Here is a 72,089-nt window from a genome sequence, read left to right on the forward strand (position 1 = left end):
CTTCTCTCTCATCACTCTCCCATACAGCTTCTCCTTGTGCAAAGTGCGCTGTATAGTTGACCGATGCACAGTGACACCATCTGCAGCAAGATGATGCTGCAGCTCTTTGGAGGTGGTCTGTGGATTGTCCTTGACTGTTCTCACCATTCTTCTTCTCTGCCTTTCTGATATTTTTCTTGGCCTGCCACTTCTGGGCTTAACAAGAACTGTCCCTGTAGTCTTCCATTTCCTTACTATGTTCCTCACAGTGGAAACTGACAGGTTAAATCTCTGAGACAACGTTTTGTATCCTTCCCCTGAACAACTATGTTGAACAATCTTTGTTTTCAGATCATTTGAGAGCGGGCTGTCCATGCTCGGCGACCATCAAGCTTAACTGAACTTGAATTGTTTTGTAGAAAGAAATGGTCCAAAATCCCTTCATCCAGGATCCAGGAACTGATTAAAAGCTACAGGAAGCGACTAGAGGCTGTTATCTTTGCAAAAGGAGGATCTACTAAATATTAATGGCACTTTTCTGTTGAGGTGCCCAGACTTTTGCACCGGTCAAATTTTGGTTTAATGCATATTGCACATTTTCTGTTAGTAAAATAAACCTAATTTCAATCCTGAAATATTACTGTGTCCATCAGTTATTAGATATATCAAACTGAAATGGCTGTTGCAAATACCAAAATATTTAGAACTAAAAATGATTAAGATTAATAGGGGTGCCCAAACTTTTTCATAGGACTGTATATTGGATGTGCCCATTTCTGCACCAAATGAAAGAGTCCTCAAGAATCTCAACGTGCCAAGACTGTTTTTACTTTGAGATTTTCCATTCTTACTCTGAGATCACATGGTAGAAGTCACATATGTTGACTTCTTGAATATATGATGTTAATATATGATCTGAACATATCTGGATCTCTCCTTCTAGGTTTTGAATTAAGATAATATCCAACAAGCCAAGTGACTGAAAATAGATATATGATTATCCATCATATGGAAGATTACATAACTAAGAAATATGGTCGTGCATTAAACATGAGCTCATCTGTAATCAATGTGTAGGCAGATCCTACTAGCTGTATATGAAGACATAAGCATTAAGGAAGTGTCACCACACCAATATCTTTCTACATGAATGTGGCTTGTGGCAAGTAAATGGGGCTAAATTGCAATTCCTTCACAGTACCTGGTTGGCTGTTTTAAGAAAAAGTTGAAGGAGCCCCTATCATCACAAATGAACACAAGAACACAAATGAACACATGAGCACAAGAGAAGTTTTGTAATATATCTAATGGAAAAAAAAAAAGATAATTCTTTCTCTGCTTCTACCATAGTAGTCTATGGAGAGGGGAGAGCGGAGGAGGCTGCTGAGGAGACACACATGCTGCTGCTAAAGGGAACCTGTCAGAGCAATTTGGGACACTAAATCACCCACAGGTACTTATGGAACGAGGGTTTAATGTCCCAAATAGCCTTGTTATAGAGATGAGCGAGTAGTACTTGATCGAATACCTCGATCCCTCGGAAGACTAGTTGAAGCCTTGTGTGTATTTACAGGTATGTGTAAAATTCTTCTATCACTGAGATCTTCTTCATGGCCACTCTTCAGGGTTCCCCAAAAATTATCATCAAAGAAAAATAGCTTGAAACTCCTGGCATTGCTTGAAATTCCTGGGCCCCATTGCAAATATGTATTGGGGCTCTTATCTAGCTTTTACAATTTAGAATAGTGATATATTGTATGTGGCATGTGCGGTCCCCTCATGGTCGAGGGCCTGGTAGTGACTGCTGTCTCTGCACCTTCTAGATTTACACCCATGCTTCAAATAATAAGAAATTGTCTACGGTTGACGAACCTTTCAGAAGAAGGTCCCATGTTGCAGAAACACAGCGTTTTTCATTACAGATTTTGCTGCGTTTTTTTTGTGTTTATTTTTTAGCCAAAACTAGGAGGGGCTTGAAAAGGAATAGAAAATGTAAAGGAAGCTTTTAGACCTTTCCTTTCAGTAAACTTTTTCCTTGCCAAGGACGTAGCTCTACATCCTCCCAGGCAGCGCTGCACCTCCCATGAGGCGACCGCTTCAGGCGGCGCTATGCCAGGGCCCCAGGGAAGGCGGCATTTTTGCTTACCTAAGCCAGTCCAGGACAAGCTGTCCTGGACTGGCTTAGCACCGAGCGGTGGTTTGGGGAGGCCACTGGAGCAGCGCTGCACCAGCAGCCTCCTCTCACGCTCAGGCAGAGAGCAGGTCCTCTCCGTGCCTGCTCTCTGCCTGCGAACGGCGCTAAGCCCCGCTCCTTCGCTTCACCCTGCCCCTTTCGCTCTGCCACGCCCCCTCCGCTGGGGTGGGTGGGGGCGGCTTTCTGTAGTTTGCCTCGGGCGGCGAAAGGGGTAGATTTACCCCTGCTCCCAGGGTGGCACTTCTCTAGCCGAGGACATAGCTACTACGTACTTGCTTCTAATGCCCATATCTCTGAACTCGTTTGGGCTATGAAGATCATTTTAGATTCAATTTAAAGATGAGAATCTCATCATTAAAATTATACCAAGGTCTTTATGTTAACCCTTACAGTGCAGAAACGATTCAATGTTGAAAATGCTATTTGGCATTGAGATCCCATTGAAGATCTCAATTCCTGACAGTGTTTTTAACAGCAATTCGCTCCATATCTGTAAGGGCTATTATGAAGTATTTGGTATCACTTGAAAGATGAGATTCTCATCTTTAAAATGAATCTAAAGTTATCTTCATAGCCCAAAAGTCCTGAGATGCAGGACTCTAAAATGTCCCCCTCCTGGCTCGGGAAGCATCTTGTGAACTGTAATAGGAAGGGGAGGAGGAGCCCTCTAGACTGCACAGAGATACGGAATCCTTGTCATCTCTGTGCACAACCTGTATGTGACCCCAGGAGGGGGATAGCAGGGGCTTCTGTCCCTGTTGCCCCATCTCCTATCAATCAGAGTGCATACTATGCTTTTGCTCTGTGATTGTCACATACAGGTATAATGTAATTCACAGGGGGGTAGAAAATAATATTTTTATGTAAAGTCCTATTTAATTTGCATGCAAAAAATGGGTTGGCGCATTTCAGCGATTTTGGCTTTTCCTTAACACCCGCCCCTGTAAATATATACATGTGTGGTATGTATGAACTAATCACATATTGCAGTTTTTTGGACAGTACATTTTGTTTGTAGAAAGGGATTATTTGTACCGGCACTTTAGTTACAAATTTGAATTTTTGTGTAGTTTTTGCTTGTAATCTCTGTTTGCCGCAAAGTTGCATGAAGGTGGGTGTATATATAAATTATTAAATTGTGTTTTTATATACGGTATACTGTGCAATCTCAAAAAAGTTAGATTTTGGGAGCACAGTCACAGTTTGTTAGGTGCAGTATACATTTTCAACATATTAGTGAATTACAGCAAAATCTTGCCTGTCTTCTGTATCAGTGTTTTCGGGAGTCCGAGCTTGTGTTGTAATTGATATTTGTGGTACATATACACATTGTATACACCATAAGCTATTATTTTAAATGTATTTCGTATATGAATGTGAGATTGAACATGAGTTTTAGGTGTACAGATGTGTTTTGGTGCATTAAAAAAAAAAAAAAATTATTTGTGTTTGTCACAAAGTTGCATGAAAGTGGATGTGGATATTGATAATCCATTGAGACATATGTAATCTTCAGGTTGTTTACTTTCAAAAAACAGGGTTTAGGAGGTCACTTGTTTTCTACAATGTATAATCCCATATATACATTTAATAGGATGATACTTTTTTAGCATTTCCAGCTTCAAAGTAGATTTTTGTTCCATCTAGTTCTGGTGATTTTCTGAAGCCATGTGCATGCAGGTGTAGGCCTTAGTGATATGGATGAACTCTTCACATGTTGAACTCTTATATTCAGGAGGTTTGGTGCATATAATTTTTTGTTTGGTTTCCGCTTTCAGCAACTAATATACATTGATTTGCATTTTTAAAAATAAAACATTCACTTTAAATCAAAATTGCATGAAGGTGCCTTTTCGTATAAAAGTACCAAGCGGCATTCTGACAATGCTGCAGGTTTCTACTTTAAAAAATAAAAATAAAATAGGACTGGGGGGGTTGGATGATTTTTTTAATGTTGCAATTTAGGTTTGATTTGTCCATCTCAAAACTGTGAAAAAAGCTCCGGCTACCGGAGGTGCAAAATTTTCAGAGACCCTTGGCAGTGAAAGGGTTAAATCCACTCCTGGCTTTGGTTAAAAAAAATCAAAACAGTAAAATCTGCAACAAAAAATGCTGCGTGTCCGCAACGTGGGGCCTTAGCCTTAAGGATATTAGGATGTCAAAGAAACTTTACGATTCTTAAAGCCGATTCTTTAATTTAGCAACATTCCTCGCTTGTTGTCTCGCCGCAGCTCTGGCAGACATACTGGTGGTTACAGGCAAACACTTGTTACCATGGTGCACGGAGTATGTACACACGGCACAGCTCATGCTCAGCGAGATTGACTTGCTAAGGTAACAATAAGAAAAGAAACTATTTTAGCCAAACAGGAATGCTGCGCTAATTAAAATATTCTGCGACAAAGCCATCACCGCCGGCTGCTGACAAGAGCCACAAGAGAAGTTATGATGACTCAAGGCCTTGTCAATGTCTGTCAAAAGATCAATTCATAGTCACGTGTTTAATGGTCTGCCCTTGTGTATAATGCAGGAAAGTCAGGCTGTCAATGTCCATTAGTCAGTTCCATTCAGATCCTTCACTTGAATAGAATATCAGACACAACCCATGGACAAGGGTGACTATTTTTGTGAAAAAAAAAAAAAAAAATACATTTTATTTTTTAAGTAATACTGGACAACCCTATAAATGGCCATTGAACTAACGCCAGTACCTAGAAGTGGATAGTGTGCTCAACACCCTCACAGCTTTCATTTCCATTTTGTAGAAAATCATATTTTTCTTTATAGAGCTTAAAAACCCTGTGCTGTACTGCTCCCTATATAATTGATGGACACCACCTTCCATTTCCAAATTCTGAGCAGTGGCGTAACTAGGAATGGCAGTGCCCTATGGCCCCCCCCTCAAGACTCCTTTTCAGACCCCAGAGTATAATCGGAGACCCAGGGTCAGGATACAAACATAAAAACCACTGTTACTTACCGCTCCTAAACTCCGGCACATTTCTGAATGGTGTTGGCCATCTTCAAAAATGGAAGAGACGTCACTTGAACTGGGGCTGGCGTCGCAATGTATAAGGACACAAGCCCGGCTGGAGCCAGGAGAGACAATCAACAGTGTTTTTTATGTTTCCTCACCTCCCCTGGGCCTCCAATCATTATACTCAGGGGGTCTGAAAAGAACTCCCAAGTATAATGATAGTGGTGTTTGTGGGAGATTGTGGGCCTGCAGCCATGCTTACCAATCCTGGCTACTACTCACAGCCACCTACGCAGAACTGGAAGTGCCGGCAGACATGAGCAGGAGACAGCCATAATGCAATGCAATGGAGCCAGTCATAATGTAACTCTGTTATATTATAGCTACAAATCCTGGCTCAGCAATCAGCTTTATATATACACTCACCGGCCACTTTATTAGGTACACCTGTCCAACTGCTCGTTAACACTTAATTTCTAATCAGCCAATCACATGGCGGCAACTCAGTGCATTTAGGCATGTAGACATGGTCAAGACAATCTCCTGCAGTTAAAACCGAGCATCAGTATGGGGAAGAAAGGTGATTTGAGTGCCTTTGAACGTGGCATGGTTGTTGGTGCCAGAAGGGCTGGTCTGAGTATTTCAGAAACTGCTGATCTACTGGGATTTTCACGCACAACCATCTCTAGGGTTTACAGAGAATGGTCCGAAAAAGAAAAAACATCCAGTGAGCGGCAGTTCTGTGGGCGGAAATGCATTGTTGATGCCAGAGGTCAGAGGAGAATGGCCAGACTGGTTCGAGCTGATAGAAAGGCAACAGTGACTCAAATAGCCACCCGTTACAACCAAGGTAGCCAGAAGAGTATCTCTGAACGCACAGTACGTCGAACTTTGAGGCAGATGGGCTACAGCAGCAGAAGACCACACCGGGTGCCACTCCTTTCAGCTAAGAACAGGAAACTGAGGCTACAATTTGCACAAGCTCATCGAAATTGGACAATTGAAGATTGGAAAAACGTTGCCTGGTCTGATGAGTCTCGATTTCTGCTGCAACATTCGGATGGTAGGGTCAGAATTTGGCGTCAACAACATGAAAGCATGGATCCATCCTGCCTTGTATCAACGGTTCAGGCTGGTGGTGGTGGTGTCATGGTGTGGGGAATATTTTCTTGGCACTCTTTGGGCCCCTTGGTACCAATTGAGCATCGTTGCAACGCCAAAGCCTACCTGAGTATTGTTGCTGACCATGTCCATCCCTTTATGACCACAATGTACCCAACATCTGATGGCTACTTTCAGCAGGATAATGCGCCATGTCATAAAGCTGGAATCATCTCAGACTGGTTTCTTGAACATGACAATGAGTTCACTGTACTCCAATGGCCTCCACAGTCACCAGATCTCAATCCAATAGAGCATCTTTGGGATGTGGTGGAACGGGAGATTCGCATCATGGATGTGCAGCCGACAAATCTGCGGCAACTGTGTGATGCCATCATGTCAATATGGACCAAAATCTCTGATGAATGCTTCCAGCACCTTGTTGAATCTATGCCACAAAGAATTGAGGCAGTTCTGAAGGCAAAAGGGGGTCCAACCCGTTACTAGCATGGTGTACCTAATAAAGTGGCCGGCGAGTGTATATATATATATATATATATATATATATATATATATATATATATATATATATATATCTGTGACTATAAGTCATGGACCAGTCATAGTATGCCATATTTCCAAAAAAAAAAAAAAAGCAGTTTGTGAAATTCCTGCATGGTTAGTGTTGCCCCAGTTAGCTCTACAGTCACTGCAAAGAAGAAATACCCACTGGAAAGAACAGTTTATCTGTCAATTGGCAAGTTGCCAAGTATCTAATCTCAGACTGGAGCTGAAAGAAGATTCATGCTGTGCTAAAAAACAACAACAAAAAAAATTCTTTCCTTTTTTGCAATACTCAGTACGAGATAGCTTTATAGATTCCGCCCCCAACTATGAAACAGGAGTAGTGGTAAAGGAAGAATCTGGGTTCACTAGTCATTGGAGAACAATTCCTCTCACAATACGGTCACATTTTGTAGCCAACGATCAATAAATTAGTGTTGTCTTTCAGGGAAAGGGTTGGGCTCCTTAGTAGGAGATCTTATATCAATAGCCCATGGATTTTAATACTTACCATGTAATACTTCTTTTCTCCTGTGGTGGTGCTGTAGGGTAATTGGTAAGTGAACAGAGAAGAAAACAAACTTATTAATATGGAAAGCACTTAGTTATTGGAAAGGAGACCCTCAGGACTTGTATCAATTATAGTGACAACAGGTACAAAGACCTTCCCTGGAGCACCTGCCATTACAAAGTCAGTCCATTGATTTCAAGGGCCAGCAAGTAATACATAAGTTGTCCTATAGTGGTGCTGCAGAGGAGCCCATCACTTGCTGCCAGCTTTCCTATCAGATTATTGCTGATCCTTGATGGTCTCCACAGTAGGGCACACCACTATCAGCTCCTCTAAAGTGAAAAACTCCTTAACACTTTCTGTTACAATTATATCTATGGGAAAGTCGCCGGCGTTTCCGTAGATATAATGGACATGCTGCGATTTTCCAAACCGCAATGGTTTTGGAAATCAAAGCGTGTCTGCGCTGCAATTTTTTCCGCAACGTGGGCATGGGATTCACTTGAATCCCATACCACTTTGCAAGTACTGTAAAATGCCGCGATTTTTACCGTGGTGTTTCCGGCCTAAGGCCCCACTTTGCAGAAATGCAGCTTTTATTGTTGCAGATTCTGTTGCGTTTTTTTGAGCTAGGAGTGAATTGAACAGAAGACATAAGTTTAAGAGCTTCTTATATATTGCCCTTTCCTTTAGAAGCCATTCTTGGCTTTGGCTCAAAAAAACGCTACAAAATCTGCAATAAAAAAGCTGCGTCTCCGCAACGTGGGGCTCAGGGGTGAACCTACCCGGGAGGAAGGGGCGGAGCGGAGGGGGCGTGACGGATCGAAGGGGGCGGGGCGAAGCAAAGGGGGCGAGGCTTAGCAGCATTCGCAGGCAGGGAGAGGACCTGCTCTCTGCCTGAGCGTGAGGGGAGGCTGCTGGAGCAGCACTGCTTCAGCGGCCTCCCCAATCCACCGCTCGGTGCTAAGCCAGTCCAGGACAGCTTGTCCTGGACTGGCTTAGGTAAGCAAAAATGCTGCCCTCCCTGGGGCCCTGACATAGCGCCGCCTGAAGCGGTCGCTTCAGGTCACCTCATGGGAGGTGCGGCACTGGTGGGGCTTCAGCCTCAATGTCACACAGTACAAAAGACTTTCTATAGACATGAACGCTTTATGGCCACAGTGGGAGGTTGGGACACTTTCTGATTTCAGGATTAAAATGTGTAAAATAAAAATTGAATTGGTTTGCGGAGTATATAGTATGGAAGAATTTGACAGAGCTCTGACTACCAACCACTTGTGGGGTGAACTAAGATGAAGGCACACTATGATTTACTCCCCAACCAAAATAACTGTACAGATACAATTCACTGCACCCAAGTTACAAAATGTAATGGACTGGCCACAGTCTTGGCATGCAATGGTCATCATACAGATGGGACGTAAAGGTGTACACATACTATTGGCCATGTACCTTAGCTACTCGGAAAGTAAAAGAGACTGAGTACCCAACATACCCCCCATTTGTGCATATACAAAACAAAAGAGAAGATCTGATATATTTCATCTCTAATCACTGCAGAAAAAGCAGAGAACTAAAGAGAATGTTCCAAATGAGGCAAAAATTCTCCTGAAACAGCAAAAATTCCATCTACTTCCCCCAGCACACAAGAGCTGAGCTGGCATCTCATATGTTTGATGCAGGGAAGGGTGCAGGCAGCTCATTCCAAACTGCTGTTATCCAGAGCAGATGGTGCGAACACGCGTATAGCAGCAGTGTGCGAAGAGTGGGGTGTACTGTTATGACAGACTGCAGCAGTCCTGGCCTCTGTTTCCTAACTACTTCCTGCAAGAGCCTCGCAGTGCCAGGATACAAGCCAATAAGAGCTACCTAGTATAGAAGTTTCTGAATCCTACCCAGGAGCCTTTGCAATTTAACGCAAGACGCTAAGTAAACAAGAGGATATTTGTGGAGACTGGAAGCTAATATTTCTATATCTAATACAGTTAAAGAGGCCGTCTGGCTTAGAAAATCCCTTCTCATACCCAGTTACTGCATTCTGTTTTACAAGGATTCACCAGGGCTCAAATATTGATGACCTATCCTTAAAGGGGTTGTCCAGGATAAACTGATAATTAACCCTTACACTAAACCCCCTCCCCCCACGCAACTTCTAATTTACTTCAATTAAAAAAAATAATCTATAATTACCCATATGCCTGGAGCAGTCATGTGACCACTCCAGGGACACTTTCTGATAATCCGGTGATGTTCCGTTTCACCGCTTCCAAAATGGAATGTCACCATCACTCTTCCCCCCTCCCCTATCCTCATCAATACTTATCAAGTGTCCAGGGACGGCTCCTCTTCTACCAGTGGGTGGAATAGGTTGGTCAGGAAAACGGGGGAGGGGCTAGTAATGGGCGGGATCGCTACTCAGTGAGAGTGGGAGGGACTATGCTTAGCGAGACAGGGTGGGAGGGGCTAAGCTAAGTGAGATGGAGGGTTTTGTAACATTGTGAGGGGGGTTGAGTGAGTTAGTGCAGCAGCTACGCAGGAAGGTGCACAGTAGGAAGCTAACACCATGTAAAGAAACACCATACCTCCCAACTTTTGAAGAACCGAAAGAGGGACAAAATGTGCGGCAAATTTAGCCCCACCCACTTTTGTGTTGACTCCGCCCGCTCATTAATTTTTCATGTGCCCGCACACAGTATAATCCTCCTACAGTCACCCGTAAATTATATGTCCCCCCTCTATCTCTCCCAGTTTCATATACACCCTTCATCTGCCCCCAGATTCTGGCCCCAGATTCATGTCCCCTCCATCTCTGGCCCCAGATTCATGTCCCCTCCATCTTTGGCCCCAGATTCATGTCCCCTCCATCTCTGGCCCCAGATTCATGTCCCCTCCATCTCTGGCCCCAGATTCATGTCCCCTCCATCTCTGGCCCCAGTGTCATGCCGTCCTCTCCTTCATCTGCCCCCAGTTTCACGTTCCACCTTAGTGTACACATTACACTTACCTTCTCCTTCGCCGCTCTCTGCGCGCCGCTCTCTCTCTCGCTGACACAGTTGTCCACGAGATGTGACGTCATCACATCGCGTCTACACAGCCAGTAGGCGTGTGCAGCGGCAAAGCAAGGAGCTGTCCTGTGTCAGCTCCTTGCTTTAGCCGCGTATGTGTTCAACTCAGATCTGCATCCTCTGGTCGCAGATCTGAGTTGAAATCGGGACATACCTCCCTCCAACCGGGACATGTCACTGAAATCGTGAATGTCCCGCGGAAATCGGGACGGTTGGGAGCTATGACAAACACAGAGGATGTAGCAGCAAACGGAGACACCCAGAAATCACTCGAAACACTGCTAAAGGTATATGGGTGTACTTATCACTAGCACTAACAAACCATTAAAAAAAAAAAAAAAAAAAAAAATTCTACCCAGAAAACCCCTTTTAAGACAGATGATTAATATCAAAATAGGTCAGGGCCCAGCACCAAGCACCCTCTCCAATCAGCTGTATCAAGCACCAGTGGTGCTCAGGTTATCACTTTCATTTTGCAAGTTAGTATTGTCACATTCATTGATCACATGACCTGTTCACAGCTCAGTCCCATTCATGTGATGGGGGCTGTACCGAAATACCAAGCACAGCTACTAGATAAGGTACAGCACTGATAATGGTAAGCGGAGAAGCCACAGTACTCATCCGTACACCGCAGCCTCTTCAAACAGCTGGGGGAGGGGGGCATTGTGTGTGAAACTCCTACAGATCTGATATTGATGACATATACTAAGGATAGTTCATCAATATTTAACGACAAACCCTTGTACTAAGTGGTGTCCTTGTCTCGAGTGGAGAGAGGTTACAAAGAATGTCTCTTGCTCTAGTGGACCAATCCTATTCAGAATTACACAAATAACTCAAAGTCTGAATAGCGATGCACAGTGCTTCATTTCTCCAGTGGAAATTGAAAATTTACTACCAGATTTGCCACATAGAAGGAAGCCACAGTGGTCATCTAACAAATAGATGAGAAAGCACTTTAAGGCTAAGGCCCCACATAGCAAGCCACAGCCAAAAAGTGCTGCGGAAAAACCGCGCTGGAAAAAGTTTCTTTGTGGACTTTCTGATTCTATTATACATAAGAACATACTTTCCTGCGATTTCAAAAACGACTGCGTGTCAATTCTACCTGCGGAAACGTTGGTGGTAAGAATTGACACGCAGTCGTTTTTGAAATCGCAGGATTTCTGAGAGAGAGATCATTTCCTTAAGAATCAATGGAGCCAATGTGACTGGATGAACATAGGTAAGTGCTATAGCCCTTTCAATTTCCAAAGATCAGTTGGGATCTCAGCGATTGGACCCCAACCATCAAACAATGATGACCTACACTCACCGGCCACTTTATTAGGTACACCTGTCCAACTGCTCGTTAACACTTAATTTCTAATCAGCCAATCACATGGCGGCAACTCAGTGCATTTAGGCATGTAGACATGGTCAAGACAATCTCCTGCAGTTCAAACCGAGCATCAGTATGGGGAAGAAAGGTGATTTGAGTGCCTTTGAACGTGGCATGGTTGTTGGTGCCAGAAGGGCTGGTCTGAGTATTTCAGAAACTGCTGATCTACTGGGATTTTCACGCACAACCATCTCTAGGGTTTACAGAGAATGGTCCGAAAAAGAAAAAACATCCAGTGAGCGGCAGTTCTGTGGGCGGAAATGCGTTGTTGATGCCAGAGGTCAGAGGAGAATGGCCAGACTGGTTCAAGCTGATAGAAAGGCAACAGTGACTCAAATAGCCACCCGTTACAACCAAGGTAGCCAGAAGAGCATCTCTGAACGCACAGTACGTCGAACTTTGAGGCAGATGGGCTACAGCAGCAGAAGACCACACCGGGTGCCACTCCTTTCAGCTAAGAACAGGAAACTGAGGCTACAATTTGCACAAGCTCATTGAAATTGGACAATTGAAGATTGGAAAAACGTTGCCTGGTCTGATGAGTCTCGATTTCTGCTGCGACATTCGGATGGTAGGGTCAGAATTTGGCGTCAACAACATGAAAGCATGGATCCATCCTGCCTTGTATCAACGGTTCAGGCTGGTGGTGGTGGTGTCATGGTGTGGGGAATATTTTCTTGGCACTCTTTGGGCCCCTTGGTACCAAATGAGCATCGTTGCAACGCCAAAGCCTACCTGAGTATTGTTGCTGACCATGTCCATCCCTTTATGACCACAATGTACCCAACATCTGATGGCTACTTTCAGCAGGATAATGCGCCATGTCATAAAGCTGGATTCATCTCAGACTGGTTTCTTGAACATGACAATGAGTTTACTGTACTCCAATGGCCTCCACAGTCACCAGATCTCAATCCAATAGAGCATCTTTGGGATGTGGTGGAACGGGAGATTCGCATCATGGATGTGCAGCCGACAAATCTGCGGCAACTGTGTGATGCCATCATGTCAATATGGACCAAAATCTCTGATGAATGCTTCCAGCACCTTGTTGAATCTATGCCACGAAGAATTGAGGCAGTTCTGAAGGCAAAAGGGGGTCCAACCCGTTACTAGCATGGTGTACCTAATAAAGTGGCCGGTGAGTGTATATCAGATGTAGCAGAACTGAGTATACGGTAAAACAAGGACGAAGCAGAAGAGTGGAAGCCTGTGGTAAATCACTCTGTGTTGCACTGCTGTGAGAAGAGTGTCATTTCGAATAGCATGATCTCATAGGAATGAATGGACGCAGGGGGTTAAGCGGACAGACGCCGCAACAGCCTGTGTGCCGGCTGCATCCATTCATTCCTATGGGAGCGTGCTATTTGAAATGCCAGTTTCAAATAGTATTCACTCTAGTAGCTAACATTGTTAGCTTTTCCTACAATGCTTGGCCAGTAGCAAAGCATTGTGGGAAATAACCTCTGACCTCAATCCCGCCTAAAAAGATCGGGATCGGAATTCCGATCGCGAAATTTACTCGATCGCCGATCGGAATCCAACCTTTTCCGATCCGATCCAGATAGCTCAACCCTACTATTGACATAACAACTATGATATAACAAATAACACAATTGAGGGACAAACCCTTTAAAATCAAGACATTAAAGGGGACCTTTGATTGCAGATGACCACGGACCCATGATCAGAGGAGATGGTGAGTGCTCATTTAGTCACAGAATATCGCGATTTGAACCATAAAGGGTCAAGGGTTCGATAGTTTGTGGCAAACTCCTTTAAAATCAAGACATTTAAGGAAACCCATGATCAAAGAAGATTGTGAGGTCTCATTTAGTCACAGTATAGAGCTACAGACCAGTGATCACCAGTCGTAAGCAGGGTAGCAGCAACCCGTCGCCTCTGAAGCAATATTCATGAGAACGCAGCCTACTTATTCACCAAGAACCATTAATACCAGCACGGCGTTTTATGACTAATAATGATGAGATACTGGCTCCTCATAAATTGATAGGATGCAAGCTCGTGAAAATTGATTCAGATAAACGGCTGCCTCCACTCCCGGTAGATAACGCACGCAAATCCTAGCATTATCTCGTGTAGAGCTGAACGTTCCAGACACATCTGACTGTTTATAGCAGAGTCACTTGAGTCTTAATATCTGTTCTGGAAATCCAGACTACCCAAAATATCTGCACTGAAAGGATGTTAAAGGATGTAATGGAGTGAGCACAAAAGTTCTTTATAGGAGGTCTGCAAAAATCACAGATGTAGCACTACATTACCATAAAGTGACACCAACATCCCGTTTCTCTGTTGCCAGGGCAAGCCATAGTGTTTTCTTTGAACAATCTGAAAATTTGTAAATGGGTACACATAGGGCAAATTTATGTCCAGCCCATTTATATAGGTGACCCTCATACCAAAAAAACACAGCTGTTAAATCACAAGTAGTGACCCCGACTTCCTGACACCTAAAATGCAGGATCTGGCTTCACCCTGGTCTCCCTAAGAGTAATCGAGACCCCAGACCAGATTTTACAGACACCTCTTCAACCTCTAAACTTCAGGGCATAGTTGAATCCACATTCTGGGCCCCAATGTCAGGATGTCATTCTTTAGCATTACCTATAAGTGAAGAGGACTGCAGGAGCTAGGAAGGGGTATTATAGTCAAGGACAGAGGGCACATGGGAGACCTGCCTGCGCTTCCATGAGGTTTCCTCTTTTCAACAAGTTTCCTGGAAATTTAGAGAGTTGGCAAATACGGCCTAAAGACAAGAGAGTTTTCCAGGACTTTACGGTCAATGACCTGTCCATAGGCTAAATCAGAGATCAATTGCCAGCGATCAGCTGATTGATGAAGCTATGGTGGCCCATTAGAGCAGATACACCTCTGTACATTGTGTAGTGGTCGGGAATGGTAACGCAACATTGTCCCATTGGTGTGCAGTACCATTTATGGCCACAATACAGCATCTGATATTAATAACCCTAAAGGAGAGATCACCTAAAATCCCAAAAAAAACCTCTCAAATAATTTTAAAGAGGTATTTTAAAACTTTAAAAAAAAAACCTTAGTATAATTATTATTATAACATGAGAAGGAGTGGAACAAATATTTGGGCATACCTAGTAACTGCTCTAACTTTGTACTTACTAATAAATTACCAATTGGGTAGACATTTTCTTTACTATAGTCTGGCAGCGCCCATGAAAATGGGAGGCAGAGCAACATGGCGGCTGGGGGCTAGTCCTGAGTCACTTGTTACTGTGGAGCACTTACCCTGCTTTTCTGACACTTGAGGCAAGTCAATCATGGTTTCATCCTTTGGGGATTGTGGATTAAAAATGACAAAAGGTAACGTCACCTACCGCAACCATTGCAGTACTATAGTACTAATGGTAGAAGCCTCCAAAACAATGCAGTAACAATAACAGAACATTTGGAGTAAACCTTACCACCCTTGCATAAAACTCATATTCAACCCCTCGTGTGCAGTGATTCATTGTAACATACACTGACGCAACAGTATGATTGAAACCTATATTTCCAGCATGTTCTCTAAAAAGCAAATGAAACCAGTATCAGCCATTGATCAAACCTTTTCCTTGTTTTTTCACTTAATAGAACAGTTAAGCAACGTAATGAGCTCACCCTGTACATTGAGTTGAGTAAGGGCTTAAGTATGAGAATAAAGGCCATATTGAAGGTAGGGTATGACTATGGCCTTGGCTTCTGACTGGAGGTATTGTTAGATATGCTTAGACTTAGTCACTTCTGAAAATATCGGAGGCTTGGAAATGAGCGGGCGGTATACCAACGAGAGATGAATTAATTAGAAGAGTGAATGCGCCCGTACTACTTGGCAGAGGGTTCTTCTATACAAAACAAGAGTTCATGTTAATGCAGTGAACAACATACTTCAGAGACAAAAGGTGAGAATAAAGATAATCACTTCTGTAGTTTTCCTCTCTTTTAGGTTACAATTACTCATGGACTCACAGCAACCATGTGTTACAGTGGAGGAAAGTCACAAGCCCTTACAAAGTTCCTCTGAGTTTGTAAACTGAAGTTGCAATCTTAAAGGGTGTATGTCACCTTTAAAACTTATAACCTATTATTTTTTTGTGAAGTTCTTAAAATTTTTCCATGATAAAAAGTACATTTTTATTTAAAAAAAAAAAAAAAAAATCCCAAATATGCTGCCGTTCTGACTTTGTCCACTAGGGCATATATTATGCTGAGACTTCCTGTAGGACATTTCTTTACAGGTGCCACTCACTTAACGCGCCAATGATCCCATGTAACATGTATAAGACACAGAACCCACCATCCACTGTAGAGACACAGACAACTCTGCGTCATTGCTAGGTGGTAAGGAGCGCCACCTCTGACGGTACAAGGCTATGTTACTGTCTGGGAGGGGGTTGCTCAGAGCCCAGCGATGACGCTGAGCTATGAGGAATGCCTTTCTGACAGTGGAGAGATATTGGTGCCGAAACTAACAGAACGGATATCTCCACCACCGGAGCAAAGTTGGCTTTCTACCAGTATATAAAACCGCACTTTCAAGAGGACATGAAAGGTCACTTTAATTAGATAATTTCCTTGTGACACACTCCCTTTAAGCCTTTAGATATTCCTGACCTACCCTTAGTAGGCCTTCCATGGCCACTACACCATGTACAAAGCTTTTGGACCTGTACACTGTGTAGCTCCACCATATTAGGGGAAGGCAGGCGAAGGGGTGGGGGGGCTGGGTCAACAACAGTTCTATAAAGAACCAAGTGAAGGTCCACCCATAAACACGATTTAATATGTAGATCTAAAAGTATTTGCTGATTAATTTTGTAACATGCATAGAGGTCTCTGCTTATAGAGCCGTTTGTAGTAAGTACCTGCACTGTCTGCATGGAGTTCAAGAGTAAGACTCTAGTGGAGAGTCCATGAATCCATGTATTATTGCACTAAATGTATAAGTGGTACACCGTAAGCCCTAAACTCCTCCTACCGGTGGACACAAAGATAAAATGTTAGCATTTAGTTTTAATTGTTATCATTGAGTTTTCAGGATTTTTTTTTTTAAATTGTTCCAAATAATGAAAAAGAAAATATTTTATCCTCCAGCAGTGACAAGGTTAGGCTTCATCCACATTGGTTATTTTTTAACATCCATTTTGCAGATCTGTGTAAAGGTTGGCCATTCATTTACTGTGTATTTCCTTCAAAAAGCAATCTGCTTTATTTTACTTTTTTACATTGAATTCCATGGCCATCTGTTTTTTTGCATCTGCTAAATGGATGTAGAAAAAAAAAAACCCAAAACAGAAACCACACAAAGCGAATGGACCCAAACGTACATTATTCGTGTAACAGTTGCACGTGAACAATATACATAATGTCATCACTGCAGGACCAGAGGGAAATTTAAAGGGTTTTTTTTTTCATTATTTAGTACAAATTTTATGTTCTTAGGCCATTTATTACAATTCCCAGAAACCTCATATTCCAAAGAATATAAATGAGAACACAAAACCTTTTTCTCCACTCAAAAATCGGCCAGGTTTTTTTTGAGCATAACTATATTTACATCAATTGCTAAATTTTATGGGGGTTTTTTGAGTTTTAAAATAAACACAAAATTAAATAGTTTTGTTCATATTTTTGTAAATTTAGATTTAGATTTTAGGCCTCAAGTGGCAGAAAAGCAACTTTTTTGTTGCAGACTTTGCTGCATATTTTGAGTATTCAGAGTATAAAGGTAAGTTCACACGGGGTATTTTGGAATCAATGGGAACCGGTCAGTTCTTTTTTCCGGGAGCCATTTGTTCCGGTTCCTGGAAAAAGAAGCAACATGCTCATTCTTTCAGGCGGATTTCCCTCGCGACATCCGCCTGAAGACACTCCCTCCCAACTAGGCCCATTCATTTGGGCCTAATCTGGAGTGGAATGTGCGACTGGATGCCACTGCACTGCACTGGCATCCAGTCGCAGCTACCCGTACTTTGGTCCAGAACCTGAGGCAGCCTCCGCCTCAGGTTCTGGACCAAAAAGCCCCCCGTGTGAACGTACCGTAATAGTGGTCCAAGGGTGACGATCCGGCAATAGTGCCAATTTGATTTTCGGCACGTTTGCTTTATAAGATGCACTGACTTTCCCTAAAGTGCGTCTTACAAAGCAAAAAATACATTAAGTGCTTCCAAAATATTACTCAATCCTATCTTATTGCTGTCACTCTTGGCTTTGGCTCAAAAAAAAAAAAAAGGTAACTTTTCTGCAATGTGGAGAGCCTTGGACTGTGCTGCGGAAATGCAGCATTTTTTTGTTGCATATTTTGCTGCAGTTTTTCTGTAGCCAAAGTCAGGAGTGGATTTAACAGGAGGGAACCATCTAAGAGATTCCTATATATAGCATATAAATATTTCATGCCACTCCGGACTGACTCAAAAAAAATAAAAAAAAATTACACCACAAAAAATCTGCAACATGGAGCCTTAGCCTTAAAGATTGTTCAGAAGAAAGGAGATGGAAACTGAGCATTCCTCTACTAAACTGCATTTAAAGCTTGTATTGTTGTGCACATATGCGCAAACTCAATTAGACAGTAAGGGCGAGTTCACACGGAGTATACACGTGTCAGAATATGAACGCTCAAAACAGATCCCATTCATTTCAATGCATCGTTACGTGCCAGAATGTGCGCGTTAACTCCTTGTGAACTTGCCCTAAGGGGGTTGTTGAAGATTCGAAAAACATGGCGGCTTTGTTCCATAAACAGTAACAAGAGTTTGGGCCCGTTACTGGAGATCATCCCCTCTTGTGAATATTGCATGCATCCTTTAGACAGGCAGCCTCTAAGGTACGACTAAGGTACATACGGTACCAAAACGCGTCAGCCCTGGCGTTTCTCCACATCCATGTGAGTCAAATATTGCTATATATGTCATGTATTTTTTGAAAAAAAATTTTGTACATTTTTTTTTTTTAAATCTATGAAGAATAAAGCAAAGTCGATTTTTATGCCATTTGAGATTGCTGGTTTTCCTTGGAAGAAATTCCTTTTAGCCTCTTTTATGGCAGGGAAAAAAAAAAAAAAAAAAAAAAAAATCACACTAAGTTAAAATCCAAATAAATAAAATAAAATTATTACTCACCTTACTATTTCCCTACTGCTGCCATTCCACTGCTTACCACAGCCCAGCTGGTTCTGACCCGAAACATAGAGAATGCTGCTCAACCAACCACTGGCCACAATAGTGACATGTCTTGGTCTGTCATTGGCTAAACAGCCATTTTCTATGTGTCAAAATGGGACCAAATAGAAAAAGATTTTTTTATTTTTTTTTGTGAGTCTGTGTTGAAATTTTTACCCTGACTGGAAAACCTCTATGTTGTTAAAATTGCATTTCTAATGTCCTATGCATTAAATTTAAAGTAAAACACTCAGGCAGACATTTGTACACGTCAACAGATCAGCCGTCACTTGCATTTAACAAACAGCACAATCCTTACTCTCAATACTTCCTTCAAGGTGGAAAGGTTTTGCAGCTGTAAGCAATCTAGGGCAAACACTCTGCTCCCAAGGTGCCAGCATGGAATACATAACTGCATAAATGCAAATTCACAAGGATGGCAGATTCTTTGCACATGGGAAGGAAAAAAAAAGCCAGACCACTTTTAAAGACCAAGTAACTTGGTTACTTTACAAGTTTTGCTGTCGCCAACCATCCCAAAGTGAGCTAAGCCTAATGGCAGGCAAATTTAATCCAACAGTACTCTTAAGATGGAATGCGTTTAAAGGATAGTGATGCACAATACAAAATAGGAATTATTTATGGTCTCCAAAAACAAAATAACGCTACTGGCTTTGAAGCATCAATGGCTGAGCCTCACAACATTACGTAGGAGCTCCTGCAGGTACAAGAGAGCAAGGACAAGGTCAAAGCAAAGTAGGTAACATCACAGTCATGTCAAACAGTCTGTGGTTCTGACTGCTGGATTCAGCATCTCAATGCCAGACACGCTCTCATAAAGGCTAGCATGGCCCCAAAGAGTCTAAGTCTCAGTCTGAATTCATCTTCCCAATCATTGGCCAAAAAACTGCATATATATATATTACCTATTCACTCAAGGTATGATGAAGTCACAGGACCCATCCAAACTAATAATCCTATTTCATAAATGGCATAAAGGAGGGGATAATGGAATCCATGAAATGATGACCTTGAAAAGGAGGCTGTATCCAGCAACAACACCACAGACTGACCGGTCAGCGATAGTGAATTTGGAAGTTGATAGTGAGGAGGAAATGTTCTACTGTAATGGAAAGGTATTAAAAGCAAAATTAAGAAGCTTTTTTTAAAAAAAAAAAAAAAAAAAAAAAAGCAGCCCCCACACTGTCTGGGAAAAAACGAAAACTTGGGGTCGGAGGGCAGCTGTGGGAAAGCTCGCAGTCTCAGCCCTTGAACATTTACACTCCGAATGTCCTCCATGGAGATCAGGAACTTCTCTCCGCCCCTATAAATTAAGGTAAGGTTCCAGCAGGGAAACACACCCGCAGGGAGGGCAAGTCTATTTATTCTCCCTGCTCCTCACAGGATACGGGAGACAGAAGGCTCAGTCTGGCCACGTGGCAAAGGAGATTAGGGTGGCAACACACACAATGTCGGGGAGGTAAAGATAGAAACCTCCTCTCTCAGCCCCTACCCCACCATTGTCTCTCATGCGATGAGGAAGAGGAGAGAGCGGCTCCAGATCAAGAGTGGATTATCTGTACAACGGATTCTTTCTTCTTTTTAAGATTGCTTCAGGCGCTTGCGAGGAGGGCCAAGGAAGGGGCACTGGGCTGAAGCCAAGGAACGGTATGCTTCTGCCACCAGATGTGGATGAGAGACAACCATAGACTTCCATCCTGATGTCTCCATGACATCAGACGCATGGCTGTGAGGAAAGAGAAGAAGAATACATGAGACAAGTGGCGGGGAATGGAGGCCCCAACCCCAGCAAATCAATGAAAACTACTCACTAGTTGATGAAATCCACAGCCTGAGTCTTGAGCTGGTCAGCACTGTGTAAGTCAGCCAAAATCAGAATCTCAGCAGCGTTCTCCACAGAAAGATTGCTACACAGAGCTTCCTCACACATCACCTTCAGACGTTCCAGAGCATACTGTGGAAAGAAGAGGGAAATTACTCAGATCCCAGGAATACAGCAAAGCTTAGAGTGAAAGTCTGCCTTATATCATCCTGTTTTTAGGTCCAACTTCATTGCTGACTATTTTTATACAAAAAAAACAAAAACACCATTGACACAATCTCTTTACTAAGCCTATGTGACCAAATACATAATTCCTACAAAAAAAATATCATGGCAGGTGTCTGTTGATAGAAATTCAGTAATTAAACTTTTTTATTTTTAATCTATCAATATCTAAAAATAAGACATATAGATCATATATCAGAGACACCAATCCAGTATTATACACAAATCACTAAAACACAGTGAAGCACACAATGTACATCTGGATTCACACCTTCGTAGGAGACTCTGCCGCAGAATCTGCTTAAAATTGGCGGAAAGAGATATCCTGGGGTCCGTGAGTTTCTGATAGCAACTGCTTTTTAAGCGGACAGGGTCTCCATCTTTCAGATCCCCATGAGGACCCAAACGACGGAGACCTGAATGCGAGTGTGAACCTAGCGTAAATGGATGGACCTAAGATCTCCTAATGAAGAAAATCACTAGTGCCTCTCCGGGAACAAAGTAATAACCACTTGGTAGGGCTGGGAGATTAGGACTTAAAACCATGTTATGATTAATTGAACATTTTACCTCGATTACAATAAATTAAAAATATAGGACACTCCCTTTTTACATGCCACACCCCCTATTTATACGCCACTATATTTTGGTTTCATTCTAATCAGATAATGTACAATGAGTGACATACCCTTTAGCCAATGGCAGTGTCAGATAGGATGGTGTAAATGTAAATAATTGAAATAATTGATGTGAACAAGTTTACATGTAGTATTTTTAGGTATGAGATTGAAAATAAAAAAATGTTTAAATACTGAATTTATATTAACAGAAGACAGTTGTGCCATTTTTGTAGGAACTCTAGCTATGTATCATCCAGGAGGCCAGGCCATTTACCTCATTGCATTGGCTACAGGCCATACATGTATAGCAATCCATCAGTATTAGGTGTGTACAGATGTTCAGCCTCTCGATGTAAGGGTAAGTTCAGATGGGGTTTTTTGGTCTGGAACCTGAAGCGGAGGCCGCCTCAGGTTCCAGACCAAAAACTGTGTAGCCACAACTGAAAGACGGTGCGCTGTACTGGCATCCAGCCGCGCACTCCACTCCGGATTAGGCCCAATGAATGGGACTAGTCTGGAGAAGGGAGGGTCTTCAGGCCAAATCGCGAGGCGAAATGGCCTGAAGAATGAGCATCTCACTTCTTTTTTCCGGGAGAAGGAAGAAACGGCTCCAGGAAAAAAAGACCTGAGTGGCTCCAATTGATTTCAAGGGGAGCCGTGTTTTTGGTCAGGATTTTGAGGCGGATACGGCCTCAAAACCCTGACTAAAAATGCGTGTGAACTTACCCTAAGACAAGAGGGTTCAAAAATTCACAAGAACAAGCAGATATCTTAGGGGAAAAAAAGTTGAACTCATATAAGTGGAAAATCTCCTTAATGCTATCCAAGGAACATTAAAGGTTTTTCTTCCATAAATATTACTTATCTTGTATCACAAGATTCAGGGTCTGACAGTGGTACAGCAGTAGTATGGTCATTGCAAAATTCCCTTCCATGAGACTGATGGAGAGCTGTATTCTGACATCTCCATCAGTTCCAAAGAAGTGAATGGGGCAGTGGTCTGATATATACAATACCACCAACCGTCAGACTGTCAGCATTCAGACACCTATCCCATATCCTTTTAAAGAGGACCTTTCACCACTTTTGGGCACATGCAGTGTTATATACTGCTGGAAAGCTGACAGTGCGCTGAATTCAGTGCACTGTCGGCTTTCCCGATCTGTGCCCGCTGTAAAGAGCTTACGGTGCCGGTACCGTAGTGCTCTATGGTCAGAAGGGCGTTTCTGACCATTAGCCAGAGACGTCCTTCTGCCTCGCGGCGCCTATCGCGCTGTGCTGTGGAGCCGGGAGGAACACCCCCCTCCCTCTGCTCACACAGCTTGTCCATAGACGAGCATTATCAGGAGAGGGTGGGGGCGTTCCTCCCGGCTCCACAGCACAGCGCGATTGGCGCCGCGAGGCAGAAGGACGTCTCTGGCTAATGGTCAGAAACGCCCTTCTGACCATAGAGCACTACGGTACCGGCACCGTAAGCTCTTTACAGCGGGCACAGATCGGGAAAGCCGACAGTGCGCTGAATTCAGCGCACTGTCAGCTTTCCAGCAGTATATAACACTGCATGTGCCCAAAAGTGGTGAAAGGTCCTCTTTAAAGGAGATTTCTGGGGACTTCTATTAAACATAAAGCATGAAGAAGCTGCTGGCTAATGTATCTGGAGATTTACTTGATCAGAACCAGCTCCCATCCTTTGGGGCACTCCAACTCGTCTCCAGCTTTCACAGGTATTTCACAACCCTTTTAAGCACATTCTAATGTAAAAACAGCCTCTGATTTCGCTTTTCCTTATGTTATTGGATGACCCATATTTGAGGCCCTGGACTGAGGAATCGGAGATGGCAGGAGACCATTCCTCTGGAGCGTTGCTGCACACTTTCGCAGCAAATGAGCGCAAGAAAAACGTTTGTCTTGTTCAATTTCCCCGCTGTCTCTATGTATATATCTACTTTACAGTGTTTACACCTTGTCCCTGTGGCTTTCTAAAGACGGCTGGAAGTCTTCTCCTCAAAGAGCTGTAATTACTACAACTTTGTTGCATTATTGACAGGGCCGCTAAACCCGTCTGTAGCTGAAATATATTCCCTTTTACGATCCCTCCTCTTATTTATAACCCCGTGGCATCAAAGACATAACGCCTCTCGCTTTATTACCCTGTGCTCCAGGATCAATCAACTTCTCACTAAGTGAGATAGAAACGGCGATATCTTGTGCCGTGTTACTTCCGCCTGTCTACTACGAAGCATCAACGGAGGAGGCTGACAAGGTGCGATAGTTGGAGGTTTACTGCAGATAAATCTAACCATGTCCAAACTGCAAATGGATGTGCAGTTATATTCAATAAAGGCCTAGAAGCCTTGCCTATGCTATTAGCAGTGGGTGCTGGCTCGAATATACAGCAGACATCTACTGCAACAGCTAGGATCACAATTACGTTAAATCCCAGCCGTTTAACCCCATAGATGCTTGTCTATAGGGACCGCAACATCTAGGTGGCTAGACAGAGGGAAATGGACACCCCAGCCAAAAAATAAATAAATTATGGTGGAATTGCCCTTTTTTCCTCAGGCCAAAGGCAAACAGCAATAGTTTTTTCTGCAAATATGGGTTTGTACCCCACAAAAACCATATCCGCATTGCATCAGTAAGTCATCTGTAATCCCAGATCTGCAAGAAGGTTTGTATCATGATGCACCGGGCACCCAGTCTAATTAGCATATGAATAAAATCGAACTTATACAGAAACCACTGAGGCAATCTACATACTAAAGGTAGGTGTGAAATAGCCTTACTAAAGGCTATGCAAGGATGTGATTAGTTAATAATGACTTTTTCCAATGAGAGAGCCACTGCGGCAGCATGATAGATCACAGAAAACAACAAAAACTATGAAAAGTATTCAAAAACATTTTTCAAATTACTTTGCTTAGGTTTTTTTTGTCTTCTGTGTTAAGATCTCAAGCTGCAGCAGTTTAAGCAATTGCATAAGTTCAGGTTTACTCTGCTATATCTGTATATCCAGACTTCAGAGCTGGCTGCACATGCACAGCTATGGGAGTTCCTAAAACAATGGAGCGTTCTGTTGCTTTCAGACCTTCTACAGAAATGAAAGGCTAGAACAGTACAAGTACACCTACCTCACAATTTACACCATCATGAAATAAGATCCTTAGCCTCCATGCTTGTTCTTTATGCACAGCCAAACAAGTGGACCAAACCGCATCAAAGTTGGTACATATAGGAATCAGACACTTGAAAGTTTTAGACCGTATTTCTATTGTTTAGGTCCTGCTATTCTTGATATAGTCGCAAAAGCAAATATAGCACCACTGGCTTCCACATCAATGGCATTCCAGTTATATATCACACCAGACGACCTGTATTAACTAACATGAGCTCACAGGTCCTTTATTCTTTGCCTCACTGATATACACATACTCTTACACCAGGCTTCCATAACAACCCAGCAATATATTCACAAAAACAAATAGTGCACCACTGGTTTCTAGATCAAGGGCCTTCCTCCATATATTATATCATATCAGATTAACTGAATATCCCAAAAAAAGCTAGCCGGTCCTTCATTCTTAGCATCACTGACATACACACAGTTTTAGACCTAGTTTCCATACAAAGTTTTTAACCACACACACTACGCAGACCAACGCGAATCCAGGTATATTTGTAAGAAATGTCTAAGGTTGTGGGGCCACACGGTGGCTCAGTGGTTAGCACTGCAGCCTTGCAGCGCTGGAGTCCTGGTGTTCAATCCCGCCAAGTTCAAAAAACCATCTGCAAGGAGTTTGTATGATCTCCCGATGTTTGCTTGGATTTCCATCCCATATTCCAAAGACATACTGATAGGAAAAAATGTACACTGTGAGCTCTATGTGGGGCTCATAATCTACATTAAAAAAAAAAAAAAAATGTCTAAGGTTCTATAAAATGTGAAATACATAACTCATCCAACAAAATCAGCCCTCCTACTAAGTTGATAGAAAAATAAAAAAGCTACGGTTCTTTGAACCTGGCAACAGAAAATTTGGGATTTAATCCTTAACATTTAAATTAGATTAGTTTGGTGGTTCACAACAACGTCCATGTATGTCAAAAGAACATATGGACTGGGGATCCACTGAGGAGACAAGCCCTTGCTGGAAATAAAGTTTATAAAAAACAGAGCCATTGGAACTGTACCATAACTAGTGCAAAGGCAAAGTGGAACAGTTGCCTATAGCAACCATTAAGATTCCAGAGCCAAATTTCCAGAAGCACTTTTGGAATATAAAGGTGCAATGTGCTATGGCAACCATAGCACTTTTGTTTTGCGCTAGTTTTAATAACTCTCCCGCAATGTATTCTGGCCTAGGAAGCAGAAAGCCTGCTGTAATAAGCCCAGCTCTGCAGCCTTAGCTTGCACAGACTCAATAAATGAGAGGTCTATGTAGCAAATCAAACAATAACGCAGTGTCAGATATCACCAGCTATACCCCTGAGGCTGGCGGAGAAGCAAGCCCGGCTGTCTGTTATTCCTGACTGGCGAGATTGTGGAGGATTACAAGCAGGGAGAGGATGAAGAACGTTTCTTCTGCTGTACTTATAAAATGTTTACAAGGAGATGATTCACAAGATGGAAAAAAAACTTGTACTTCAAGTTGTGGGAGAACCGGTGAAGATTTGTGCTTATAGCTTGGATTGTCAAAGGCCGGGAGGATTCAGGTTTATTCTGGCCAGGAGTTAACTATTTGATTGAATCTATAACCAGTAAAGCTGGGACAATCTACACAATCTACCCCTGATGTGACACACATTCTGATAAAAATGGGGTTGCAGCGACGTATACGCTACAAGTTTGAATGGACGCCAACTCTCCTTCAGGAAAACCTGCAGGTCTTCTCCCATAAAGATCTGGTGTGTATAGGATTTGGCTAGCAAACCAAATCACCAGCAGGTACATTGGGGCCATTCCGATGGTACAATCCCTGTTGAGTATTACATCTTACATATTATTAAAGTTTCACCATCTCTGCCAATGTCTTACACATTTCATTGCTTACAGTCAGAGTGAGAGCTTCCCAATGTAATGTGCCATTCAGGGTCCCCCCGACTACCAAAGAAAGTGCCACCCAGTCTTTCAATATCATTTAGTGCGTCATCCAGGGTGCACCCTCTACCCCAAAAACATGGCTCAAACCAAAATACTAACCATGTCTGGCAAGAAAAAAAGAAGTTAAGTCTTCCCACGGGTGCTTGACCCAGGGTTCCCCAACATGCAATCCAACACTATAGAGGGTTATGTCTCCTCCTATGCACAGCATCATCCAGGGCGCACATGCTTCCTCCTGCACACCACCACTCAAGGTGTGCCTCTATGCATAGCAATGTCCAGGAGGTTCCCCACATGCAACATACCATGAAGAGTACCTCCTCCATACATACACACATGCAGGATTTCCCACCACACATGGTGCCATCTTCTCCATGTACGGCTGGAACCAGTGTGAGATCTCCATTGACTATGCCATCTAGATCACTCTCATGCCTATTGTTACTCACTGTATGCCCCTCAGAGCTGGAGATCTTCTTTAACCTGATGGTATACTAATATGGTTCCCTGTGTAGGCTCTCAGTCTTGATAATTATTCTTAATTAATAAATATGCTAGAGCTGGGGATAATCATACCTTGTCTGCAGCAGCCAAAAGATCATCAGCCATCTTGTCAAGGTTGGATGCTTTCCCGGTGTATATAAAACACATCATTTCCTTGAAGACATCTGGTTCCACATCTTTAATCTCCACACGATTCTAGGTTGCAAAAAAACACATGGTAAATATTCCAAATATTATTCATGTAGGATCATACCTCATCCCTCACGTCACCATCGCCCAAGTGGGTACGAGGAAAAAAGTTGTATATCAAAGTAACAGACTGAACGCGCAAAATGTACAGTGTTTGGTGGCTATGAATTACATTGGGTAGGCAGCACACAGCTGTCGGGCTGCCTATATATCTATATCTGTGATAACTGCAGGCCTAAATTAATTCTGCTAATCCCCTATTAAAGGAGCTCTAAGCAAACAACAAAGAGCTTCTAATATTATTTACATGTATTGATGTGTGTGTACAGATAAAAAGATAGATAGATAGATAGATAGATAGATAGATAGATAGATAGATAGATAGATTAGATGACTTTTCTGGGCTTCTGGTCTAGCAGTAATACTGAAGAACACGGCAGTCAGCCTCTCACTAGTACTAGGTGGCTGATAACAGGGACAGTAATTTGTCCAGAGCAATTGAGATTGGTAGCCATCTTGTTTTCATGTCACATGTTGGTAATGAATTAATTCTTAAATACAATATAATTATTGGCAGCGCTAGTACCAGAGCATTGAGTAGATCATATATATATATATATATATGCATGCTAATGGGGTGGGCAGATTACCAGCACCAGAAAAGAAGAGGCACGCATTGGGTTCATTTATAAAGGCAGCAGTGCCCACAATATGCTGGCGGCTCTGCAAATTCTAAATATAATGCAGAGGGGCAACAGAGTTGGAATTTATTATAAAGAGACTGTGAGGTCCTAACAACCCCAGAGACAGGGGTGTCGTAATATTGGAAAGCAGATGGCAAATCTTTAAAATAAAATCATAATATGAAGTCCAATAAAACGTGTCTGCCCAGATATGCCACATTCTACACAGCAAGAACCATTCTAATACGTGAAATTCCTAGGAAACACCTTTATAAACATCCATATGTCCAAATTGGGCATTTAGAAACGGGTGCACTGATCAGACTGCTCCTTTAAACTTGTCAATGCTATTTCTCGGAGAAGAATCCATGACACCAACAGCGCCTGATGGCTCTTCCAACACAGATGTGAACAAAGCCTTAGCCACAGATGATGACATTGCTGCGGCGAGATCTAGGAGGGTTAATTTACCGCTGTGGTGAAAACTGGTAATGCAAGCAAGTGTAAACAGTGCACTAAAATTTTCCTTCCACTCCCAAAAAAGCTGACTTCAGGCAGTCTTTTTTTGGCCTTGACAGACAGTAATGAAAAAGCAGCCTATTACTTCAGCGAACAACAGTAACAAATTCACGTGGGCAAGTTTATAGGGACGCAGCCTATAACATCAGTGAAGAAAGGAAGACAAACGTTTCACATCTTAAGAGACAATACTGTACCTTCTTACTCTCTTCCATCTCATGCTCAAACATTGCGCTGAACACAGGAGAACGGGCTAAAGGGAAGAAAAAAAAGAGAAAAACATCCAAAATGATCTTGAGCTCATCATCATCCATTACACATTGGATGCACTGACTAAGCTAATTAACATAGGTGCAGTTCTACTTGGCCAAGCATGTCTGTGTATATCTATATTAAGAAAACAGAAGGCTGATGCTTTGCCCGAAGCCAAATTGATGATTCTTATTAGATGTCCGTGTGAAGCCAGACTGAGGATATTCAGTGGCTGCGATCCAAGGCAGCTGAATTATTGGTTCCCTCATTTGGAAGCGGCAGTCATAATCAGATAGCTGGCTACTATCGCTTTCATCCACACCCACCTCAATATTACGCCGCGTTTTTATGACTTTGCTTTCTGCATCATACAAATAAAGTTTAAGGAGTGAATGTCACATCAATTCTATCGTCCTCTGGAGACTTAAAAGTGCCAAGCTCCAAAAACAGTTAAAAATATAGGGACTATAAAAAAAACCTACAAGTACTTCATAAACATATATTCTAATATTAAAAGGGAGTCTGTCACCAAAATCCCCTAACCTGACGGTGTTTTTCCCTTGTGAATAGGTGCCTCGATTTGCCAAAATTACTATTTTTGTTGATATGCAAATAAGCTATTTGGAGCAAAGGGGGCATTTTCAATGCTCCAGAGGTAAGTGACAACACCCTCAATGTTCCAAAAAGACTATTTGCATATTGACAAAAACAGTAATATCTCGGCAAAAGGAGGAGACCGAGGGAAAACACCATATGATTCAGGTAATCCTAACCTGAATCTGCTCTGGATGCCTCTGTGTGAAAGTACGCTAAAGGCTCGTTCACACAGGCCAAGAGGGGGGCGGATTTGGATGCCAAATCCACCCCTCACAATAGAGGTCTATGTAGACCTCCAGCATTCCTTTTTCCGTGAGAGGTTTGTTCCCGCTCACGGAAAAAAGAAGCGAGCTGCCCTTTCTTCAGGAGGATTCCGCGGCTGATTCAGCTGCGGCGTCTGCCTCGCGACACCACCCTCCGGACTAGGTCCATTCATTTAGGCCTAATCCAGAGCAGAAAGCCATGACGGAATGTGTTCGCATGGAGCCCCGTGTGACCTAGCCCTAAGAGAACCAGAACATGGACAACAAGATAGTAAGAACATCAACCAATGGACCCCAAAAATTATTTTTTAAAAACTACGGAGAAAATCCAGAGAAAAACTGATAGCAGTGGATCATGACACAGGAAGTTAACATAAAAAAACCCACCACATAAAACACAATACTTCACTTTAGATTCACAGATACATGGATGCCAGACAAAGTATTTATATAATCTGCCCAATAATCTGGTAACCACCAAACTCCATTAATGCTAAATTAAAGGAATGGTGGTCATATCATTACAGAACAACTGAGGGGACTCATCTACCAATACCTAAATTATAGTACACTTAGGTATAAAGAGGAATCCTATATGTACACCATACGTACTGTCTAAAACGAGGATTCTGTCACACAGGCCTTCATAAATTTGGTGCAATTCTGAAGCGCAACAATTCTGGCAATTTTCTGAATTACCACTCAAATACAAGAAAATCTATAAGTATCAGGAAAATTTAAGAGATGATCATTCAGAAATGGAAGAACAAGACGAGTGGAAGATCATTTTACTATGTCTGAACTACTGGGGAGGGAGGGGGGAAGATACTGTACTGTGCAGGGCCTCAAGGCCATGTTTTAATGTCTTGGGACAACAAGGAGATGTTAATTTGTACTTGGAACCAGCAAATAAATGTTATACTATTCATTTATAGAAGCAATAGTGTAATGAGAGAGGAGAGGTGGAAGAGAAGAGAAGTCATGACGCTGGCGTATCAATGTCACGGCCGTGTTTCAGTGGTGACTCTGGGCACATTATGTCACCAGGAAAGCGCCGGCCACCCTGAGGAGGCCCAAAAGATGTAAGGGCAGGGGAATAACCTTGAGAAATTAATCTTATGAGGTTCACCCAACAGATACTCATTCTTTAAAATAGGCCTGACCTAAATAATCACCAGTAATCATAATCGAGGTAAAATGACCGATTACTCATGATTTTGATCATATTTACCTAGACCTTATATCTATATACATATATATGCATGCATATATAAGTTTTATATAATATATACCCATAGTACCCAGCTCAAAATGTTTAATCTAATTCTTTCCTAACTCATTCCTATCGGTGAACTTTTATATTTTCTGTAGTAAGTGGACCTTCCCAAGTTTGCACCAAACACACATCTGTACAATACTTCAGCTTTTCAAGTTAACAAATATTTGGTTAATATGCCCCCCATCTCTACGGACAGGAAGATATAAAAGTTGATGACAGTCCAGTCTCTCCCCATTTACCACATAGCATTAGGTGTCAGCCATTCAAATGACTAGCTGACAACAAAATATGTGAATCCTTAGGTCTGCTACAGTAGATCCAGCATTGGTAGTAAAGAGGGGAGTGGTCCCAAGTGGAGAGCTTGTTGTCAAGTCTAGTTGATGATAGTCATCCACATAGTTAGAAAAGTTTAGCCAATATGGCAACATCCATATGGGCCGTCACCCAGTTTTCCCGAGATTCTATGAAGGACAAATGTATGTAGGTATGCAGTGATAGGGCTCATTCACACGGAGCAAGAGGGGGCGGATTTTGATGCCGAATCCACCTCAGAATCTGCCCCCCTCACAATAGAGGTCTATCTAGACCGCTAGCTTCCTTTTTTCCGTGAGCGGTATTGTTTCCGATCACGGAAAAAAGAAGCGAGCTGCCCTTTGTTCAGGTGGATTCCGTGGCTGATTCAGCCCCGGCGTCCACCTCACGACAGCACCCTCTGGACTAGGCCCCTTCATTTGGGCCTACTCTGGAGCGGGAAGCAGCGACAGGCGCGTTTTGGTCTTATTCTGACGCAGCTTCACGCGTCAAAATCAGCACCAAAATACATGGTCACAACCCCCGTGTGAACTAGCCCATACAGGGACCTTGGAAAGCTTTGTCACATCCTCCATAGGTAACACACAGCAGTGGAGCATGTTTGGGAGCTCCTCAGGTAGGTCACTGAACTCCCTGCGCGGCAGTCTCTCTACCTGTCAATCATTCCACTTTACAAGGACCGGCAGCTGTTACAACCTCCACATTATCAGCACATAAAGCAATAAGCTTCTCTTTTGCTTGTATTTGTCACAGAATGTGGTGTCAAGGCTGGGATTATTTGCAGTCTTAAAGGCACACATTCACTATGACATTGACCTCTCTGCGCAGATGAATTTTACACGAGAGTTCGCAGAGTCATACTGTTAGCGCGTTTCAGGGTCACCAGCAATGCACACAGCCACGGCAGAGCGCATAGCACGGTGATGGCCAACATCAGCGCTTATGATGACTCATTTATAAACTTTGTGAAACCACCAACCGGGATTAAAAAACAAGTCAGGAATTTCCTGAGAACAGAAGTAACCAGACGACTTGCAATAAGGACGTGCAGCAAAGGGAATACAGAACTGCCTGCTCTTAATCTTAAAGGGATAGTCACGTGGAACTTATACTATGTAACCATAAAATATCACGGCTGTTTACTGCTTAATTATACAGAACAAGATATACAGGATATTAATTGTCTTCAAAGACAAGCCCTTTAAGGCACTAACAAGGAATATGGCAATAGGTAGAAGTCTTAGGAATAGGCATACCACCCACTATCAAAAAAAAAACAACAAAACCCGACGTGTATTCTCCTGATAGGCAAGAGTCCCATCTTTTGAGGCCTGCACCTATCAGGTATTTTTGGCATATAGTATGCAATTAGAATATCCCTTTAAGCACTTTACAGGTCCTGGGTAGTTCTTTATTTTCTTATTATACGATATTTGGAAGCAAAACCACATTTACCTTCTCCACAAAGAAATCAATAAACATATAATATCCCCCTCCCCCCTTATCAACCTGCACTCAGGATATGCCTTGTGTAATATGCTAATCCCGCATATGCCCACATTTCATGACAATTCTCTCCATAAAGTGACTAAAGCACCAGCTGCAAACTGCTACGATTTCAATGAAAATGATATTTTTATGGCATAAAGCACTGATACACAGGTGCAACATTATACAGCTCTTGGAGGAACATTCAATTGGATTTTTTGGACTAAGAAGATGATTTAAAAAAAAAAAATAAAAAAAATCCATTGCCTATCTGTATTGCAGTCTTAAAAATAATCCTGCTAACTGTAAATGCTTAATAAGAGAAACAGCGCCCCTCTTGTCCAGAGGATGTGTCTGGTAATGGAAAGCAGTCCCTTAATATTGCTCTTCAACAGCAGATATTGCCAGGGGAAGCCAAATCTAGTACATGATGGGCATTCAAATAAAGCAGGAGTCTATATATTATAAGGGCGGCTCAAATCCACCAGAATGGGAGTCACTCTTATGCTGCACCTCCTTACATTTCCTCCCTCATCTCTATCTACCGCCCAACCCATGCTCTCCGTTCACTCAATGACCTAATATTTACATCCTCTATTATCAGAACCTCTCACACTCATATACAAGACTTCTCCCAAGTTGCACCACTTCTCTGGAATGCTCTACCCCGGACAATCAGATTAACCAATTTCTACAGTTTCAAACACAAACTAAAGGCACATCTTTTCAGACAGGTCTATCATAATTCCTAATGTAAACCCTTCCGTAGTTAGAAAACCTCCTCCGTTCCCGCTCCCACATTAACCCACATGATATGATTTGTTTGAGACTAACTTTATATGTCCAAGAACCATCTACACAATAAAGGACACGACTGGTGATGGCTCATACAGTTCTAAGTTTATGTAATGACAGTAACTTCTATCACAAAATTGTCTGACCACTGTATAAGCAATGCTACCTCCAATGCCACCCATGCTAGTGTCCCCCCCTCTATCTCATAGATTGTAAGCTCTTGCGAGCAGGGCCATCAGTCCCATTGTGTGAAGTGACTATTTCTTTGAATTGTATCTTTTTGTCTGTACTTGAACCCTACAAATTGTACAGTGCTACGGATTATGTTGGCGCTATATAAATAAATTGTATTATTATTTATTACTATGGAGAAGACTCCTGAGGAGAGAAACCCCAGTATGACATCTATATGTCAGTATAAGAAATATGGATAGGGATTGCTACACTATGGCTCAGTAGACAAATCTGCATCATCATTGCTGGGTGTAGGATTTATCATATAGCAGGAGACTGTAGGACTCATATTCCGGCAGATTGACCCCTTTAGATCACATCATCAATACTGATCTCAGCATCTGATTCTTTAGTAGGATGGGGGCTTCATCTCTCAAACCCCCTTGACTTAATCGTGGGATTAGAGCAGTTGCCATGGTAGTCACTGAAAAAAAAAACACTGCGATACAGAAGTATATTGTACAAGCGATCAAACAATTGCATATTCAAGTTCTCTTTTTGTAACTTTTTTCTCTTTTTGTAACAAAAGCGTGAAAACATTTTTTTCGTATTAATCACCTTGCCTTCCCAAAACAAAAGGAAAAAAGACAAACCTACCCAAAAAACATTGTGGTTTGCCTTGCAGAAAAACAAGATGTTACAGAGCTCTATCACAAAATTAACTTTATATAATAATTTATTTATTATTAATTATTATTATTATTATTATTAATTATATATGCATGTGTAGCAATAAATTTGTAAAACAATGTAAACATCAGGGCCAGATTGTAGGTAAAACCACCAACTCTGACTCTCTTGCCACAACCTGACCCAGACTCCTTCATAAATGGCTGACACAAGCAGCACAAAAAAAAGCTAGTGATCGAATGCCTAGGAAAGTAAATCTGCAAAAAAATTATGCATCTAATTATACAATATTAATAATTTTACAATATATAATAAGATGTGATTAAATACAAAATTTCTTGCAAAAAAGTGTCACTTAGTTATGTCAACGGCGAATTAAAGACGTTGTGGCTTTTCAAAGACAGAGATAGAAAAGCAAACAAAAACATCAAAACAAAAGAACTGAGTTCTGAAGTCAAAAAACAGACTGCATCCTGAACAGGTTAACTAGAATTGGTCTGAGCTTCACGTAATACCAGGCACAGCCCATAGACAAAAGAGGAACAGTCTCTTGGAAAAAGCAGGTTCTTTGTAATCCCCTTAACAACTCATCTTTTCCTTTAAGAGGAGGCAGAAGGTTTGACACAGGTGGTGAAACCACTTTGCCAACACTTTCCTTGCATCGTTATTCCCCCTGGACCGAAACCCAAGAGGAAAACTGAGAAAACACTCTAAACAAAAACATTCACAAAATTAAAAAAAAAAAAAAAAAAATCCTTCTCCTATTACAATACATGCAAGCTGGCAACAAAGCAAAACCCCAAGCTCTGCTAGGCGAGGCATGAAAGGCAAACCTATTCAGTTATACAGTTACAAGCCAGTGGGGATACCAGCTTGCATAACTAGGTACAATTGCTATTCTAGAGGCTAGGAAAGCTGGGTAACAGCTCCTGAGAGAGCCGTCATGGCCGCCATATTGATTGTTGCTTAGTTTTCAGAAAAGTAATCTACATAAGAGGTCTGGGGTAAAATGTTTTAAGGTACAGATTAGACATGGGGCACGAGCACCTACAATCACCTTTAGAACAATGACAGAGATAGTCGAGTACAGAACTCATAAAAGGAAAGTGGCAACAGTAATACATGTGCACATTCGCTCCATTCCCTTATCCCCCACGCACATGCATGCCATGGTTTTACCGCTAGCACACTCTCTTCAGAAATGGGTTTTCTTAAGAAAAAAAAAAAAAGAAAAAAGAAATAAGCCTAATTTACAAAGGGTTATTCCCAACTCAGACATTTGTTCAACTGTTCTAACCCCAATGCATTCATTTTCCACCTGGATACAGCAGCTGCTACCTAGGCAGAAGGGGTTCAGGGTCCACCATTTTCAACCATGGGTACAGCTCCTATTTACTTTCCACTTGGCTGCAACTGAAGCCTCACCAGGTGGCAAGGGGGTTGGTGGATCCCATTTCACTGCCTAGGTGTGGGTCCCAGTAGGTCCTAGATCTGTCAGAGATTTCATTTAATCACTGCCAAACCCCTATGACGAGACTGAAAAGACTAAACTGCAAGGATGTAAGACAAGCAGTATTATCAATGGGTCAACGCCACAATTTATAAACCAAAACAGTATTACCGTATCCTATAGATATGTAAAACATAAAAACGTGACTCGTACAGTTATACTCGGACCATTGTGTTGTGCTCTATTATGACCATCTGCATGGAGTCTGTATACTACTCCCTCAGGACTCTCAGGCTTCCATCAACAGTCTAATAAATGCTTGTAGGTCACACGGTTTCCCTTGAATCAGGCCTCGGACTCATTGTGTGAGAGTATGTATACTACAGACATGAGACCCCAGGGATAGGCCAGTCAGAAAATTACATATTCTCATACTAAGCTATAGATGTCACCAATTTACATTACCCATAAAGGTGATCACCCAACTTATCAAAGCTGGAGTACAATACAACTGCATAACTATAGAGGTAGATGCATTCAACTATGAAATTTGATATACCTTTCAGACTCCTTGGAAAGCTGTAGTCCTGTACACCTCTTATTTATGCGACAATTCTCAACCCCCACCCCCTACCTTACATAAGATCCGCACTTCCTTATTTTGGCTTACAATTAATTACTTGCAATAAACAATGGGTGACATTTGGATATTTTTTAGGCTGTAATTTAAGAACAGAACAATGCAAAGGATCTGAGCCCTCGGCGGCGCTTCTATCAGTTCATCTAGCACTTTTCTGTACAATCATGGAATAATTTAGCACGGAGCAGATTTAATTAAGAGGAAACCAGACACCATCCAACCAGAAGCCAGGACCAACACAGGGGAAAACTTTGAGAAAACTTGCACAAGAGACCATTAAGACCATGTAGTCAAACACTATCTGGGTTACACACACAATGTGAAAGCCTAAGCACATACTATTAAAAGGGATTGTCTACTCATGCAAGTCCTTTAATGGGAAGGTGCCCTAAACATGAGTGGGGAGGGGGAGCAGCGTCCCACCTCGCACATGCTTCATGAATAAAATATTTCTAATCATAGGATTGCATAGATTTCTATGTAATTACCCTGTCTTATCAGCCATTCCGCATATCCCCCTTCTTCAGCCATAGTCCTAGATCAAAACCAAATTTTTCAACCACTAAAGATGCTTTTATTGGGGTATCATTTACCGTTAACCCCACCCACGTGGCTAAAATGTAAGCTACAATAGAGCTCCAGAATAAATGGCTCTACTGTCTTATACATTGTTTAGGGTCTTCTTAAAGGGATAGTACTGTTATGGACACTTATTCCCTGGCCTGTCGATATGGCGTAAGTGTCCGATCACTGGGTCCACTAGTGATCAAGATGATAGGAGAGTAAAAGTCTCCCTTAGGCCTCCTTGTGAATGGGAGCAACAATGGACTCACGTGACCAAGGCTCCATTTATTTCTATAAAGCTGCTGGGCCTGTATAAAACTGGCAGAAAAATGTTGGATGCCATTATAGTCTATAGGGTCTGTGGGTAACTGCTGTTTTAGTGGGCAGGGTCTCTGTCGTTCAGGTCCCATGGCGGATACAAACAACAGAGAGACGGCGCAAGTGTGAACCTAGCCATAGAGGGAATTTCGGTGCCCCAGGCTCCTGATCAATGGGGAACTCCCCAGGCTGACACTTATCCCCTTTCCTGTGTATAGGGAATAAGTGACCATAACGGCACAGCCCCTTTAAATTCTGTTACTGGAAATCAAAGGGCCATTCAAACCTTTCCTCCCTTTTTCCCTGCATGACTCAACTGCTGTGAGTCCAAACCCGGGGTAAACGGGGGATGATGACTGGGCTTAGCGCCAGAGAGGCAACGATTTGCAGAGATGCGCCCCCTTCCCCTGCACCAGTCACATTTTGTATATTACTAAACAATCATGTCCATAATAAGCATGCATTTTAATAGTATAGTTGAGTTTTGCAAATTCTTGGTGACAGATTCCCTTTAACATATCAGAAAATCTTTTTTAATCCATCTTTAATCAGAAAGCTGGAAACCATTCAAGTGAAGCCAGATTTTCTGAAAAATGTGACATTCCTCTGTATGATGTAATAAGACAAGTCACAAGCACAACAAGGAAAAAAAAACTAAAGATCAGGATCAATGCATTGGCATTAGACAGACCTGCAAGGATGGCTTTGTGCGCCTGAAATTCCTGCCCCGCCACACACAGGCAGCAGTCTGTGAAGCGAGAGTTCTCCCATAACCCTCCGAGTTCATCAGCTAAGCGACATTCTGGTACTTTCACCATGTTCATTGTGTTCTGACCAGAAATGTTTACAGAGTCCTGTACAACGCTGACCTAGTGAGCAAGACAGGCAGATTAGATGATGAAGAACATCAGCCCTTGGGAGAAAGTAACTACAGGTATAAATGGGTTGTCCAGTCTGTATAATGAAGTTAGACAAATGTATAATAGTATTTGTGTCGGAGACTGAAAACAATCATATTTATCACATATGAGGGCAAAAAGGGGGTTAGCCAACTTTCTAATATTTAAGAACTATCCTAAGAATAGACTATAAATTTTACACCTGAGGGGATCAGTCATGCTGGAAGGTGCACTGTGTAGTGCAATGTGTAGTGCGGGGCTTAGGCATGGCAGCATCGCTTCATAGAAGTTGATGGGACACCACTGTATTGCATTAGCAGGCGTTTTGTTGACCAGGAAAAGCTGATCTGCTGGGGTCCTGGCCATCAAAATTAGAAAGGTGGATAACCCCTACAATTGTATCCAGTCAAGGCAATTTGTGATATATATATTATAGTCACAAAGACTGACTTAAAGGGGTTGTCCAGTTATCCTAAGGATAAGCCATCAATATTAGATTTGCAAGGGACTGAGCTCCTGCATGGACATGTGAGCAATGGATGTGATGATGTCACTGGCTTAAGAGAAAATGGAACTCACCCAAATTTCACATGTCCCTCAAACATCTGAGTGTCAGGCTTTTGCAATCTTATATTGATTGTCTATCCATAGAATAGGTCATCAAGACCATCATTTCTGAAAACCTTTTTGGTTGCCTGGACCCATTACATATCAGATGGTCAGACGGCTCAACCTATACACATCTGAAGTGTGTGACTTGTGTTACAGACATTTCCTGTATGAATACAGCGTAACAAACTATCAGGACAGAGACTGTCTGTACTAGACTGGGTACTGCTGTAAGGGCGGGTTCACACCTGCGCTCGGTCTCCGCGAGAAACTGGACAGGGGACAGAAACACGGCAGTCAGTTTTCAAACCCATTCATTTGAATGGGTTTGCAGAGTGGCCCCCTGTGAGCGTCCTCTCCGCGGCAAAACAGGTTTTTTTTTTTAACCGGACACAAAGTCCTGCATCTCCGACCAGGCGCTGGTGTGAACCCGCCGTAACAAATAATCAGATATGAGAAGTATTAGGTCTGTACAAGACTTCAGCATCAGTCATCAATATGTTGGACATCTGCCAACCTGCTATTTGAAGAGTCCAAAGAGCTTACAAGTGCTGTGGCCTTTTGACTATTGCAATGACATCAGTCAAATGATACAGCAGCAGCTCAGTCCTATTCAAGTGAATGGGGCTGAGCTACAATACCAAGCAAAGCCCCTACAATGTGGACAGTGCTATGAATGGTATTTAACTACCGTATCTGATTGATGGTATTGGACTCCAACAATTATATTTTAATGACCCATCTTCCTATATTATAATGTAACTATAGCAGCCTCAATATAAATGGCCAATTTCAATACAGTTCCATACCTCACAAAATAGGGTCAACTTGTCATCTGGAAGCAAACCATTGGCTTCATCAAGTAGGAAATCCCTACGGATGAACTTCTTAAAACCCCAGTCCTTGCCCTGGACAAAGCGATATGCTCGCTGGCTCTCTGAAAAAAAATAACACAAGACATTATGGTTATATCAAGGCCAGGAGACAATGACAAGGATAAAATGCAAAGGAACAAAATGACCACATACCCATTGCCTTAGTCTCTTCTCCCTTGGCATTGAGGATGGAGAACTTAAATTTGGCGCGCACCTCACTCTTTGGACAACTGACTAGCAGCAGATAAAGAGATAAATAATCCTTACTCTCTTCATCCAAACCTTTAGGATTTACTCGTAGGCACCTGCAGTTAAAGGAGCACAAGATATCCTTTACATCTGTATAAAATGTTATCAATGCATACATAGTGTCATTTATGCTGCTATCGTGGGGTTGCCTTCAGTCACACATTGTTACTGTAACATTAGGATTATCAATGTTAACATCCAGAAGAATCCTTTAAGATATATGTTTAAGATGTGCATCTACATTAATGTAAGGAATTGTACAAGCAGCCATTAAACAATACAGTAATACTCCTATAACCTGTCACTAGCACTCAGTCTAGAAAGCCTGATTTTCTGGCACATAACTGCAAAGTAATAAGAAATTTCACAAAGACTAAGGCAGAACATTGAAGGCATTGCACCAGGATTTCAAGGATGGCTTTTGTTCCTAACCTATAAGAGTCTGTTGAACATTCTGGCAGTTCTGTAACCCACGTGATAGTCCAGTACCTATCAGGCTCCAAAAATAATATATAGTAAATTTTGGAATTGTTCTCTGTGTTTACTGATAAATAAATGTGAACACCTTTGGTGTTCCAGGACTTGACTCACTGATAACATACTGCTAGCCTGGTTAATCCATATGTCATCAAGGGTAGGAAATCCTTTTATGGTGGCCTGTACTCTGTAAACAGATTGCAGTCATAAAATAACCTGTCTACTGAATGGCTGACACTAAAGCCACAAGACAATGGGAATTCCATGGGGCCATCCTATTTCATTATCATAACACCTTTGACCCCTCAAAATGGCCAATCAGATATTAAATATTATATAGGGAATAGCCCGTTCTGCAGTTCTCTGATGTCTGCTACGGTAGATAGGCTGCATGCTTTTACCATTTCAGTTTATCATTGGCTCCTGATGAGAACGTAGAGCTTTTTATCACCTCGCCCATTTCCTCGCGGCAGAAGCTGAAATTGTTGATTGTCCACATGTATGAAAACTTCACGACTTTTATCTGTGTTGAGAAACATAAAACCTCAATAAACAGCCTCAGGTATGAAGGGGAAAATGTCAATGGAACCTTGTTATAAGATTGGTAGAACAAGACACTTCACCTGAGTATAACACCAGCTTTCAGCCACAGGACCACTGGACATCTCAGCCGGGGGAGGGGGACTTGGAACTCGCGACATCGCCAGCTTGGAAGCGTTTGTAAAGCGGAGGAAGGAGCCCAATGGGCCTTCTCCTAGTAGGAAAAAATATATAACCTTAAGACTCTATATGTTATGTATATGTTTTATAGCACCTAAAGAAATCTGGGTGCTCACAGTGAACCTCTTATTGTCTCCAATTTTCTATGAAATCCATAAGAAAAAAAAAAATAATAACAGTACCATGTTCTATCACATGCCACATTACAAAGGTATTGCATAGAGTGAGAATATGTCAGAACACAGAGTGCCTATGGCACTGTAATTCAGAGACCCTATAGGGTACAAACATATTTTGAGTGATTGCATATTACAAGGATAAGCCATCACTTTATGGTTTGTGGTCCAACCTGTATGGTATCAGCAGATACTGAGATACGGAATCACTTCACACACAGGCCAAAAGTCACTTTTTCTATGTAACTCTATGAGAGTCTGTATTCTATGCTCTTATAGATTTACATAGAAATCAGGGACTTCCAGCTGGTGTGCCAATAACATGACCAGCCAGGTCATCATTCCGGTGCTGAATAAAGTCGACAATGCACCCTGTGAGTACAATTGTTCAATTTACATTAGTACGCCCTGTATTACAAAGCTAAAATATAATTTGCTAGAGTGAGGTATTAAAAGGAATCTGTGATTAAAACCCAGCCCCGTAGATAAATCAGTTAGGATCGCCTGAACCAAACAGTGTGTTCCCCTTGTGAATTGGTACCTCAGTTACTGAGCTATCACTATTTTTGTCAATTTACAAATGAGGTCTTTGGAGTAAGGAGGGTGTTGCCATTGCTTCACAGAGATATTAAGCAATGCCCTCATTGCTCCAAAGAGCTCATTTGCATATTGCCAAAAATTGTGACAGCTCAGCAACGGAGGCAAAAGACAATTTGGTTCAGGCAACCCTAATCTATCTATCTGTGGAGCTGAGCTGATAGACTCCCTTTAAGTGTATCTGAAACTATAAAAACAAAAAAAACACTGGCATGTCATAGGGTTCACATCTACATTCGGGCCATTCTGTTCCCCTCTCTGTATGAAAAATGCGGATAGAAAGGCCCTGCAAGCAGCACTTTTCTCTACATATTTTTTTTGCAGAAACCACATGGACCCCATTACAGTCTATGGGGTCAGTGGGTATCCTAAGGTAACCGATTTTTTATGAGATTATGAGGATTAGGATTCTGTTTGGGGGGTCTCCAAGTAGACTCCCTGAACGGAAACTCATGCGCAGATGTCAACTGGGCCTTATCCATAGCTGCAAATGCGATTGATGATGAGGCTGTAATGTTATGCAGGCCACTGTCTCTATTTGGTTCCAGTCAGCTTCTCAAAGGAAAGTGGAAGACTACGGATTTTCATTAAATTTATAGGTTATACTGACCTCCCAAAAACAGCAGCCGGGAACCAAATGCATACAGTGTTATGCACAGCATTACAGTCCACGGTATCAGTGGGTGACTTTGACTACTCACCTATAACCTATCTTCCCATATAAAACATGCACTACATGTTACAAAACCCAATCACTGTAAACAGGTTGAGATGTGTTCTGGGCCAGTTTACATACATGGAGTTCACATGTGTTTAACTCCTTTACAGCTCACTTTACCTTTCAATACCGTAGAAAACTTAGAGCAGCCACTGTATAGGTCGTTGTCCTATTGCAGATTGAATTTCCACCCAAGTTCTTGGAAACCTTTAAAAAAAAAATTGAATTAGTGAATTACTGACTCGTACTGTAGATGTGTTTATAATGTATTCAGACTACAGATTATCACTCACATCAGCTATGGTACAACCTACTATCTCACTATTAGCGTCACTGAGAAGGTAGTGGCATCACCACTACTGTACAGATTGTCGAACATAGTCCAACAAATCAAATACGCGTGAGCTATGTTAAATGATACAAAGCTTTATAGTTATGAAGAGTGAACACTGCAAGGGCATATCATGGAAGAAAACCTGAGCAATCTTTGTGTATTGATGTCATACAGACTAAAAAAGAAGGAATGGATAGTTACATTTGTGGATGGATAAGGCTATTCTTCCTTGGCTACTACTATTGCGATACATATGTGGCAGCAGATATGGCAGATTAACTACATTATACACATACACACATCAGCAGTCCATCTGTATTATGCTATACACCATCACCAATAACTCAGGCAGCTAAACAGTTACTGTGGGGATACAGTGTGACACAATGTAAGTAGTGACAGATCCAGACACACACGCAGCAGCACTCAGGCACTATACCTCTGTATGACAGTATGGTTACAGAATACTGATCACCCCACAAGCACAGGAAGTGTTCATTCCAAGTATTATTCAGCTGTCAGTTCCTGGTTCGTAGCCCCTCCCCCCTTAGGCTCCCAGGGGCCCCAATTCACTTCCTTTCGAGCTACGCAGTACTAACACCCGGCTAACCGTCAGCACCCCCTAGTGACCACTGCTAAGGGTCCCCTAAAACCTCAACAGGCAGGGAAGCTCATAAGGTGTCAGCATATGGGGAGCAAGGAATGCTCACTATCTGGCAAGAGAGAAACCCTGCAGAGCCGCACTGCGCAGGCGTAAGCCGATAGGCGGTAAAGCGCCTGCGCAGAAGAACACCACTGTTTCCTCCATATGGGGGAATAGTAGACGCTACGCAAGCGCAGTTGAAGCTAAAGGGAAGAAGACGGCGCGCAGGCGTAGTACGCACTTCAAAGGGACAGCTATAACACCTTATGGGGGGGGGGGGGGACAACACATGCGCATTACAAGCTCATTAGTAGACACCTACCGGTTGCTAAGTTAGTGGTTTGGAGTCCTTATTATCGTCTCAATTACCGTCAGCTACCGGCAGAGTCGCCGGTTCGTAACGGAGAAAACAACATTTACCGCACAGCCAGTATCGAACGCCACACATAATAAAACGGACGTAGCTGGTTTGTGACGTCATCCCGCACCATGGTGGAACTCGAATGAGAAATGCGCATGCGCCCTAACTTTCTCTAGTTTTCTTATGACTACCAGATTAATAGGGACTTCCAGTAATCGGCCATTACCTCATCTTCATGTTACAGATATGTGATCATGGTTATTAGTCACAGCTGGAAAACTCATTTCTTACAATGGGGTTTTCAAGGCTAAAAATATAGATGACTTATCTCTGTTTAGTGGTCAAACCGAGTCACTGCAGCCTAGCTCTATTGATTATGTGATTCCTGGGGGGAGGGGGAGTCAGATCCTCATCAATCTCATATCGATGACCTAAGTTTAGGATAGGTCATAAATATTTTTAGCTCGGAAATCCCCTTTAATATAGCCCCCACAATATAACGCCCAACCTAATATGTACCCTATATTTTTATACCCCCCTTAACCCCTTCCCGCCGATGGCATTTTTTGATTTTCGTTTTTGACTCCCCTCCTTCTAAACCCCATAACTTTTTTATTTCTCCACTCCCAGAGCCATATGAGGTCTTAATTTTTGCGGGACGAATTTTTCTTCATGATGCCACCATTAATTATTCTATAAATTGTACTGGGAAGCAGGAAAAAAATTCAGAATGGGGTGGATTTGAAGAAAAATGCATTTCTGCTACTTTCTTACGGGCTTTGGTTTTACGGCGTTCACTGTGCAGCCAAAATGACATGTCCCCTATATTCTGTGTTTCGGTACGGTTCCAGGGATACCAAATTTATATGGTTTTATTTACATTTTGACCCCTTAAAAAAAAATCCAAAACGGTGTTAAAAATTTTTTTTTCTAAAAGTCGCCATATTCCGACAGACGTAACTTTTTTATACGTAATTGTACGGGGATGCATAGGGCGTCTTTTTTTTGCAGGGCTGGGTGTACTTTTTAGTTCTACCATTTTTATTCAAATTTTTATCAGAATCAAAACAGTGAAAAAACGGCGGTTTGGCACTTTTGACAATTTTTCCCGCTATGGCGTTTACCGAACAGGAAAAATATTTTTATAGATTTGTAGAGCAGGCGATTTCGGACGCGGGGATACCTAACATGTATATGTTTCACAGTTTTTAACTACTTTTATATGTGTTCTAGGGAAAGGGGGGTGATTTGAACTTTTAATACTTTTTATATTTTTTAATATTTTTTTTAACTTTTTTTTTGCATTTATTAGACCCCCTAGGGGTGTTGAACCCCAGGGGGTCTGATCACTAATGCAATGCATTACAATGCTAATGCATTGCAAAAAATCATCCTCTCTTTTGCAGGCTGCCTAGACCAGCCTGCAAAAGAGAGAATTTGCAGACAAGCCTGGGAGCCTTGTACAGGCTCCCGGCTGTCATGGCAACATGACGTTGGCCCTGGAGCATGCTCCAGGAGCCTGCGAACCCGGGCTAAATGGCGGCGCCCAAGCGCCGCCGGGAAAATGGCGCCTCCGGCGCCTTTGACCGCGGCACCGGAGGGGTTAATGCCTCCGATCGGTCCGGGGACCGATCGGAGGTATTAGAGCCGGTTGTCTACTGCTTAAAGCTCCCGGGCAGTCGCCATAGTTACAAACCTGACATGCGCCGTACTATTACGGCGCATGTCGGGGAGGGGTTAATATTGTCCACACTGTATAATACCAGCCTTGATATGGCCCCCACAGTATAATTCCCCCTTAATATATAAACCACCCTTAAAGGGGTTGTTCAGGAATTAGAACAACTTGTGTAAAGCTCAAAGGAGGTGTAAAATAGTGTTGAGCGAATAGTAGATTCAAATACTTCGCTCCCATAGGAGCCAGCCGTTTCGATTGGACGCACCAATAGGAATGAATGAACGCAGCCAGCACACGGGGTTAAACGGCAGGACGCCGGCCCCGGCTGTGTGCTGGCGGCATCTATTCATTCATATGGGTGCGTGCTATTCGAAACGGCAGTACTCGCTCATCTCTAGAGCGGAGGTATTCGAAACTATTCGTTGAATACTATTCGCTCATCTCTAGTGTAAAATAAAAGAAAAAGTATGCTTACCTGTCTCAGCGGCTCTGTTGTCCACCGCCAGTGTTCATTCAGTCTTGTGCCGACACCTCATTGCTGGAAAGGGATCAGTGTTGTTACTGAAATATGTCCCCAGTTCCACCTCAATGCCATGATCAAGATTGCCCCATCCCGCCTTCAGATTCCCTGTGAAAAGATTGTGGAACCCAAGGGGTGACCATGGCAGTCATGAGATTGACTGCCTATGCACATTACACATAGGGAACCTGTGTGTGCGATGTACTGCAATACTATGTATTATTAAAGATCTCAAATTCTCTTCTGGGACAGGGAAAACGTTAAAAATAAAGCATAAAAAATAAACAAATAATAAAAAGTTAAAAATAACATCGTAGCTTCTCGGCTGGACGGCTAAAGAACCATTGCACCTGAAGAAGGGCAGAGTGTATGCCCGAAACGCGTTGTGTGTTGTTCCAATAAAGTCGTTTTCTTTCACCTAAACCTATCAGCGCGGGTCCTCCTTGTCCTGGATTTGTAACCACAATCTGACAACTCAGTCCTTTTTTGCAAAAATAACATCTTAACATTTAAAAAACACAGAAAGTAAATAAAAATAAGCAACATGTTAGGTATCCCTTGTCCTTATGATACCTCACCATCTAAAAAATGTGCTATTTATCCCATACGATGAACGCCGTACTTCAATACACAATAAAACATATTTTGATCACTTAGTTTTACCAAAAATAACAATAAAAAGGGAACAAAAAGTCATACATACCAAACATTGGTACCAATAAAAAGTACAACTTGCCCACAAATAAAGAGCCCTTACATCCATCCATCAACAATACAGTAAAATATTTATAGGCGTCAGATACAGTGACCCCAGGAAAATCATTCATTATCAAAAAGTGACGTTTTATTTGTAAAAGTGGTAAATCACAATACAAACAATATAAACGTGGTATCACCATAACCGTAATAACCCGCCGGGCAAAGCTGTCGTTTAGTTTTTAATGGAAAGTGAACTCCAAAAAAAAATGATGATAGAATTGGGAGGGTTTTTTTTTACACAGAGCCCCCCAAAAAGTTAATAAAAACTAATTAAAGCATTGTATGCAGCCCGAACAGAAAAATAAAAAAGATATGAATTTTGGAAGGCAGGGAGGGAAAATATGAAAAAAGTCGCCAAGCATTAACGTACAGACTACCCTGTGCCCTTACCCCTTTCCTGACATCTGCTGTACTATTACGGCGGATGTCGGGTGTTTAAATATTTCGGCCGCTCAGGAGTCAGGTGACCACCATAGCAGCCAAGTCTCCGCTGTTTTCGCCGGCATTAACATCTCTGGCAGCTCAGTCAAAGCTGATTGAGCCCATTTTGCTGGGGATCACCGGCATTCAGAGCAAACTCTAGGGCCAGCGTCCCGTTACCATGACAGCCTGGATCCTTGTGAAGCCTCCAAGACCCATCTTTCATTAATTCTATTGCAGGCTACTCTATGTAGCCTTCAATAGAAGAGCCATATTTTTGAATGCATTGCATTAGCGATAAGACCCCTGGGGGTTCAAGACTCCTAGGGGATAAAAAAAAATAATTAAAAATTCAAAGCACCCCCCTTTCTCTAGAACATATGTAAAAGTACTTAAATACTGTGAAACACATACACATTAGGTATCCCTGTGACTGAAAACACCCACTCTACAAATCTTTAAAAATGTTTTCCCGTACGGTAAACGCCGTAGCGGGGAAAAAAATCAAAAGTGCCAAACCGCTTTTTTCACTAATTTGCCTCGGATAAAAATTTGAATAAAAAGTAATCAAAGCAATCACAATTCCCCCAAATAGTATAACTTCAAAGTACACCTAGTCCTGCAAAAAAAGACGCCTTATGCACTCCCGTACATGGAAATAAAAAAAAGTTCCAGGCGTAAGTACTTGGCAAATTTTAGAAAAAAACTTTTTTGCAGTTTTGGGTTTTTGTTAAGTGGTTAAAATGTAAATAAAACCATATAAATTTGGCATCCTCTGAATCGCCCTGAAACATAGAATACAGATGACATATCATTTTGGCTTCATGGTGAATGTCGTAAAAATAAAGCCCACAAGAAAGCCGCACAAATGCAACTTTTTCTTCAACTCTACCCCATTCTGAATTTTTTTCCAGTTTCCCAGTACATGGTACGGAATAATAAATGGTAGCATCATGAAGAAAAATTTGTCCTGCAAACATTAAGACCTCATATGGCTCTTAGAGCGGAGAAATAAAAAAGATATGGCATTTGGAAGGGGGGAGGGCTGGAGTGAAAAATAAAAATTGAAAAATTCCTCCAGCAGTAAGGGGTTTGAGTGGTGAACCTAGCCTCTCTGCTGCCTGAGGCGGACAATCAAAAGACTATCTAGAACATTGCCATACAGGCCCGAAGCCTCCTAGGAGTAACATCGGATCCTGGAGAGGTAAGTAACATTGTTTATTATGTTCCCTCACTTCCCCTGGGGCTCCGATTATTATACTCGGGGGTCTGAAAAGACCCCTGAGTATAATAATAGCAGCAGTGGGATCGTGGGGGGGCAATGAACAGGTCCGGGGAGGTTGGTAAATGGGCCGTTAACTGCTAGAGATACTCCAGCAGGTAGCGGCCTATTATAAAACAAAAAAAAGTTATACTTACCGGCATGAGCGCTGCTCCCGCTGCTGATCCTCTTCTCCCAGCAGTATGCTGCGTCTCAGCGTAGGGTGCGTGATGACGCCGCCTACGCTGATACATAGACGTCTGAACCAGCGCAAGGAGAACAGCAGCTCTCGTGCGCTGGTTCAGAGAAAAAAAAAGTAAAAAAAAATCGCCCGGGCTGCCGCCCCCCTCTGGTCCCCCGCCCTAGGCAGGCGCCTCATTTCGCATCATTAGAGGTGCGGCGCTAGGTATGCCCTCCTTCTATTATTTAAAAGGGTTGCACCAACTTTTGAAATGATCCCATATCAGTCACACAAGGGATCTTCATGATCAGTGGAGTGGTCTGTCACTCTCTATGGGAGGGCTGTAGATAGCTCGGATAGCTAGGATGATGGAGCTGGACCCTTGTTCTTGGGATCGATGGGGATCCCAGCATTGGTAGGCTTAAGTTCAAAATTTGGTACAAGCCCTTTAATCCACTCTTGGTTTTGGTTTCAAAAGCTCAGGCTAAAACTTGAAAGAACCCTCACAGATAGATGAGACACAGGGGTTCTTCAGGAGTGGTGTAAAATAAAGCAGATATACTCACCTATGCTTGGTGTTCCGTTATGGTGCTACTGGGCTGACCAGAAGTAGTCAGGCTCCGATGACTACTGTGGAAATCACTCTCCTCGCTGTTGATATTTCCTGATATTTCACGCATGTTACGCTGAGGCCAGTGAGTTGCCGCAGTGGTCATAGGAGCCTCACCATCTCTGGCCCAGACTAACAGTGGAGCGAATGTGGGACACATCATCCAAATAGAAATCTGGGGGTAGACAAGTATAACTTCTTTTTTCTTCCACACCTCTCCAACCAGTAGATGGTTTTCCAGTTAGTCAAGGATATCCCTTTAAGTTCCGGTCACTTATCTATCACCTAGGTGTATTCCCATCTCCAGGATCATATTTAAACTTGTAGCTTGAACTAACTGAAGTCTGTTACCCAATACATTGCTTCATATATCTTGTTCCATTTGCCAGGACTGTAATCTCCAGCAGCACTTGCATATCCATGGAAGTAAATGGAGCACTGGTCTCTCACTGGTGCTCCATTCGCAAGGATTCATAAGGGGGACTTTTAGTACTATGTTGTCATGATCCCTGAGGGAAATGGTGATTTGCGGCCCCAGCGATTGGACACAAATCCCCTGTCCTGTTGATAGGAAATAAGTGTCCATAACATCACATCCCCTTTAAGGTCAGTTTCACAAAGGTGAATGCAGCCCATGAAACATGGACCATATATCCGCTGTATTTCCCCAACCAAACACTGATCAGGGTCATGAACACCAAGCATTATTGTCATCTATGATGGTAGGAGTCACTCATGTGTATTCACCCATGTGTATTCAATATAGAACAGTAGTAGTAGTAGTAGTAGAGACGAGACTTCTAGTATCATGGATGACTGTGACGCTTGGAGTTCCGGGTACCTGCTCAGTGTTCAGTCCAGGAAAGTACGGTCACAATGCGGTCAATATTTCATGTAACAACAAAGCCTGTGTGCAGTGGGCCCCAGTAAGTGCTGTAACAATGTACAGAACATGTATTTTCTATGAGTAAAGGCCACTTCAAGTTTATTTTCCTGCTGGTATACGGACTTATTTGAGTATATTACAGTATTGTTGTACACAGGTTCTCACACAAGCAGAATACTACACTGTCCTAACACTGGCCCAACGATGGGTTTAGTAATGGGAACTACCAACATAATAGAGGTCTATGATACTTCTGTGTACCTCTCTAACATTCATTTGCTGGTATTTGGGAAGTCACAGTTTGTTTTTCTTCTGCACATTTGTGCAAAGTAAGTGGAAAGTAAATGTCAGTGTATTAGCAAACCCAACCATGTGCAGCCATAAAGTCACATTGGGTGGAGATGCTTTTACAATAGCAACTGTTGGACTTTACATTTACCTCATACGCTACGTTTTATAATGGATGCCTATTAAGCGCTCAGGAATTAGCCGATTGAAAGTTTACGGCTAGTTGAAGGGTTTGGCTGGAGCTACAAGGCAATTTTGGTTTTGGCTCCTGGTTTGTGACCAAACATTGAAATTTTGCCCTGTGACTCCTAAAGCAATGCAAATGAATGGGATTGTATTCAGTGCTCAATCTTTCTGTGACTTGTAACCATGTAACCACAACTGGCCAAAATTCAACATAAATGTCCCACATGTTCTGGGTGATGGGTTTACCTTTATCCTCAGGAAAAAGATAGAGCTGAATACACTGGTGAAGTAGGAAGGTCCCTGCTCCATCATCCACCATTCTTGTTGCTGCTGCTGGCAACTTAGGGTTAGTTCACACGGGGAGTGGAAGCACGGATTTTGGCGCCAAGAGTGACGCGGGGAGCCACGTCACTCTCGGGCCAAAATCTACCTGCCACAACTGTCTCGGCTTCTGACAGTCACAGCTTCTCCCTCCAGAGCAGGGTCAAATGAATGAGCCGACTGCAGAGGTTGCTGCCGCAGGGCGGACACCACGGCTCAACGAGCTGTGGAATCCGCCTGAAGAAAGGGCAGTCCGCTTCATTTTTCTGTGAGCGGCAACATGCCGCTCACGGAAAAAAGTAGCCTAGTGGTCTCCATAGACCACCATTGTGAGGGGGCGGATTATGATGTGTATTACGCGCCATAATCCGCCCCCTCTATGCCCGTGTGAACTAGCCCTTATAATGATGTCATTGCGCCTGCTGCTTCAAGCCTCTATGAGCAGAGATCATGGTGGACCTGTAGACAGTTCTGAGGTATTAGGGTGAGGTATATATATACAGTACAGACCAAAAGTTTGGACACACTTTCTCATTAAAAGAGTTTTCTGTATTTTCATAACTATGCAAATTGCAGATTCACACTGAAGGCATCAAAACTATGAATTAACACATGTGGAATTATATACTTAACAAAAAAGTGTGAAACAACTGAAAATATGTCTTATATTCTAGGTTCTTCAAAGTAGCCACCTTTTGCTTTGATTCCTGCTTTGCACACTCTTGGCATTCTCTTGATGAGCTTCAAGAGGTAGTCACCTGAAATGGTCTTAAACAGTCTTGAAGGAGTTCCCAGAGATGCTTAGCACTTGTTGGCCCTTTTGCCTTCACTCTGCGGTCCAGCTCACCCCAAACCATCTCGGTTGGGTTCAGGTCTGGTGACTATGGAGGCCAGGTCATCTGGCGTAGCACCCCATCACTCTCCTTCTTGCTCAAATAGCCCTTACACAGCCTGGAGGTGTGTTTGGGGTCATTGTCCTGTTGAAAAATAAATGATGATCCAACTAAATGCAAACCAGATGGAATATCATACCGCTGCAAGATGCTGTGGTAGCCATGCTGGTTCAGTATGTCTTCAATTTTGAATAAATCCCCCAACAGTGTTCACCAGCAAAGCACCCTCACACCATCACACCTCCTCCTCCATGCTTCACGGTGGGAACCAGGCATATAGAGTCCATCTGTTCACATTTTGTGCGTCGCACAAAGATACGGTGGTGTTAGGATCGGGTCTCGCAGGTTTCCATCACGGCGCACAGTGCCACCTGCGGGCCAATCCGAACCTCGTCCTCGACGTTGTGCAGTAAGATGTCTGGAGTCTAAGTCCAGCTTTTGGCCCACTGAGCATGCTCAGACATTTTGGAGCCGCTCAGAGGCTAAGTGCCGTTCTCTCCCCACTGAGCATGCTCAGACATTTTGGGTCCACTCTGAGGCTAAGTCCCAGTTTGGCCATACTGAGCATGATCGGTGACGTCATGCTACCGCCCCTGTTGGGCGGGGACTAGCTTTTAAATAGTGTGAGCCGACGCCCGCCCGGTGCTCACACTTTGCTGAAAATATGTTGAGACAGGAGGTTAGGGCCAGGTTCCAGACAATTCTAGGAGCTGAGTAGGGATCCAGCTAGTTCCCCTTGGCTCTGCCCTTTGGAACCCGTCAAACCCATTCCCAGTCCTACTGCCTTGTTTCTCCTTGCAGGATAGGAGTTTGTTGTTTGACTGACCAGGAGTGAAGTTAACCCCTGGCAGTCTTGTGTTTGCAGTGCAGTGAAGCACATGCTAAGGTCTGGTTCTCCTGCTGTAAATAGCAGGGGCTTCTGACAACTTCATTTGCTCAACTGCTGTACATTGTCACGCTCTCCCAGTGACGTTTAACTGGAGAGAGTCTGTTGCCACCAGTTCACATTTGTGTTGCACAACATCACTGCCAGTGCAGTTCAACTGGTGGTGAATAATTTAGACGTACGGCTGCCCATCTGGGCCTGTGGACCTTGCCGCAGTGCTCTGCGGCTTAGCGGTTCTGGTTGTGTTATTTATTATTTTTGTATATACACACAGAACCATAACAGGTGGTTGGAACCAAAGATCTCAAATTTGGACTCATCAGACCAAAGCACAGATTTCCACTGGTCTAATGTCCATTCCTTGTGTTCTTTAGCCCAAACAAGTCTCTTCTGCTTGTTGCCTGTCCTTAGCAGTGGTTTTCTAGCAGCTATTTTATCATGAAGTCCTGCTGCACAAAGTTTCCTCTTAACAGTTGTTGTAGAGATGTGTCTGCTGCTAGAACTCTGTGTGGCATTGACCTGGTCTCTAATCTGAGCTGCTGTTAACCTGCGATTTCTGAGGCTGGTGAGTCGGATGAAGTTATCCTCCGCAGCAGAGGTGACTCTTGGTCTTCCTTTCCTGGGGCGGTCCTCATGTGAGCTAGTTTCTTTGTAGCATTTGGTTTTTGCAACTACACTTGGGGACACTTTCAAAATTTTCGCAATTTTTTGGACTGGCTGACCTTCATTTCTTAAAGTAATGATGGCCACTTTACTTAGCTGCTTTTTTCTTGCCATAATACAAATTCTAACAGTCTATTCAGTAGGACTATCAGCTGTGTATCACCTGACTTCTGCACAACACAACTGATGGTCCCAAACCCATTTATAAGGCAAGACATCCCACTTATTAAACCTGACAGGGCACACCTGTGAAGTGAAAACCATTTCCGGTGATTACCTCTTGAAGCTCATCAAGAGAATGCCAAGAGTGTTCAAAGCAGTAATCAAAGCAAAAGGTGGCTACTTTGAAGAACCTAGAATATAAGACATATTTTCAGTTGTTTCACACTTTTTTGTTAAGTATATAATTCCACATGTGTTAATTCATAGTTTTGATGCCTTCAGTGTGAATCTACAATTTTCATAGTCATGAAAATACAGAAAACTCTTTGAATGAGAAGGTGTGTCCAAACTTTTGGTCTGTACTGTATATATTTGCATATTAGTGCACGGGACCTAAGGAGGCACAATGGCACAATGTGTTTGGAGCCAGAAGGGGGCATTATACCATACACAGGAGTTGGATTCAGGCTGTGGAAAAGTAGAGGAGTCAATGGTATGGATGCCAAAGCCATGGTATTTGTCCATGTGCATGGGGCCTTAGGTCTCTGTCTCCCACCAATGAATCCAGCTTCATACTCTATTGCCCTTGAATCTGGCAGATTAGTCCATATTTTCCATAGTCTAGATAATGATATTCAAATGACATTTTGCTAGTCATCTCTCACATTGATCAAAGAGATGTTGCCCCCAGGGTCAATTACCGTCCCCAGAAGCGCCATCAATATGTGGCAAGCAAAATGGTTAATAGAGATAAATAAAGATAAATAGCCATTTCCTCACCCGATCCCTAAGAAACAGCAAGTCTTCATAAATACGTAACCATGGCTTTTCTCCGGTCCCGTATGTCATATTCACAAGAGAGATGAGAACAATATTCTTGCCATTAGGTCACTTTGCTCTGGCTTGAAAGGAAACATTTAACAAGTCGCTGTCATTAGAGCGCTGCGCTCCTCTGTCAGAAGCACTGTCTTCCATTTAGCGGACCTTTTCATCTTCACATGGAAAGGCAATGTGGTTTCCAGATCCCTTAGTTAACACGGTGTATTAAAAAGCAAATAAAATAATACTAAAGTTTCAAAATTAAAGGGTTATCCCATCTGCACTTGCTGTGATCAGTTTATCCATGAATGGTATGCTGCCCCCATTGTTATAGCATAGCATTCATTGATACACCGATTGGTGTCCCCCATTAACATGAATTGAGAAAGGTTATGCAGGACCACCTGGCTCTAGACCTGCATCTCTTTGAGGACCAGTGTTCGGGAGTATTTAAAATACAAGTAATTCAAATAGTATTTAAAATACGTGTCAGGTATTTGTATTTTGTAATTAAAATACTTTTTTTATTCAGTATTTTGTATTTGTAATTAAAATACTTTTAGGAAGTATTTTACGTATTTTATTTACTGTCTAATTTCAAAACAAATGTTGTAATTTAAATAACCCGCCTCACTGCACTTGAAAAAAAAAAAAGCGTGAGTCACGTCATTGCTCTCGTTTCTTGTATCTCGTGCGAGGTGTGACGAGAGGAGGGAAAATTCCAGCACGTTCCAACAATACAAGTCTGCCTTGTAGTGAAGTGTGGTTTATTTTTATTTTTTAATCATCCTGATTGCGTAATCTATTCCATAAAATTACTTCAAAAATGTAGGAAAATCGTAATACCAGTGAAGGGGATGCAACCGACAATGATTCAGATCTCAAAGACCCACATCTCCCCGCAATTTTGGACGGAACTTTTTTCAAAATTAACAAGACTAAATCCGAAGCGGCAGGGGCAGGACAAAAAGTGTCTGCTTACTCCAAGGCCTGGCCAAACAAGCTAATCACGGGTCAAATAAACTCAGTGGCCAACTTCCTTAAGCACTTATGGGTAAGTTATTTAATTACATCATGGTTTGGTTGAATGAAAAAAAGTCAAATCATTGATCATTTTACACAAAACTGCAACAATGGGCCGGACAAAAGTATTGGCACCCTCAGCCTAATACTTGGTAGCACAACCTTTAGACATAATAACTGGGAACAACCGCTTCCGGTAACCATCAATGAGTTTCTTACAATGCTCTGCTGGAATTTTAGACCATTTTTCTTTGGCAAACTGCTCCAGGTCCCTGAGATTTGAAGGGGGCCTTCTCCAAACTGCCATTTTGAGATCTCTCCACAGGTGTTCTATGGGATTCAGGTCTGGACTCATTGCTGGCCACTTTACAAGTCTCCAGTGCTTTCTCTCAAACCATTTTCTAATGCTTTTTGAAGTGTGTTTTGGGTCATTGTCCTGCTGGAAGACCCATGACCTCTGAGGGAGACCCAGCTTTCTCACACTGGGCCCTACATTATGCTGCAAAATGTGTTGGTAGTCTTCAGACTTCATAATGCCATGCACACGGTCAAGCAGTCCAGTGCCAGAGGCAGCAAAGCAACCCCAAAACATCAGGGATCCTCCGCCATGTCTGACTGTAGGGACAGTGTTCTTTTCTTTGAAGGCCTGTTCTTTTTCCTGTAAACTCTATGTTGATGCCTTTTCCCAAAAAGCTCTACTTTTGTCTCATCTGACCAGAGAACATTCTTCCAAAACTTTTTTGTCTTTCTCAGGTAAGTTTTGGCAAACCCTAGCCTGGCTTTTTTATGTCTCTGGGTAAGAAGTGGGTTCTTCCTGGGTATCCTACCATACAGTCCCTTTTCATTCAGACGCCGACGGATAGTACGGGGTGACACTGTTGTACCCTCGGACTGCAGGGCAACTTGAACTTGTTTGGATGTTAGTCGGGGTTCTTTATCCACCATCCGCACAATCTTGCATTGAAATCTATTGTCAATTTTTCTTTACCGTCCACATCTAGGTTAGCTACAGTGCCATGGGCTTTAAACTTCTTGATGACACTGCGCACGGTAGACACAGTAACATTCAGGTCTTTGAAGATGGACTTGTAGCCTTGAGATTGCTCATGCTTCCTCACAATTTTGCTTCTCAAGTCCTCAGACAGTTCTTTGGTCTTCTTTCTTTTCTCCATGCTCAATGTGGTACACACAAGGACACAGGACAGAGGTTGAGTCAATTTTAATCCATTTCAACTGGCTGCAAGTGTTATTTAGTTATTGCCACCACCTGTTAGGTGCCTCAGATAAGTAACAGGTGCTTTTAATTACACAAATTAGAGAAGCATCACATGATTTTTCAAACAGTGCCAATACTTTTGTCCACCCCTTCTTTATGTTTGCTGTTGAATTATATCCAATTTGGATTTTTGACAATTCTTTTTGTGGTTTTCCATTGAAGACAAATTAAATGAAGATAATACCAAAGAATTTGTGATTGCAATCATTTTCTGGAAGAAAATGAGTATTATCTGACAGAATTGCAGGGGTGCCAATACTTTTGGCCAACACTGTAAGTATTTTGTATTTAAAATACTTTCCCAAAGTATTTTCCCGAACACTGTTGGGGACCTAGAGGGCCTCCACCACCCATCCTGAACAGGTTGTTTTGATCTGGCTGTTACAATCAGTGCTGCTTACAGGTCTTTTCTCTCAGCATTTTTAAGCAGAATGGGAGATGAAATCCTTGAACAGTCACACAGCGCAAGTGTTAACCCAGCCTAAGTCAGAAAGGCCAATAAACCTTGTAGGCTGCAGGCTGTATCCAGGCGGACACCATGCATAGATGTCTTGATGTCCACTAGATGCTCACATGTGAACAGGAACAGGTAAGTTTAGTAATGATGATCTCATGTGGTCCTAGTTCCAGAGGTGGAATGAAGCCCTATGAAATGTATTGCCCAGGGGCTTCAAACTCCATTAATCCTATAGATGTTCTATAGATGTGGGTTGCTCATATGGGACAACCCATTTAAAGAAACAGTGAAAAACTGTGAAAAAATATCTTGTTGACCACCTCCTGTTTCGATGAGAAATATAAAGGACACAATCAAACAAGGACGTATAATGAAAAACTCATTTGACCCCACTTTGGCAGACTTGGTTATGTTGTCATCTGCAACCTTCTAGGACAGTTCCTATTTACATGGCAGGTGCCAGATTATCAGATATTTCAGAATATTGAATATTTATGGAAATTCTTGTTTATTTTAGCACAAAATATGTTTGTGATTTTTTGGATTATCCAATGCCAGATCTTATAATTTTTGTATTATCAGATGTTGAATGTCAGAGAATGACTCACTGTTAGTTTCTCATCATTCACTCTATAAGGTATTTCTATATTTTATGATAGTTTTTAATAATTTGAGGTTTCTGGTATTATGGATGTTTATATTATGTGACATCCCGCCAGTGCAGATCTCTCTGGATTATCTGATGTTTACTGTATTATTCTCAAGGCGTGACAGACCTGCCAAATTGATTTTTTCGTAATGGTAAGGATCAACTTGGACCAGTTTTCTCCGTCAACTGTTAAACCTTGAGGCACTTGAGGCACACAGCCTCAATTCTGCTTTTGTGGAAGATTCCTTTGCCTGCTCTCCTGACATGTCTGTTTTAGTAACAACTTGTATTCCCATGAAATAACTATTATTATTGTTATTATTATTATTATTATTATTTTATGTGATTAATTCCATGGTGCTGTACATTATCATATTAATTCCATGGTGACCAACTGGTACAATGGGATAGAAAGCCCATGCCTGCAAGGGTTAACAATCTATGAGGAAAGGTTAATAGAGACCAGCAGAAAGTAGAAGCAATTTAGATGGTGGTGTGGTGGCAATAGTGCTATTGGAAGTTGTAGGCCTTCCTGAAGAGGTGAATCCTCAGGGTCCTTTTCAAATTAGGAGTAAGTTTCAGAGTATGGGGGATGCATAGGAGAAGTCTAGGAGGTGGTTGTGTGAAGAGCGGATAAGAACAGAGTGGAATAGGAGATTTTAAGAGGACCAAAGGTTCCGTATGGGTAAGTATCAGGAGATTAGGCCAGAGATGTACAGAGGGAACAAATTGTGGATGGCTTTGTATGTCAGCATAAACACTTTAAACTATATTCACTTGATGATGAGTAACCAGTGAAAGGATTGGCTGATGAAGGGAATGGCTATATTATGGGTTTTCTTCGGACCCTGGAGTATAATAAGCAAAGGCCCATGCGAGATGATTATATACGGTGTGAGAAGGTAACAAGCAAAGTGCTGGAGTCCAGATATATCAGCCCAGGTTTCTGACATATGTGTGGTCCAGGGCGGATCTGGAGTAGGCCTCAGCCCAGGTGTAGATCCTGGGTTCATTACTGACCCATAAAAGGCTGCAGAGTCTGCAGTTCAGGGCAGTTTCATGAGGTGAAAGGAGATGTATGATTCTGTCCTGTAACTCTGAGACCGGTGAGACAATATTGCACCTGTTTTGTTCGTGTGGTTGGAAGTAAGCCACACGTATAGTTAGGTTATCCGTTCTGTTTAGCTAGTTGCTCAGACGAGCAGTCATGTGATGATACACAAGTGTACAGCTGATTACCAGGCAGATGTCTGAATATTGTGCTGTGACTGTAACGAGCAACACCTGTGTGCTCATCACATGACCATGGACCGTAAATCACATGACCATGGCCAGAGTTTTATCCTCTAGACGTAACAGAATGAATGACAGCAAGCCGAAATCCAGAAAACCGTGAGGAATTGATACAGAAAGTATATTGGAAAATTGTATATTTTTTTTGTTAGGGAATAGCCAGATGATAATTCCCCAGAAGCTGCTGGCGAACCCTGGAGGGAGGGGCACAAGTGACAGTGAGCCCTAAGCTGAAGCCCCCAACTTTCCCTTCCTATTGCCAGACCCTATCCTAGGTAATAGGCGACAACCACGAAGACAGTCCCTCCCTGAATACGTGAAACACAAAACGCAGACAAGACGAACAACAACAAAGGGACAAGAAAAAACACAGTCCACAGCTCACCATAAATCTTAAAGAGAATCAGCTAGACCAAGAGTGCACGAAAAAATACACCCCCGGCTGGGGTGGAACAATGCAAGAACCCAGTAGAAAAATATTCCTTCAGCACAAGAGGTCTATAGTAAAACTTGACTTTTATTGGAAAAATATAAAAAATAGGTACCAGACATAGGAAAAAAAGATGTAGAAAAACTTACATGGTCAATTCCAAGTATGCATGTATGGTTGAAGACAGACAAGCCTACGCGTTTCGGGACATCCGTCCCTTACTCATGGCAATACTACCCAACAACAAAGGGAGGTCAGCTAGCCAGGGTTCGGTAACAGGAGAGCGATGCAGTGCCAAATCAGAGTCCAAAAGAATAATCAGTAGGGAAGCCAGAGGTCAAGGATTAGAATACAAGTAATTAAACAGCAAGAGAAACCAGCAAGCAAGAGGCAATAACCGGCACCAGTGTGAATGTGAGCCAAGACTAAATAGGGGAGGAAGAACCCGCCCTGAACCTGATAGGAAGGAAAGCTGTCAATCACAGGCAAGACAAAATCAAACCACTGAATGGACAGAGGGAACAAGGGCAGAAGACGGGTGTGGTGCAAATCCAATTACAGAACTAGAGCCGTGTTCACACAGTGCAACTAAAAACTTTAAGCAGATTATCAAACTGCACACGCCTCCTGCGCCACAGCACGTGAGCAGAGGGTGGCGCAGAGGCCCGAACAGGCAGAGATGTTACATTTTTATTGTACATTTGTTTGTCAATATTGGTCTGAAAGTGGCCAACCCCTTTAAGGCTGTATTTTGTTTTGCTCATTTTGTGCCTGAAGCGAAGGTTTATTTATTTTCCTGTTTTTTTTTCTAAATAAACCAGTTTGCTGCACATTTTGTGTCCCTGTTTTGACTGTTTACGTCCACACCACTGCTTCTACTGAGCTAACTTCCCCACAATGGTTATGAATATCTTTGGATACTTGGGGAGCCTGGGATTTACATGCAATTCTAACTGAATTACTACCTAAAGCTATGTTTAAATTGACCATAATGCAGTTGTCTGTTCTATGGGTTGTAATCAAGAATGAACCTTGCCTCTCTGCTGCCAGAGGCAAACTATGAAAAGGACTCCTCCCCCCCAAATAAAGATACCCACTCGACTATCTCTAGTTGCATGATGGGGCCTTCCTAATTAGGACATGCCTCCACCCATTGAGGGAGTAACTTCATGGGGATATGAAACTGTGGAGGAAACCTGGGGAGCATGACACTGTGGGGGCAACCTCGGGGGGACATGACACTGTGCGGGCAACCTGGGGGGTGGGGGGACATGATACTGTAGGAGTATGGGGGCAACTTGGAAGAGGACATTATGAGGGGCATTAAATTGTATTTGGCCACTAGGAGGGCATTATAATGTGTAAAAGGCACTAAGGGGCATTATACTATGTGGGGACAATTGAGGGGGCATATAATTTGTGCAGACCAAGTGGTGGTGATGGGAAGGCCCACGAATGTGTTAAAACGGCCCTGGTTGAAACCTCTAAAATATTGTAATAACCAAACTGAAATAACCAACATGAATAACATCAGTTAAAATTGGATATCCTGGTTGATGTTTCAGTTATTTTCCAATCAATCGCCCATTCTTAGGTTTTAGACAGGTAAACTACTATCACAGTTGTGTTAGTGCCATTTAACTACTGTGACCTATTGCATTGATCTCTATGTAAACAGATGGTCACCGATTTACATATGTTAAAGGGGTATTCCCACCTCACATACTCAGCAGTCTTCACTCTTGTAAAATCTTCTTTCTTCCTGGTTGCTTGCATCATTTGGTGGGCGGGGTTTCACAGGCAACCTGACGTTTAGCTCCGCCCCCCCCCAATTCACGTGTAGCTCCGCCCACCCACATTGGACTATGAAGTACAGGCAGCAGCAACTCCATTCTGTGTTACATACAGAGACTGCCTGTCTCTGCCATAATGAACACAACTGAATTAGCTAGCCTGATAACTGGGAGAACAGAAGAAATGAAAGCTCTTCCTTATCTGATAGCAGGGAACTAGGTCACGTGGTGTAGACACAGGAATAGCTAGATACACAGGCTCGCTCCCTGCACTTAGCCCCTCCTCCCTCCACCTGAGAGTAGCAGATACATCATTTGACTCAGGAGCAGCTAGGTCAGGGCTGTGGCCACAAAAAATTGAATAAAGTAAGATAGTGGACAAACAAAGCAGTTTTGCTGAAGCAATGTATTTAGGAAAAGTCTTACATCCACATTAACCAGCAGTATAGATAGGATCCTTGTGATGGGACAACCCCTTTAAGGTAGGGCAACTCCACTCACTAACATGAGGGAAAGAGTCACGTTGCCCTATCCTTAAATGGGTGGAGTGTTATGGTCAGCGGGGTTTATTAAAAAAAAAAACTAAATAAATGAAAACCCTGCGGAGCCCTCTGGGCTTCTGAACTGCTAACACCTAGTGTGAACACTGTCTGACAGTTGATGTCACTGCCAGCTAAATTAAACAACCAGGTGTACTCTGTTATAGTTCACAGAGACCTGTGCAGTTAGAGCAGCCGCTACAAATAAACAAACTAGCTAGCCAGCACTCCTGACTAGCCAGAGACCAAGTAAACCCTATGTGTAGTTGTTCCACCCAACACCCAGGCAACTACTGCCAAGCCCACTCCCAGTAACCCTGTCTGAGAAGTAATGCTAGCTAAACCTACTGAGTTCTATCACACACATACAAGGCCAACTAAGGATTACAGGCTGGAAACCATACACACATGCACACACAAATTATTTTGGGTTTGAGAATGGATCTTAGAGCGCCGGGTGTCCAGACCAGCCCCCTTATATAGGCAAGGGGCGGTCACCAGCAAATAGCCCAGCTGCCCAATCCGAGCGGCTATTGCAAGGCAGATTAACCCTTGCAACCCTGATCTGTGCAGAGGAACAGGCAGCGACACCCATATCATGGCCGCAGTTACTGCAAAATCCTAACAGTGAGCTAAACAGATCTTGATAAAGCCTTATTGTGACATCATAACTTCTATGATATCATAAGTGTGTCTCATTCAGGTCAGCAGCTGTTACATCACAACTCTCTTTCAAGTAAGCTGCCAAGACATCTCAAGTGTCTTTTTCATTAGAAAAGCTAATATGACATCAAAACTAGTTTCAGTCCGGTAACGGTGGATGTACTACCAGATTAAAAGTTGAAAATCCAGGGCCCAAATGCTCTTCTAGCACTGGGGCATGTGCCTATGGTTGGAATACCCCTTTGGCTGGGTTCAGAACCATGTACCCCTGGGCACAGGTGTGAACATAGCATTTATTGTTATTACCTAATTCTTCCTATGCTTTTTGGCCTGGGTCCATTATGACATATTCAGCGGGTACACTTTATTTTGACAATTTGCGTTCTCCACCATCATCAGTAGTGTATAATTCCCGGGTTACGGCACGTGCTCTGCACAATTATGTATGTCACTTTCACTAGTTAGATTGTTCCTACGTTGAGCTGACCTTTAATTAAACATGTCGATGTTATTAGATTGTGCGAATCCCAGGAGAGAGTTATCCTTTAATCCACTAAACATGTCAGCCTTTTCTCCAGCGGTCCTGGCTAACCCGTACATGGTGGCACAGTCATCACCCATCTCAGTCTATTTGTTCACATAACACTTTCTCCCGGATTTAGGCCATCAGCGTGTTTAAACAGGCGCAGTATGAGCGCTTTTCTTCTGTGTAGACAACAGTCTAATCTCCTGAAGAAAAATAAGAGCAATATTTGAAGGCTATTATGGGAGTCCCAGAGGTAAATGTGAGTTTATGGGTTAAATTATTTAATTCATCATCCACAGGGCCGCAGGGCTATGGGAATGTGGTGTTCATTTGATGAGGCTGTTTCCAGCAGGGCTCAAATCACTGACATATCTCATATATATGAAATTGGCGGCAAGACTGCACACAGCTGAGAAGAGCTTTGTATGAATATATATATATATATATATATATATATATATATATATATATATATATATATAATATATCTTTACAACCTGTATCTTACATATATATATATATATATATATATATATATATATATATATATATATATAAAAGTCAAATGTTAGAAAAAAGCATAATCTGTTTTTTATTTTATAGATACGGGGTTCTATTCTTAAAGGGAGTCTGTCAGTAAGGAAATAGTAATCAAAGTAACCCCAGTAACCTGTAGGGATCTTTACACATTTTCCTAATATACCTTTGTTATTCAGCGTTCCAGCTCTATTATTAAGAACATTGCTGTTCAGTTCATATGGAGACTAGGTGAAAAAGGCTTTGGGGTGTTTCTTATTTTCCCTAGACTTCCCTCTGCTCCGCTAACTAGCCAGCCCACCATCCTTTGATTGGCAGCTCTCCCCCAGGGACAACTAGGCAGCAGTTAGGAGAGGTAAGCTATAGCACAGAGTGAAGCCTGGAGAAGGTAAGGAATACCCCTAAAGCCCTCTTCACCTAATTTGCAATTGAATAAAACAGCTATTTTCTCAATAATGGAGCTATAATGCTGAATAACAAAGACATCTTTGGAAAGTGTAGAAGCAACCCTATAAAGTATTACTTTGATTACAATTTTTTCAATCTGCCTGACTTAGATGGTTTGAGGCACACTGAAATTTCTATAATATGCACAACTGCCTCCAAATATGCCAGGCAAAGATATCCACTATTGTGCCAGTACCAGATGCCCCCAAAATACCAACTGCTAGTGCATGCCACAAATGTGTCCCAGAAGGCGAGTCACAGATGTCCTTCAAAACTTTCTCTTTTCAGGCTTATACGGGTGATGCCGATAAAAACACTTATCCCATATCTACAAGAATTTCCATGATCGCTGGGGATCTGACAGCTGGGTCCTCCAGTGATCAAGAGCCCCCTAAAGTCTCCTTGTAAATGGGCTGCCAGTAAGCTTGACCGGCGCTCCATTCTCTCATAAGGGGCTGCTTGGACTGCAATCTCTGGTAGTACCCACAGCCCCATAGCAGTGAATGGGGCGCCGTTCACTCAAGCACACTGTTGTTCCTTTCTCAAGGAGACTTTGTTCACATTTGAATTACATTATTAGCTTTTTTTTTGTTGCCCAAAAAGAACAGAAAAACTAATAAAAATTGATCAGTTTAGACACCAGTAGATTTCAGTAGGTGTCATCCATCTTTTCCATTGCCAATCTATTTTTTTTACATGGATGTAAAGCTATGCATGTGGGTCTTTTTCTGCCTCCAAAAACAGTTCCAAAATGGGAATCACTGTATCAGTCTTTTTTCTGTTGTTTTTTTTTTACATTGAAGTCAATGGCTAATGGATACAAAAGGAAGTTAATGCATTTGTATCCATTTGTCCTTTTTCTTGTTTTTTGACAGATTTGTAAAAAATATATTACCGGTGCAAATGTGAATGTTACAGAAAGAAAAGCAAGGTCAACTGGTAAATTTTGAGAAATATGACTTACATCTAGAAAGTCAGTAAAAGTCATATTGGGATTTTTGAAAAATTTCTAAATTCGGTACTATACCTCCCAAATGGGTACACTCTAAGAGAAAGTGCAGAGCATGAAACTCAGAACCTCCATTAAGCAGCAATATAACTATGAGAAGAGAGAAAAAAACACAATCCAAGAGGCTCCAATTTGTGCTAGGCAAAGACATCTGTGTATGGCCTCATATATATTACAAGGGTAATAAGGACTGGTGAATTGGTCACCAAGGACCTGGGTATTTACTTGCTTCCTGCTTAAATAATAGTGACTATAGACTGTCAGTTACAATACTGCAAACTCTCCAACAATTATGTTTGAGCCATACACCAAAATGGTGGCTTAAGGTCTTGGGTGCATCCCCACTGCCATACCAACAACCTATACATGCAATTGTCCTTATGTTGTGGTGGATGTCAAGTTCTTAGTGAGATATGAGATAAGTAGTGCATATAAACTTGTGTTATCTGAAGTACTGGGCCATGTAGCTCACATACATTGGTCTGTTACCATGGCAGAATGCTGATATTGAATAAAGAATAATGTACAGAATTTACACGGTGGACTGCCATTTGCAATGCACATTTTTAGATGATATTATATACCATATTAAGATGTGAAAATATTGCAGTCCTTAGTCTATCTTTCTCATTTTAACCCCTGATCCATTTTCTGATTAGATTTTTGTTCCATCCTCTGGTTTATTGCATCCTTAGGGCCCCTTCACATGGCTGATACGCTGGCTGCTTTAGAACGTGTAAACGTTCCGTAGCAGCGGCGTCTAAAAGCAGATCGCATTGTTTTCTATGGGAGCCGGCAGACGCGCGCTCGCCATAGAAATGAATGGGCTGCTTTTTCCATTCATTTCTATGGGGAGCGCACGTATGCCGGCTCCCATAGAAAACAATGGGAACTGCTTTAGACGCCGCTGCTACGGAACGTTTACACGTTCTAAAGCAGCCAGCGTATCAGCCGTGTGAAGGGGCCCTTACTTCTGTCTATGGATGACCACTGGCTTTGTATTGGACTCATTTCTGCTCCAGATGTTTAATAGCAGTGTACCCACCACCAATCCATAACTACCCTGGGGATTCCAACTTGGGAATACAACTAGCTTAGTCCATACCCCTTTGAAGGGGGCTAAGGGTGAATAACATGGAGTTTCCTTAGACTACATACCTCATTTAAACCAGTGCCAAGCCAATATTGGTTAAAGGAGCATGTAATCTGGAGAAAGTGTTCTTTCTGCCATGACAGCCCATAGTTTTGAATCCTAAAGACCCTGAAAACATGTTGTGGTGTAGGAGGCCATTGATATAGCTGATTTATGGAGGACCTGACTATCAGACTCCCCCAGATTGAATATTCATGGCTTACCCTAAGGATAGGCCATCAATAAAAAAAAATGGATAATCCATTTAAGACCGAAGGAACAATTCTGTTCATTGCCCACATGGCCTTCTTTTAAGAGGTCTCTTGATCTCAGATCTGGAATAAAATAATGAATATCCTCTTGTGGCTTCTCTTCCAGCTTATGGATGGTTTACATTTATTTTATGGCTTCCAATATTTTGTTTAGACCTCTGGATTTTAGAAATTGGAATTTGTAGATCCAATAATCCCTATTTTTTTAATTTTTGAAACCATCTGTGGCTTGTTTCAGAGATTACTTTTGTGGGGGTGACCAGAATGCTGAAAAGTCTTTATTGTGTTCCAGACAGAGATGTTTTGACACAATGTGTTTCAAATATCCTTTTTACATGTTAGATCAATGATTGTTTAATCTTTGCCTCGGGGTCTCTTTTGTTCTTCCAATATATTGAATTCTGCATGTACAGTCCAACAAATATATTGCATAGTTGGAGGAACAGATCTGGTTAGCTTTGATTAGGAATGATCTTTCCTGTAATGTTAAAGGTGACTTGTTTGCAGCCCTGGTGGATGCTCAAGCAGCAGAGAGACATTTGTAGGAACCATGTTGATAGACCACATTAATGTTGGGGAGCTCTGGGGCTTTTCCAATGGGACGTTTAAGATTTTAAATGACTGATGGCTAAAATGGGTTTCAAAGTTTGCTGTCTTAAAACTGATCACTGGTTTGCCAGGCAGATTCCTAATAAGGGGGCAGCTGTCAATAATCTCGATTGATGATCCCTTTAATATCAGATTGAAGGGAAATTGAAATCTATGATGAAATTAAGTTTGCATTCTTTGTAATGGTTTGCCTTGTGGGATGTTTCTAGCCTTCTCACATGCCTCTGCAACCAATTTCTTTGGATACTTCTTGTTCCAGTACCTCCATAGTACGGCTTGTATCTCCAAATCCGCCATTAATATGAAATTTTTAGTGATTCTAGGAACAGATCGCAGGGGATGTTGACAAGCCATGGTTTATAATGTGCACCTGAAAATTCAATAGAACCGATAGTGTCCAACAAATTGAAGTGATTCTTGGTTAGAATTGACTATTTTTTGTGGAAGATGACTAGTCTGAAATACTCAATGAACTCTTTGGAATAGTTATAGGTAAATGTCAGGCCCCATTCTCTAGTGTTCAGGTGATTGGTGAATTCCTCTATGTATTCAGCTGGACCTTTCCAAATAATGGGATGTCAACGTAAAGCCTGTAAAAGATGATATTGTCTTGGTTGGTTGTTTTTCATTTACGTGAACTCAAAATGTGCTATGAAGAAATTGCATAACTGAGGGCAAATATAGCCCCATTGCAGTTCCCCACTTTTAATGGTATAGTTTGTTTTTGAAGGAGAATACGTTATGTGTAAGAACGAGGTTAATGAAGTCCAGGATAAATTTGCTGTGGGAGTTTATTGGAAAGAGAAAAAAAAAAACAGCTTCATTCTTGGATCTAGGTTGGGTGGAATCTTGGAGTAAAGTGAAGATACATCCAACATGAGGAATGCGTATGACCCTTCCATGTTGAGAATTTTTCAACATTGTGGAGTCTTTGAACATTGTTAATATAATGGGATAAACTTGACAGGTCTATCCTGGTGGATCTTGGGAGTCTTTTTTAAATTTTTGGTAGGTGGTAAAGAAAGTCTTTTTTTGCCTGTTAATAAAGTTGAGTTCATCCTTAATTAAATTGTGTTGGTCAACCATTTTCTAAAGCTTAGATTGCTGATTTTTGGTGGTGGTTAGCACTGACTTCTTTGTAGTACTCTGTATTTACCAAGATGTTGTCAGCTTCCTAAGGTAGTCTTTATGGTTTTATAGGACCACTCCGCCTCCTTTATCAGCAGAGCAGATCACTATATTGTAGTTCTGTTTTCTTAAATGTCTATTTAAGGCAAGTTTCCACACTAATGGGTGGTGGTCCAAAAAGAATGTAAAATCTTCAGATCTGGCTACAAGTCAGTAGAACGGACCTCTTCTCAAGAGTCTCATTTTCACATCACCTAGAGAATATCTGGCTAGACTGATAATTTTGGTTTGTTTTTCTCTTCCCTGTGATGTAGTTTGGGTAGTTTGTATGTTTATCCTGTTTTTCTTCTCCTCTTTTCCTGGATGTGGAGAGTTAGTGGTTTGGGTTCAAAATATACTGGAAATTTGTGGGGTTCAGATTGGGTACTATGGGTATTTATTTGACGGTGTTCATTATGGATGGAGGTGTTCAAAAAAACACTCGGGAGGGTATATTATTTAAGGCTGTGTTATTGACATCCATGTTTGTGATGAAATATGTTATATCTTACTGTTTCCAATATAGGCTTGGGCTCCATGTCACTGAGGAGTTCACTACAATGTCTAAGCGCAAACTATAGAATTGGTAGAGTAGGTTTCCATCTTTAATTCCAAGATGGTGCCACGTGAGTGGCAGCCTGATACAGAGGCTCCAAGCTGAGAGTGACCTTTATCTTCCCTTTTCACTTTTTTGTCTGTATCTTCAAGAATCCTTTACTCAAGTACCCTTGCACTATGAATAGCTAACTATTTGGAATGGAAAAACCTGCATATTGTCCTTTGTGTCTATTGTTTATGCTTGGAAGATGCCTGCAGTTGGCTGAATGAAACTTCCTGTGTACATGTGGAACTTCCTATGTACATGTGTACATCTGAAAAGACCCCCCGAGTATAATGATAACGGTGTTTGTGGGTTCTGCGGGCCTGCAGCCTTACTTACTGATCCTCTCTCATGATCACAGATGCCTCCGCAGAAGGGAAAGCATCGGTAGCCGTGAGCAGGAGCCAGGATCAGTAAGTAAATAGGGCCTGTTAAGGTAACGGCCTATTAACAAAAACAAAAACGCAGCGGTAGTCCCGGGCCCTGTGGCAGCCGCTACCGCTGCTACCCCAGTAGTTACACCCCTGTATTGCTTTGATCCTATGATGGATGAGAGCAATGGGCATTCACAATGGTATTCTGAACATTCCATAAGACTGCAATAGGACCCAAAGTCAACATGGTGCGCTTGCCGAATTTATTTGCTTTGGATTTTTAGAAAATACCACAAGATGGCAAGTGTAAAATAAACATGAACAGTACAATACTACAAAACTAACAAGGCCTATGCTGAATTTGGGTTGTCAATTTAATCCAATAAACAACAAACGCCGCCGCCTCTCTCTTGTTCCTCCATGTCTTGTTTCCAGAAATGCCTCACGTACGATCCATCGCCTGGGAAGAAGGACACTTAGCAACTGATCAGAGAGATTCACTGCATAGCTTTTGAAGGATAAAATACGCTTATTTTTCACAGGACACACACAAGCAAACCGCTCACAGTTCATTAATCCTGTTGCCAATTATCTCTGTAAACCGTTGAAGAAAATCAATTTTTCCCCCCTTCCTTCGCTAAGTGGGACTGGCCCTTTCAACGTAGCTCGTTAATATTCTACATCTTCTCCTCCTTCTAATTATTTTCTTTCTCCTTTTTCTTTCCTTTTTTTTTTCCTTCTGCCTTTTCAATTCGCTAAACCTAGGAGCGTAATTAGAAGCCGAACAGTTATTAAAATGGTAGTTTAGAGAGAGCGAGAGAGATTCTTATAATTACATCCATCTCTCCAGAAAAATAGGCACAGCTTCAACCAGCGCTAATTAAAGAATCCCCAGCCGTTAGGGAGGGACGAGGGAGACACAAAATCCTATTTAATTAGTTTTTCCATGTTGTAAACGTTGAAAAGAAAGAGCAGAGAGATTTTGATGTTTTTATTTATTCCAAGCTATAAACTGATCTCTCCTTTTTTTATTTCTCTCGAGACTGGGGTGGTAGAAAGGTAATCACGAAAATCTGTTTCTAGTTCAATTGCAGATTTTGGATTCCCTAAGCCCATGGTAGGTAGATTTGCTTTTATTTTCTCCATCAAAGTAGAGATGCTACCACTTGGGATTCCATTTCTATGTTATTTTTTCTTAGAGGGGAAATTAAAATGCACCGGAGGCCAAACCAATAGCCAATAGAACGTTTCCGATAAATTTCACTTAAAGGGTTGTTCAGCATTAAAAAACACAACACTGCTTTCTTCCAAAAACAGTGCCACACCTGTCCACAGGTTGTACATGGTACTGCAGCGCAGTACTATTCAGGTCAATAGAGCTGAGCTGTAATACTAGACATGAGCACGATCCGAAATCCGCCTCGAAATCCGCCTGCAAAACCTCCTCCCATTCATTTCACTGGGAATCTCTAGAAGTTTTTTTCCCGCTAGTGATTTTTTTCAGCTGGCAGGAAAAAAACCCAACATGCCCTATCTTCACACGGATTTCGCGGCGTCCATGGTTTGAGACTCACTCCTGCTTAGGCCCATTCATTTGGGTCTAATCAGGAGTGGGATGACGGGATGCCGATGCACAGCCGTGTGAACCTACTGTAACTCAGTAAGGGCTTGATCACATCTGCGCCCGGGGTCTCTGCTTTCAGGTTTCCGTTTCAAACCCATTCAAATGAATGGGTTTGAAAAGTGTCTGGCCGTGAGTGCCCGTGAGCACTTTGTGCTCTCCACGGCAAAACCGTTTTTTTTTAACCGGTCACAAAGTCGGACATGCAGTTTCGCCAGAGAGAGCACAAAACGCTCACCGGTGCTCACGGCCGGACACAGTCTGACAGGTTTCCGTCTTCTGCCTGCAGAAGACGGAAACCTTAGAACGGAGACCGGACGCTGGTGTGAAGCCAGCGTAAATCTCTCAGAGGAGAGGCATCCCCATCCCACGTTGATAATATTTTAAAACGAAAAAGATCAACATAGCACATGTTTTGGGTCAAAATGACCCAAATGTGTCACTTTTATACCACAAGACTGGGTGATCAGCTGATTGATGAGCTGGCTTCGTAGTGGGACAACCCTTTTACGCCGCTATTACACAATGGATTTATAGTCAGCTATTTGGTAAGATTGATCAATATAACAAAATCTAATAAAAGCTCTTGAACCTAACATCATAACTGTGGCTTACAATCCTTACCGCACCTCAAAAACTATTGCATGCTGTCAACCCATGGTATGCTATTCCTCAGCAACCTTGCATCCAAAGTGTTAATTTTAATATGCAATACTCCTATTTCTAGGCATCGTCAAGCGGTTCTAGAGAGAAGTCATGTGGTGAATGTCTATGGTTTAGAATTGATGAGACAGCCACAGTTCTGGATTTCTGGCTGTTTCTGAGAGGTATAACTTTTTTTTTCTGCAGATACTACAAAAATCTGTAAAAGGATTGACATTTCAAAGCGAGGAAACAAGATGATTGATGATTTTAGAAATGTTACAGGAAATGTAGTGCGCGGACGGCAGTTCAATGAAAGTTCCAAATAGCATGTGAGGAAAAATGTAGAATTAAAGGT

The 72,089-nt window shown here is 42.2% G+C and overlaps 1 protein-coding gene across 2 annotated transcripts; it reads right to left on the reverse strand.

The window, feature by feature from the left end:
* Positions 1-19,593: 19,593 nt before the first annotated feature.
* On the reverse strand, positions 19,594-44,211 carry SPOP (speckle type BTB/POZ protein). Of its 2 annotated transcripts, none has more exons than XM_075278365.1 (11): positions 44,100-44,211; positions 42,921-43,007; positions 41,213-41,343; positions 40,991-41,112; positions 40,017-40,168; positions 39,798-39,925; positions 38,172-38,349; positions 28,856-28,911; positions 27,340-27,462; positions 20,804-20,946; positions 19,594-20,718 (listed from the first exon to the last, which is right to left on the reverse strand). In XM_075278365.1, exons 3-11 carry the CDS (start codon positions 41,288-41,290, stop codon positions 20,574-20,576), a joined length of 1,125 nt encoding a protein of 374 aa, XP_075134466.1. In that variant the 5' UTR covers positions 41,291-41,343; positions 42,921-43,007; positions 44,100-44,211; the 3' UTR covers positions 19,594-20,573. The 2 variants fall into 2 exon arrangements, with proteins under 2 accessions (XP_075134466.1, XP_075134465.1); XM_075278364.1 differs by lacking the exon at positions 44,100-44,211 and adding an exon at positions 43,574-43,869.
* Positions 44,212-72,089: the final 27,878 nt, after the last annotated feature.

The sequence above is a fragment of the Leptodactylus fuscus genome, chromosome 6 (genome assembly GCF_031893055.1).
Source record: "Leptodactylus fuscus isolate aLepFus1 chromosome 6, aLepFus1.hap2, whole genome shotgun sequence".
NCBI classification, from domain to species: Eukaryota; Metazoa; Chordata; class Amphibia; order Anura; family Leptodactylidae; genus Leptodactylus; species Leptodactylus fuscus.

Coding starts and splice junctions, on each gene's coding strand:
- SPOP (XM_075278365.1), bottom strand. CDS start 41,290: ATGTCGCGAGTTCCAAGTCCCCCTCCCCCGGCTGAGATGTCCAGTGGT. Junction 40,169..40,990: donor GCCAATGATAAACTGAAATG/GTAAAAGCATGC, acceptor CTTTAACTGCAG/GTGCCTACGAGTAAATCCTA. Junction 20,719..20,803: donor GCTGTGGATTTCATCAACTA/GTGAGTAGTTTT, acceptor CTTTCCTCACAG/CCATGCGTCTGATGTCATGG.